Source organism: Glycine max, chromosome 5 (genome assembly GCF_000004515.6).
Source record: "Glycine max cultivar Williams 82 chromosome 5, Glycine_max_v4.0, whole genome shotgun sequence".
Lineage (NCBI taxonomy): Eukaryota > Viridiplantae > Streptophyta > Magnoliopsida > Fabales > Fabaceae > Glycine > Glycine max.
In genome coordinates, this window is record NC_038241.2 from 27062781 (window position 1) to 27134869 (window position 72089).

General features: G+C 32.6%; 5 protein-coding genes across 8 annotated transcripts; 3 read left to right on the forward strand and 2 right to left on the reverse strand.

Moving 5' to 3' along the window:
- The first annotated feature begins 10495 nt into the window (after positions 1–10495).
- NRAMP2A (metal transporter Nramp2a) lies at positions 10496–15404 on the forward strand. The gene is made up of 4 exons (NM_001357778.1): positions 10496–11133; positions 12642–12778; positions 12867–13519; positions 14873–15404. The coding sequence occupies exons 1-4, from the start codon at positions 10595–10597 to the stop codon at positions 15092–15094; spliced, it is 1551 nt and encodes a 516-aa protein (NP_001344707.1). The 5' UTR covers positions 10496–10594; the 3' UTR covers positions 15095–15404.
- A 3483-nt stretch (positions 15405–18887) lies between these two features.
- On the forward strand, positions 18888–22289 carry LOC100812922 (FRIGIDA-like protein 3). 4 transcript variants are annotated; one of them, XM_006579856.4, is made up of 5 exons: positions 18903–19171; positions 20104–20507; positions 20823–21153; positions 21349–21542; positions 21653–22289. In XM_006579856.4, exons 2-5 carry the CDS (start codon positions 20115–20117, stop codon positions 22097–22099), a joined length of 1365 nt encoding a protein of 454 aa, XP_006579919.1. In that variant the 5' UTR covers positions 18903–19171; positions 20104–20114; the 3' UTR covers positions 22100–22289. The 4 variants fall into 4 exon arrangements, with proteins under 4 accessions (XP_003524673.1, XP_006579918.1, XP_006579919.1 ...); XM_041015358.1 differs by having other exon boundaries at positions 21367–21542; XM_003524625.5 differs by having other exon boundaries at positions 18888–19171; positions 20104–21153; positions 21367–21542.
- Positions 22290–35517: 13228 nt separating this feature from the next.
- On the forward strand, positions 35518–44997 carry LOC100801186 (aspartic proteinase 36). Its single transcript, XM_006579857.4, has 12 exons — positions 35518–35910; positions 36033–36153; positions 37043–37470; positions 37577–37733; positions 37854–37936; positions 38024–38120; positions 38236–38308; positions 38465–38671; positions 42234–42358; positions 42631–42732; positions 42800–42894; positions 44542–44997. The coding sequence occupies exons 1-12, from the start codon at positions 35666–35668 to the stop codon at positions 44714–44716; spliced, it is 1908 nt and encodes a 635-aa protein (XP_006579920.1). The 5' UTR covers positions 35518–35665; the 3' UTR covers positions 44717–44997.
- Positions 44998–46960: 1963 nt separating this feature from the next.
- Positions 46961–49520, reverse strand: LOC100813455 (54S ribosomal protein L51, mitochondrial). Its single transcript, XM_003524626.5, has 4 exons — positions 49361–49520; positions 49144–49229; positions 47648–47754; positions 46961–47260 (listed from the first exon to the last, which is right to left on the reverse strand). The coding sequence occupies exons 2-4, from the start codon at positions 49221–49223 to the stop codon at positions 47088–47090; spliced, it is 360 nt and encodes a 119-aa protein (XP_003524674.1). The 5' UTR covers positions 49224–49229; positions 49361–49520; the 3' UTR covers positions 46961–47087.
- A 12301-nt stretch (positions 49521–61821) lies between these two features.
- On the reverse strand, positions 61822–63445 carry LOC100813994 (lysine-rich arabinogalactan protein 18). The gene is made up of 2 exons (XM_003524627.4): positions 62724–63445; positions 61822–62057 (listed from the first exon to the last, which is right to left on the reverse strand). The coding sequence occupies exons 1-2, from the start codon at positions 63273–63275 to the stop codon at positions 61974–61976; spliced, it is 636 nt and encodes a 211-aa protein (XP_003524675.1). The 5' UTR covers positions 63276–63445; the 3' UTR covers positions 61822–61973.
- Between the last annotated feature and the right edge of the window lie 8644 nt (positions 63446–72089).

Sequence of the window (72089 nt, forward strand, 5' to 3'; positions counted from 1 at the left end):
TAGTGACACTACCCCATTATAATAGGTATTCATAATCATAATTGAGTTTTGACATTTCCCAAGTATAGGGAGATATTCAACTCACATGTTTGTAATATGGAAGTTAAGGGTAGAGTTTATAGAAACAACTAGTTGAAGTTTGTGACACTACCCCATTAGTTTCTTAAGAAGATATAGGTATTCATAATCATGATTGAATTCTGGTATTTCCCAAGTACGAGGAGATATCCGTCATGTGGTAAAGCATCATTTTTATTTATTGAGTTCACTAAGTCGTAAGTTATAGACTTATAGTTTGTCAGTATGCCTTCTATTAGTTAATAACAAGTCAAAAGCCTAGCACTAGCTCATGGACTTCTATGAAATCCAAAAAGTTCATGCTTGTAGTGTACCTTATGGCACAAGTGAAATTATAGAAATGACACAATCACAAATATAAATACAAAAGTAGATTTATCTATGTTTTCCAAAAAAACATTTATCACTTGTTGTTCACTATCTTCTCTTAATAGCAACATACTGTCTTAGGCCTATGTACAATGTAACTCTCAGGCTGCTATGATAATCGTTAGGTCTCATTAAACAATATACATATGTGATACCCAAGAATAGCTGCTACATAATTTAAGGTGAGTGAGAAGTAAATTTGGCTAAATGTGAAGAAAATCAAAATCAAAAGAGCCTTACGTGTTCTTAAATAGTATCAAACCAGAGCTGGGGAAGTTGTCAAACCCACATAAATCCCCAATACCACTGAAGAACCACTTAAAGCAACTCTAGCAGAAACTTATGCTTAGATACTTCCCAAGCTGTCGAACTTGGTTCCTTTAAGATTCTCATAGGCAATAAATTAATAAATATTAAAAGGAAAGCAAATAGCAACAAAATAATCTATGCATAAAAATTTAATAAGGATTAAAAGGTTTATAATCTTATAATCCAAGAGCATAAACTGAAATTGCATTCATGGAGATCAGGATGCAGTGGCAAGGGAAATGATATATCAAATAGGCAACAGATGGAAGTAAAGAGGCTCCAAGTACAACTACATAGAGAGAGAGTAAAAAAGCCATAACCAAAATTTGCACCCCTTGTCTTCTTCCAGTTCCACTCTTATTATATTAACTTTTCTCATTATAGATGTACTACTAAATTGACACCAGTGGATTTTTTTGGGATAAAAACCATTAGAAAAGTTGAGGGCATTAAATTAAATAATTCCTCTTTAAATAAACTTTTCTATTTAGTTTCTAACATGGACAGTCATATATTTACACAAACTTTATATCCCTCTCAACAAAGAAATCATTCATATCTTTGCGACTTTACTACAAAATAAATAAATAAATATTCATATAATTTGCACTACATATATGACTCCTTCAAAGTTTGTGCCTTCAGTCAAAGCAACAAAATGAATAGGATGATGGAAGCATTATTTTTAGTACATGAGAACATAATGCATCCTCTAAAAGTGAACAGGATTATGGTTACATTGTCAACAACACATGCTAATGAAAAGAACCTCAGCTTTGTGACAGCCTGACAAAAGGAATAAAAGAATCAACCAAAAGAAAAGGGCAACAAGAATATTTATGACAATGAAGAACTTATTGAATTTATTCATTGCATAACAAAGAAGGTTCATAAAAGGTTTGATTTCGTAAGAACAAAACGCATCTAATGAAGATCCAGAGCCTCCGAGAGAAGCACCATCATAATCCCTGGCCTTCCAGAACTGCTTGAAGCTAGTCAAACCCAAACTTCTACTCATGCTGGCGTGCGATGCCACCAAGTTAGATGCCTATTCCATCGCCAGCAAGGACAACACCAAAGTGGGAGGAGGTGTCAGCGCCGAAGGAAGAGGGGTGACGAATCCAACTGGAAAAACCACTCCTCTAGCCTCACTCGTCCTTCGCTTCTTAGACGGACTCTCTACCAAAGAAGAAGCACTGTTCACTGCATAGGTGACTGCACTATCCAAATCATGGCCCTCGTCTTCATTCGTGTCGGAATCGCTAAGTTCAATAACCGAACCCAAAAGGGGCGCCAACATGACGTTGTTCTTGGCCTCCTCTCGATGACAATCGAAGTCTCCAACACTTCTTTTACGCAAACATCCATGGCTGGCTAAAACTGGAGATGAAGATTCAATGGACATGAGGCGCTACATTCAGAGAGAGAAACAAAGAGAGAAAGAGTAAAATCGAAATTCCAAAGCGATGAGCGTGAGTGATGAGCGCGTGCATATATATTTAAACTTAAAGACGGCTTTCAAAAATCATCTTTGTATCCATGCTTTCTAAGACAGTTTTACAAAGAAACCGTCTTAAATGGCTTCTAATTAATTTCAAAAATGCCAGAGCCTAACCTACTAAGACGCTCTTATGAGTAATCGTCCTTGTAGAAGCATCTATATTTACGAAAATGTCACCACCTAGCCTACTAAGACAGTTTTGTTGCGACCATCATCGAAGATGTGTCGTAAAAAAGCTTTTTTTTATAGTGTCTTTTTTTTATTGGAAAAAATGTAAATTATATTAAACCCAAAATGATACAACAATAAACGGGGTATACCCCGCAGCTAAAGAAAATCAAAAGCCTCCCTAATACAAGAAGGCCTATATCAAAATGTTAAAACAAATGCAACATGTACATTTGTCTATACATAAGAAACTTAATCTTGCTAATAACCTCTATTACAGAAAATTGATAATCTTCAAAAATCAGCTTGTTCCTAGACAGTCAGATGCAGTCGACTGTAATTGCTATAGCTAGACAACGAAATTTTCCTTGAACACCTGATGTGGATCGGCCCCTAATTAAAGAGTCAGTAATGCGCTACAAAGAAGTGAAACACCTGCGGAAAGGAGCCAAATCACGAATGTGAGCCCAAACTTGGAGAGATTTCCTGCAAAAAAAAGAACAAATGAGCATTTGACTCAGCCTCATTTGAACATAAAGGGCAGAGGAAACCTTTGTTCAAAAAAGCAGCTTTGTCAAGAGTAAGCAACCAATTCCTTTTAGCAAGCCATAGAATGAAAGACATCTTGGGGGGGATTGCTGGGTTCCATATAATAGAACACCAACTAACAATAGGCTTGGCACCTCTAATGTATTCATAGACTTTGCCAACAAGCAATTGTTCATTGGTGCACTCTTTCATGAAGAGTTGTATATTTTCATCCTTATACTCATTCAAAAAAATTATAACTACTAAATATTTCTTATTTCCATTTCATCCATCATAATAACAGAAAATAAGACTTATGATATCAACACATTATATTTAATCGACCACACTAAATGAGATGTTATATATTCTAATAAATTTATTCTTATAAGATCATTTTAATAGAGACAATAAAATCTTATAAATAACATATAATGATTTAATATTATATGTGTTGGATCAAGTAGCCTCAGAATAATTAAGAAGGGGGGTTGAATTAATTATTCCTAAACCTTTACTAATTAAAAAATTATTCTTCTAAGGCTTTTACTAAGTTGTTAAGAGAATAAGGAGTAGAAGAGAAACTTAACAGAAAGTAAAAGCAGAAATTAAATGCACAGCGGAAATTAAAAGAGTAGGGAAGAAGGACAAACACACAAGAGTTTTTATACTGGTTCAGCAACAACCCGTGCCTACATCCAGTCCCCAAGCAACCTGCGGTCCTTGAGATTTCTTTCAACATTGTAAAAATCCTTTTACAAGCAAAGATCCACAAGGGATATACCCTCCCTTGTTCTCTTTGAACCTAGTGGATGTACCCTCCACTAGAACTGATCCACAAGAGATGTAACCTCTCTTGTTCTCAGTCAAACCCAAGTAGATGTACCCTCTACTTATACCACAAAGGATGTATCCTCCAATGTGTTAAGACAAAGATCTCAGGCTGTTAAACCTTTGATACTTTGTGAATGGGGATACAAAAGAATTCTCAGGCGGTTAGTCCTTTGAACACTTTTGTATTAGGGAAAGGGAAGAATCAAAAGAATTCTCAGACTGTGTCATTTTGAATTCTTTGACAAGGGAGAAGGGAGACACAAAAGAATTCAGGAGGTTAGTCCTTTATTCTTTTGGAAAAGGGAGAAGAGAGACACAAAAAGAATTCAGGCGGTTAGTCCTTGGCGAATTCTTTTTGGCAAAGGGAGAAGAGAATGAAAAGATGAATAGCACAAGTTTTCAAGGTTTAGAAAACCAGAAAAACTTTGGAAAGCTTTTGGCACAAAGAAGAAGAAGAAGTTCAAAGAGATTCAAGGCTTGTAAAGGATTGTATGAATAAGTGTTCAAGATTCTTGAAATGCAAAACAAAGCCTTGCTTTTATAGACTTTTCATGTCTGGTCAAGACAACCATTAAAAGAGTTATGACTTTTAGAAAAACTTAAAAACCAATTTGAAAAAGTCAAAAACTATTTGAAGAGTTACATCTTTTGATTTTATTCAGAAACAATCACTGGTAATCGATTACCAAATTAGTGTAATCGATAACACAAAGCTTTTATGTGAAAGGATGTGACTCTTCACTTTTGAATTTGAATTTCAACGTTCAAAGGCATTGGTAATCGATTACCAAAACATTGTAATCGATTACAGCTTTTTGAAATTAATTTAAACGTTGTAAATTCAATTTGAAAACTTTTTCAAAATAATTTTTTCTACTGGTAATCAATTACCAGAGAGTAAAAACTCTTTGGTAAACATATTTTGAGAAAAATCATATGCTACTCAATTTTTCAGAAAAACTTTTCATACTTATCTTGATTAAGCCTTCTCTTGATTTTTGAATCTTGAGTCTTGAATCTTGATCTTGATTCTTGAGATCTTGAACCTTGAATCTTTGATTCTTGACTCTTAACTTTCCTCTTGAGTCTTGAATTCTTCTTGATTATATCTTGAACTCTTGAATTGTTCTTGATTCACTTGAGTTGTTCTTTGATTGATCTTTGAGCTTTTTGTCATCACCTTTGTCATCATCTTTTGTTATCATCAAAACACCTTTGAATCACCTTTGATTCACCATGAAGCTTTGCTTCTACAATATGTAGACTTACCTACTAAAAAAATCTAAATCAAATTTAGCTATCTCTCTGAATATGTCCAGGCCATCATCCATGTTGAAATGCATTGTTTTCTTTTTAGATATAGTTTTGCCACATATTTATGGCAAAAGAATTTCTAATGTCAAGAAATTTCGAAAGAGTTCAAGCGGCAGCAAAGCACAAAACGAACAATGGGGTTGCTCCACCGTACAAAAGTTGTAGAATTTGCTGAAATTGGTTTTTCAATTTTAGTGGGATAGCTTCCACAATTAGCGGGATACAATCTAGCATAGAATAAAGAAAATTATTTTATTTCTTTTAATATCTTAATTTATTATCTTCTAAAATAATTACACATTAGGCATATTAACAAGTTAACTATTACATGGTTTTCGTGCTTCAAGTCTTCGTACGAAATAGCATTACTGTTTATATAATATATTGATTTGAATTTTAATATGTTTTTGTTTGAAAGTAGATATATTCACATTTTTGTTTATTTTGATTTTATTATTTTGAATTTATATAAAGATATGTTGCTTTTTCAAAGTAAAAATAAATTCCTTAAAACAAAATGTAGTTGGATAACATAACAATAATATGGATTCAGTTTTGTGTTTCTCACATGCTCATGTTGGGTATGAATAACAACTTCCAAGGATAAATATCAGTTTTCTATTTGATAAGTCAACATTTTCTCTTTGAGACAATATTGACTCAGATAATTGTTTCAGGGTAAATATTAGTTTTCTACTTGATAAGTTGATATTGCCTCTTTGAGACAATATTGACTCGGGGTTAATAAGCCGATATTGCCTCTCTAAGACAATATTAACTCAGGGCAACTATTCTGAGGTTGTCACAACTGGGGTCACAACGGGAATGACAGAAAAATATATTAAAACATGAAGTCACTACCAATATTTTGGTTTGAGAGAAAAAAAAAAAGCATTGGAAAACCCTTTCAAGAATTATCTTTGGAAACAAAGATAGGTTCGAGGGTCAATTACGTGTAGGGAAGTTATTATCATCCTACAGCATTCGTTAAAAATGATACCCATAATTAATTGCACAAAATTATATAACATTATAAATATATACTTTACCCAAAATGTATTTTTTTATTTTGTTATTTTTCCTTTAAAAGAACACCTTTGATTATCTATGACATTTAAAAAAAAAACACTTGCCCAAGGATTTAAGTGAGCAAATGGCTAGTCATTAAACCCTCACAATCAAGTAACAATAAGGATAGAATTGTTATTCCATTAGCGCTATTGATTGTTGCATATTAAAATGAAATTTATTTTCTTTAAAAAATTGTATGCTCAAAAGTTTTAGATAACAAATGATTATTCTATGAAGTTTTAACAATTTAAGGAACATTAAAGGGGTAGAATTGCTACTCAACTAATGTAACAAACCATTGCATTAGTTGAAAGGATTATTTTATTGGAATTAAAAGAGACAGAAATTGAGAGAAACTCATTTTACAAAAAAAAAATATTTATCAAATTCTAAATAATATTATAAAAAAAATATTAAACATAGACATCCCTAAAACTAAGCCACACTGTAGAAAAAATGCTATACAATGATGGTTATAAGGCTCATTCAAAGACGGTCTTTAAATCTAACGCCGTGAAAAGTCAAGATTTAAATTCACGACGGTTCAAAAAAAACAATCTTAGAAAAAGATATCATTCTAAGGCAATTCATAATTAAAAATTGTCTTAGAATAGTATTCTTCTAAGATGGTTGTCAAGTGAAAACCGTCTTGGAATGACATCATTCTAAGACAATTTTTAGCATACAACCATCTTAAAAAGGCACTTTTCTAAAATAATTCTAAGTTAAAAACCATCTTATAATGGATTTTTTTAAAACAAATTAAAAAAAATTGAGAATTCTAAGGTGATCGTTCTTTCAAAAACCATCTTAAAAAGAACCATCATAGAATCATTTAAAAAAAATTGATGAGAATTTTAAGATGGTTTTTCACATATGTCTTAGAATGTATTTTTTTAAAAAAAAAAATTAAAAAAAATTGAGGATTCTAAAATGATTTTCCCAAAAACTGTCTTCGAAAGTAAACTTTCTAAGACGATTTTTCTTTAAACTGTCTTAGAATGTTTTTTTAAATAAAAAAAATTAAAATTATGAAAATATTATTTTTAAAAAAGCATATACTAGTATTAATTATGAAAATTATTATTTTTTAATTACATACATTTTCTTTTTAAATTGTACTATTATAAGTTATAAAAGCATATACTAGTATTAATTATCTATAGATTCCGCTTCACCCACTAGTTCCATTGGTATTAACCATAGCATGTCCTATGATTTTAAAATTTGTCATATCCCTATGCCAATGTGATATCATATACGTGTCGCATGTTGTAACCATACTTTCTAGTTCCTAAACAATTATTACTAGGCCAAGAGACTTTTATTGTACGAGTAAGATTTATGACAAAAATCAAAAGCCAAGAAATATTGTACTTACATGCTTAAATACCCAAACAGTGAATTCCATTCCTAATTGCTTCAAACTTGATGTGGTATTATTCCCTATTAAATTCAATAATATGACAAATCAAAGATAAAGACTGAAAAATAAAAGAGAAGAATAGAAAAAAGACAAAGCAAAAGAAAATTTGCATAGACAACCCAATTATTGATCCACACATCTTTGTGTGTGTCTCATATTTTGATATTTTGATAATGAAAGAAGAACTTTGTTTATAACAACAAAGGAAAATTGCAATTTCTAAACCTATATGGAAGAGAAGAAACTTTGTTAATATGAAAGAAGCATTATAAGCAATAAAATAAAATGTTTATTTGTTATTAGAATTTTCAGAGGAAGATTGCATCATCTATAATTGGTACAAAGTTATAATTAGTTTCCCCTTCATTGTTCATTCCATGATTTAGTTAAGGGTATACCATTGTTGCATTTTTCCCAATATTCGTAATATAATCTATTTTCACAAACTAATAAAAAGAGAAAAAGAAAAACAGACAACCTCAAATAAAACTATAAAATTAATACAAGTTATAAGATCATATATATTCATATATAAATGTACCCAAAAAAATATATTAATATATACAAAAGAAATTACTTGCTTCCCCTATAATAGATTTTATAAGACAGATACCTCCCGTCAAAGTTTTTCATGACACATGTATGTGAAAAATCAACTAGTCTTTGATAATTTCAGTATTGCTTCATTTATTTTGGATTAAGTATCCATTCAACTGCTCCACTTTAAATCCTTATTCCGCATAGAGTAAAACAATAATATCATCATTTCTCCTTCCAATCTTATCAAGCCACAAAGTCATCCATTGAGTGAATATAAACTTTCATGTAAACCAATGGATAATCCCAAAGGTTCCATTGTAACTTTTTCAAGTATGTGAGGACAAAGTCGGTCAAGGATCATTACTAAATTTAAAAAGCTAAATTCAAAAATGAGTTACAAGTTAAGAATATACAATTGAAATCCCCCAAAAGAAAAAGAATATCACCAAATCAAATAACATAAATCCCATATCATACTCCATGTTATCCTGTGTCAAGCCTCTCTCAAAACTAACACATCACATAAATACCTACCGGTATTTATTTATTCTACACTTCATGAGCATATAATCATTTAGCCCTTTTAGAGAAGGATTTGTTTTCATTCAGAGAAGAATTAACATCATGTTGCTTTTCTTGGAATGCTCATCTCTCATTTTTGCACACTTCTTCATACAGCTCCTCAAGCTCTTTGATATTTCTCTACGACATAAAAGTATGCTTATATATCCAAAACTTCTCAGAATTTCAAAGAGCACAATATCACTGCTTTGGAAACCCCTTCTCCAATCTCCACACAATCTATCTATGTTTGAAAGCTGAGAAGCAAGACCAAAAACTTGAAGTGGTTTTGAGATTTATTTCCAACATTCACCTCTTCTATACACACTTTCAACATAATCTCAATATTTTTATCACACCATTCTGCTTTCCTTCTTTTTGTAGGAATTTAATTGAGAGACATTTCATAAGCTTAATGAAACAAACAAAAGCATAACCCTAATCCATAATAACTCAAAATTTAATGAGAAGAAAAAGAAATTAATGAAGATTTAGTTAACCTGCGATGCTAACAAAGGAAGAATAAAAGATGACGAAGGATGATTAGAAGAGAAATCAAAAAAATTGGAAGAGAGATTGACGAACGGAGGAAGTCACAACACGTAGGAACAAGAGAGAGAAATTTTAAGGGTTCAGAAAATGAGAAGGACATATTTTGTCATTTTAAAATTTTTTTAGGACATAATTGTCCAAGTATTATTTAGGGAACAGATTTCTGAAAAAGTTAAAATTTCACAAACCGAAAATCTGAGCTTTAAAAAAGGATCTGCTGAGAGTTTTTGCTTTTATAAAAACTAAAAAAAATTAATAACCAAACACTCTTAAAAAATAAAATAAAAAATCTTTTTCTAGTAAATAAGACAATAAAAAATCTTTTAGACTACATCCAAAGGGGTCCTATGTAGTATGCTACAATCTTTGTCATTTTGTTAAAATTAATACTCAACAAATCTGAATATATTTTTTTGTTATGAATGAATAGGGCAAAAGGCCCAAAAAAGGATTACACCAAATCCGAATAATTTACTGAGTATCGCACTCATCAAATCATGGTACTAATAATTCCCTAATCATAGATCCAAATTATCACGGATAATAATGATGACACAACAGACAACGGAACTGTTAATTTCCCGAAAGCTGACGTGTCGATGCTGGCGTGGTCCGCGCGCACTACCATAGTAGCATATATTGCGTGCTGCACACACCCTCCTCCTTCACCTTCACAGACTCCACGCCTCCAACAAACAGACAACAAACTCCTGCTCGTGTAAACAGAATTTTAAGAATAAGTCAGCATGTGACACGATTCCGCATCCTGATTTGTAAAATTAACATCTCATTTTGTATAGTGCCATTAAAAAATATCCTAAAAAGGTACGGTTGTAGGTAGAGGTCTGAAAAAAAAAATTGATTAGGATGGAACTGAATTGTATTTATTTTTACGGTTGTATTCGAAACTTAGTATTTTTTTTCTACAAAATAGTTCACTTTAATATTTTTTTATTAATTTATTTTCAAAAACTAGTTTAATATTGATCTGATTCTTAGAATTAATTTAAAATAAATTAAAATTTAATTCAGTTCAAAATCAATTTTTTAAAACTAATTATGTTTTGAAATAATATAACTATTAAAAAATAAAATCAAATTAATTAGAATAATTTGAAATCAATTGAATTCGATTTTTTTTATCAAAATTAATTTTTATACACCCCTAATTTTAGTGGTAGGCGTAAGTGTGCCAACTCGCATAGACTTTAAAAGAGGGTGTAAGTGTAACTTTTCAATTCCTCAACCTCACTTCAGTCCTCTGAAGATAATAACAAAGTAGTGAGTAGTGAGTAGTCCAACCAGAATCCAGAATCCAAAGCTTTTTTTTTTTGTCAAATGCCATGTCTCGGAGCCACCAAGAGCAGCCACTATTAGCGGACTCGTTCATAGAAGAAGACGAGGCGCAAGAGACAGCCTACGACTCCTCCGAGAAGATTGTGGTGGTTGGAGTGGACGAGTCCGACAACGAGGACAATTGGGGGAGAGTACCCCCATTCTCGTGGAAGAAGCTATGGCTGTATACAGGGCCGGGCTTTCTGATGAGCATAGCGTTTCTGGATCCCGGGAACCTGGAGGGGGACCTTCAGGCGGGCGCCATTGCCGGGTACTCGCTGCTGTGGCTTCTGATGTGGGCCACGGCCATGGGCCTCCTGATCCAGCTCCTCTCGGCACGGCTCGGCGTGGTCACTGGGAAGCACCTCGCCGAGCTCTGCCGAGAGGAATACCCTCCGTGGGCTCGGAGAGTGCTCTGGATCATGGCAGAGCTCGCTCTCATTGGCTCCGATATTCAGGAGGTTATTGGGAGTGCTATTGCTATTAGGATTCTTAGTCATGGGGTTGTGCCCCTTTGGGCCGGGGTCGTCATTACTGCTCTTGATTGGTAATAATTCAACCAACCTAACCACCCTCGTATCATTTCTCCTCGTTTAAATGCTTGTAAGAGTATTTAATTAGTAGTATTGTTTTAATGTAGTTTTCAAATTGCATTAAGTGTATGCTTTTATTTATGGGGAGTTTGCTATTTAGACAGAGAAATCTAAGAATTTTGCTACTGTAGATAGGGAGAGGGAGAGAAAGTTTCTCAGTAATAGTACCAATCCAAACGCCTTAATCATAAATTTCTCTTATTCTTGTTTAGGTACTTAGAACACTGTTTCCTCTTCTGTACGATCTGTTCAAATTTATTCCTTGATTAACTCTGAGATTTTGATAGGTTCAAAACCGACCCACCCATGATAAATGATAGGTTGTCTTGTCGCCACTGGAGGAGCTTCCTTGTGGCTGAGGGGGGCCATTTTGTTGTTTTTATACCTATGAATTTCATGAAAAACTAGCCAAGAAACGTGTTAAGTTCGGATTAGTGCCAGTAATGTACTTCAAGTTTAAAAGATTAACACTTTTTGTTCTAATAGAATTTTTTCATTCATCTAAAAAATCTGCACTCTATATCCATTGACAGTCTTCAACTACATGTAGCTTAAGAGAAAATTTACCTGAGAAAGTATTTGACGCAATTGCCATATTTATAGTTTTAGTTGCTTCTATATTACCAAAATTTTTTATAATATTCATTAATTTATTTTTTTTTGACTGCTCGTTAATTAATTATTTTTATAATATAAAATGTTTTTTGCTTTCTTCAAACTCATTTTTTCTGTAACTTTTATATTTCCATTTTGTATAGAAAAGTTTATGCAATATAACTTAAAAAATCTTCAAATTTTTCTTGCATGGAAATTTTTCTTGTGGATTTTTCATGCAAATTCTTTTTATGAATTTTGGGATTTTCTTGTATTTTTTTATATATTTGCTATTATTTTTTGGTTAAAATATTATTATCTCCTTAAATTTGTCAAACAATTGATAGAAATTTTAATGTTTTTTCTTTTGCATATTTTTTTTACAAAAACAAATTACTAATAAATTCTCTAAATTGTTTTTGTTCAACGGCTTAAAAATCATAAAAACCCCTTGAAAAAAGTGTTACTAATAAAACAGGATTTTTTTCAATATCATAAAAGTTAATTAATTAAAAATAAATTAATATTTAAATGCTTAAAATCGATCATAAAATATAATATCATTAAAAATTATTATATTTAATTTATATATTATAATTAACTATTTTGGCCCCTCCAAATTTTTTCTTGAAGCTCCGCCACTGCTTGTCACTGGAAGTTGTTTTTGAAGTCTGTGACAACACTTTGAAAGTAACTGAAACAAACATTTTTGTTTTTTAAGTTGAAATTTATAGTACCCTAGGAAAAGATTTTAGGCAATATTATTTGCGTGTACCATAGCAAAGCTGTATTTTTTTCTTTTTTTTTACTATGTCTGGTAATCTCAAATTAAACATGGCTATATGTATATTTTGTTGCCTTGTTACAGTTTTATTTTTCTCTTTCTTGAGAACTATGGTGTGAGGACATTGGAAGCTTTTTTTGCTGTTCTCATTGGTGTGATGGCAATCTCATTTGCATGGATGTTTGGTGAAGCCAAGCCCAGTGGCAAGGAACTTCTTCTTGGTAAGGAGTTTATTTCATTGATTTGGCCCCTTTTCTGTAGGTCCCTTTTGTTTTGAATCTGATGCAGAGTTTGATTTTATCTTTGCAGGCGTTTTGATTCCGAAACTCAGCTCCAAAACTATACAGCAGGCTGTTGGAGTTGTGGGGTGCCTTATTATGCCTCACAATGTGTTCTTGCACTCTGCTCTTGTTCAGTCAAGGCAGGTTGACCGCAGCAAGAAAGGCCGGGTTCAAGAAGCTCTTAATTATTACTCTATAGAGTCCACCCTTGCCCTTGTAGTCTCCTTTATCATAAATATATTTGTAACAACAGTGTTTGCTAAGGGGTTTTATGGTTCTGAACTTGCAAACAGCATTGGCCTTGTAAATGCTGGACAGTATCTTGAGGAGACATATGGGGGTGGACTATTTCCAATTTTATACATATGGGGTATTGGATTATTAGCAGCAGGCCAAAGTAGCACTATTACAGGTACTTATGCTGGACAATTCATCATGGGAGGTTTTCTAAACTTAAGGTTAAAGAAGTGGATGAGAGCATTGATCACCCGAAGTTGTGCAATATTTCCAACCATGATAGTTGCTCTTATATTCGATACCTCGGAAGAATCGTTAGATGTTTTGAATGAGTGGCTTAATGTTCTTCAGTCAGTCCAGATCCCCTTTGCACTCATTCCCTTGCTTTGTCTGGTGTCAAAGGAGCAGATAATGGGCACTTTCAGAATTGGTGCTGTCCTCAAGGTATTTTGTCATTCAATCTTGCATTTTGATCTCACTGGTCACTTTTCTGATGCCGTTATTAGTTTATGTATTTGATAAAGGACTTTGTGATGCCAACTTAATTCATGTTGTATAAAGTTGCTGTCAGTACATGCCTATATTATTCATCTATGATATCAAACTTCAAATTTAATTAGGACGGATATAATTTAGAAGTGGCCAAATATATAGACCTTTTTCTTTTTGCAGTTGATTTAGAGTTAGATTCCAAAGAGACAAATTAGTGGGCTTGATTATACTCTCCTGCCTTGATAATTGAAAGGTGTGAAGTGAACTACTATGTTACATCTTTTTCCTTTATGATCCTATGTATTATGGGCTGATGTTTATCTTGCAAATAACTGTCCCCATGTCATTGCAAGTACTTGATACAGTACTACGGTAATTTTTTTTAATCTTTTTTGTTATTTACCAGTTTGATCGTGATGTGTTGAATTTTAACATGTTATGCAGTATATTGAATATTCCTGTTGTTGGAAACTGCATATGATGTCAGCATTGACTCAATTTACTGCAAAATATTTAGGATGCATTGATCCTTCCTCTTACCTTGAGGGTGTTGTTCACTTTTATCCTCATTTGCTTCAAGTTTCTGTCGTCATTTAGACTTAATTTCTCATATTATACTTGTAGCCTTTGAAGTAGTCTATCGCTCACTTGCACACACGGTTTGCTTCATGGTTACATGCAGGGATAATTATCGTTGATTTACACTTTAATTGTGTTAGAAAACTAATATATTGTTGGGGATATAATAGAAAAATTGGAGATTGTACCACTTTCCTTTTTTATGTCGGGGACTCTGGGGTGGCGTATGTGCTGCTATTTTGGATATTCCTTAAAATTGAACTCTAACATGCTATATTTCAAGATAATTTATGAAAGAGTGCCACTTGAATTCTTTATCTGTAACAATTTACAGAAACAGATGCATTATTTATACTGACTTGTGTTGCTTAATGTTGGAAAATAATGTCTCTGTCTATTTTGTCTCACCTGGGAAGGTAAAAGGTTTCTGTATTCTTGACATTTTGATAATATAACTGCAGGTATATTGGACAAATTTGAGACATTAGTTTTGAAGCTTCCTATCTTGTTTCTTAACTTTGTTTTCTCATTTGGATCTGGTGGATTGATGCTGTGTGTTTTCTTTTCCCCATTTAAGTTGTTTAGAGTATTTTAACCTTTAGTGGGTTTTCTCCATAACTTGTGTGGACCTTGGATACATTAGGTTTCTGTACTAACCCTTCTTCCCATATTCTGCTCATAGTTTGTTTCGATTTAAGTACTTAATGGCTTCTGATATGGATACAGACTACTTCATGGCTTGTGGCTGCTCTGGTGATAGTGATTAACGGCTATCTTTTGACGGAATTCTTTTCCTCTGAAGTGAATGGACCAATGATTGGCGCTGTAGTGGGTGCAATAACTGCTGCATATGTTGCATTCATAATATACCTTATTTGGCGAGCCATCACATATTTACCTTGGCAAAGTGTAACACAACCAAAGACAATTGCTCACTCAGCGGGTTGAGTGATCAATCTTTAAAATCCCGAATAGGAAGTGCCATCCATTTTTAAGTATGCTCATGCTTGCTTGTTAGTACTTGTGTGACAAGTTGATGCAATAGTCGGTGGCACCTTATTGTTTGCCTGTAATTATAAACTGTCAGAGTAGATTTTAGCGCTGTATTAGCACTTTCAAATTTTGTTGTCAAAATGCCTTTGCAACACTCTGATTAGTTGAGACACCTTTGAAGCTGTAGTGTGCAAACAAGCAATGTAGTTCTTCTTTTTAACAACTTATTGAGAGAATTGAATGATTTCATTGCACTTACAGAGTCATAGAATTTGCAACATTTTTTTTAAGAGAGAATTTGCATCATTTAAAACCAAAATTTGATACTGAAAATTGAGGCGCAAGTACAGGAAATACAAAGAGATTGCATTCCTGTGGTTAACCATTTTTACCATATTTTTGCTTCGAAAGTTAAGTAGTGTTATTTGTACTAAACTGCATGGTCCATTCAGAAGCTTAGAACGGATTGTCAATTTCAATTATGCCAAACTTTATATCTGCAAGGTTTTGTTTGCTATCATCGCAAACAGTTTTTTTTTTTTTGGTACAAGAAAAAAATTCTGCAAGTACTTTTCATTGGTCAGTGTTACCGAGATATCCATGAAACATATTCCTCCCCAAGATGGGGATTTTGTGTTTAACCATTGAAGGTGTACACATTGAATTCATTATGCTACATAACATGAAACAAATATATGCCGTTATCTAATATTTTAATTCACCACTTTTTCCTCCTTTCACAATCTACCAAGTCTTAATGCCTTAGTGTTTTTTTTGTCCCAAATCTGCTTATTACAAATAATGTCTTAATTGTTCTTAATTGATTTTGAATATTTTGATTATAAAAAAAATCAAAAGGAAAAATTTAAAGTTTGATGTGTCAAAAAGTCTATGACAGGGGTTTTGGCTAAAATGAGTGATGTTGGAGAAATAATTACTGGTAGATGAAAACAAAAAATGTAAATGTAGGTTTTTTTTTAACACAAAATATTTTTACTTCCATTTTTTATTGAAAGAATAAAAAAATGATATGATTCAACCTCAATTAAGAAACAACCATCAATTATAACCCTCAAAGAACCAGATTTGGTAAACAACATAGAGGAAGAACGAAAGAAATATCCTATCGAGGGAATCATATTTGCTTCGGAAGATAAAATATTTACTCCTTGAAGTGGTGTCCGAACATGTGGTGGCGTCACATTGTTCTATGTCACTAGCTTGTCTTTTATATTTAAACATAAACAAATTCTAAAATATAAATCGTAACCGTAGATAAAACTAAAAATAATAATTCCCTACATTATATTATAATTTTTTAATTTCTACAACATACTAGACAACTAAAAAAGGGGCTACCAAAACATATAAAAAATACGCAAATATAATATCAACTATATTATTTTCTAATACATTTTCTTAAAAAAAATAACAACTTACTAAAGAATATAAAAATAAGATCCCTATGTCTTTCTAAAGCATACAAAAAAATATTATTAAAACATAAAAAACAAGAAATTTCCTAATAAATTTTTTTAAAAATAACCAATAAAAAACAAACAAATATTTTCCTAATAAAATATCAACAAATAAAACTGAAAAAGAATAAAAAAAAGAACTACCAAAATATAAATAAACAAAAATATTATATCAACAATATAAAAAAACAGTAAAGGTACAAACAAATTTCCTAGATCATATATATATATATATATATATATATATATATATATATATATATATATATATTTCTACAACTTACAATACAACTAAAAAAAATCAATAAAACATAAAAATATTTAAACACAAACAAATTCTAAAATATAAACCGTAACTATAGAAAAAACTAAAAATAATAATTCCCAACATCATACTATAATTTTAAAAAATTTACAACATACTAGACAACTAAAAAAGGGGCTACCAAAACATTAAAAAAAACAAACATAATATCAACTATATTATTTCCAAATACATTTTCTTTAAAAAATAACAACTTACTAAAGAATATAAATATCAGATCCCTACGTGTTTTAAAGCAAACAAAAAATTAAAATATTATTAAAACATAAAAAACAACAAATTTCCTAATAAATTAAAAAAAATAACCAATAAAAAATAAACAAATATTTTCCTACTATATTTTCGTAATAAAATATAAAAAAGACAAATTGATGGCATGATGATATCACCTACTAAATGACAAAGACGAGTTGGTGACATGAATTAGGATGACATCATCTGTTCTGACAAGCCACCTGAAGGGTGACATGAAATAGGATGACACCACCTACTAAATGATAAATGATGAACTGATGGCATCACCTAAATTCGATATGACAACAATCACTTTATGACATGTAAATACTTTGTTGAATCACCCATATCATTAATTATTTCTCAAAAATTACTCATTTTGGTAAAAAAAAAAAAACCTCTATTAAGGTGGGATGAGATTTCTTTGGTGTGGTTTTTCCCAACAATTGGATCAAGTTAGTGATAAAATATGTTACTCTAACTAAGAATGTCTAGTTCAATTGATTAAACAAAATGTAAGTTTTATTTTGTGTGCTAAGGTTTTTTTTTCTACAATGATATCTAAAGCAATATAATCACCAACTCTACATGAATAATAATAAAAAAAAAAATCACAAACTGTATATGGAATCAAAATTAGTTGCACATCATATACAATACAAAATAATAATTTACATGGCCAATATAAGAGATTTAACCATGAGGTTAAAGCTATACTCAATGCTTAATTAATTGTCTAATTGAAGTATAATCTTATATAAGTATGATTTAGTTTTAATTATGAATTTATTTTACATTTTATTTGTATAAGAATTTTATATGCTTTTAGAGGGAAAAAAAATAATTATTGAACAAAACTTAAAGATTGACTTTATTATCTCATGCATCTACTCCAAACTCCATGACCAATCCTAGTGGGTAACAAAACTTAAAGATGAACCAACAAAATTATTAATGCTATAAATTAATGACTATATTTTTCTGTTATTTAAAATAAAACAAATAAGTCAACACACAATGTCCATTGTATTTATTTAATTATAATATTGATTATATTTATATTTACTTTTGTATGTATTTAGCGATTAGGATGCATACTTGAACCTAATCTTTATAGATAAGCAATGCATAATATAATTTTAATTTATTTAGGATAAATTGATGGATTATTTAGAAACAAAATATAAATTTATTTTTGTTACAATTTTTTTATAAAAAAAATCATGTTAAATCATCTTAAAATTGTTTAATGCAATAAATATGAAATCATTTTTAACAATTTTTTTAACAATAAACAAATTATATACATTTTAAGATGAGATATCAAGTTATAATTTTAAAATTATTTTCTATTTTTATTTTCTTTAAATCCAACTATTCAAACAACAAAGAGTAAACATTAAAAAAGTTATTAGAATTATTTAAATTAATTTGCTATTGTATGTAACTAAGATATTATTTTATGGGGAAAAATATAAAAATATCATTTCATAAATTAAATTCTTTTATTAATATATATATATATATATATATATATATATATATATATATATATATATATATATATATATATTCTAATTTTTTAACTTGTTGACTAATTGAGTATGTATGTGATAAACTTAAAAAATCTAACCAATTTAATTAGAGTTTATAGAGTGTCAAAACTCTGAAGAGGACTATTAAAAAAGATGTTCATACAGAAGGTGAACTAATAGAGTTTAATATCCGTGGATAAAATATTCCACTATAGAATCCCATTTGTTTCCCTATCCGTGCTTTCCTTCATCTTCTTGGCCTGTTTCTTTTATCCCTCTTCTCCAACAAGTACCGCACAGGGTAAGTATTTTAATCTCTGATTGGAACCGTGCCTAATCTCCTCAACTTCCAACCTTCGACCTAGGACACTCCGAAATTTCAAATTGGGGTTTAAACAAAAGCTTCGGCAAAACTCTGCTGGGTTGGCATTAAGAGCTTCTCGCGTCAGAAATAACTAAGGTATTTCTATTCACCTAATTCACCCATGTTTCTTCCTCTATATTTTTAACTGAACGTTTGGATTTCGTGTTTTGGTGTTTTCATTCCGTAGTAGAGAGATTTCGTAGCTCTGTTTGAAAAAAAGGGATTCGATATTTCGTTTAGGTTGATGTTTTGATATTTTCGTTTATTACTGTAAACAAAACTGCAAATGCGTTCTGCTACGACGGCAACGTTGCGGTGTTGTGTCCTTATTAGTGTATTGGAATGGTACTATTGAGGCTTCGAATTTAAAACCCTTAATTTTTTTAACATAAAAATAGTTATTACTTCTTAAACCATCTGAAGTTTGTCCCATACAATTAACCAGTGTAAGACATATATCTAGGAAAAACATTGTCCAATTGTTTCATTTGTTTGAGTACATTTGATAAACTATATGTATTTTTGTGTTTTGATATGCAAAACATAAATGGCTTAGATAGAATGGTCCAAGAAGGTATGAAGAGGGAGGTTGTAGGTACTCTTAGGTTGAGAATTATGAGAAAGTAATGGGTATTTTAAATACCGGATTAGTGTTTAATTTGGATCGTGATATGATTATTGGTCTGTAATCTATTTCATTTAGAGGGTTTTGGAAGCAACTACTGTTTATTGTCTTATGTTATTGTTAATGTTTGTAATATAGTTTTTGACCATTAAATGGTCAAGGAAGGTATGAAGAGCGAGGTGGTAGGTACTCTTAGGCTGAGAATTATGAGAAAGAAATGGGGATTTTAAATACAGATTAATGTTTAATTTGGATCATTATATGATTATTTGGTCTTTTATATGTTCCATATAGAGGGTTTTGGAAGCAACTACTGTTTATTGTCTTTCTCATGTTATTATTAATGTTTGTGATATTGTTTTTTTACCGTTATTTTAACTGTTCTTGACGTGCTGTTGGCTAGGCTGTGTGAATATGGGTGTCGAGGAGCAAGGCGAGGAAATTAATGTACAGTCTATGATAGAGCAGCTCTCTCAGGCATTTCTTGAATTGGAAGCTCAGAAGGGGGAGACTGAGAATAAGATTCAGTGGGTTGAAATTAAGCAACATTTCCATGACCTTGAGACGGAGTTGAATAAGAAACTTGAAGAGCTGGAAGCTAAGGAGAGGGAGTACGAAGCGAAACAAGTAGAAGTGGATACACTACTCGCAGAAAGGAAGACTGTGATTGCTTCTAAAGAGCAAGACCTCTTAGATCGGTTGCAGGAGCTTAAAGATGCTGCTGTAGCTTCCATTGTAGAGGCTCATGCAAATCACCGGAATGCCACTCTGGAGTCTGTGTATGATGGGGAGAACAAAGATAACAAGGTAAGCAACTCTCTTGGCGATACAAATTCCTCAGAGGACGATTTTCCTCATAAGTCAGATGAAAAGTCTAAAGGTGTGGCTGTTGAGGGTAGGCCACGTCCAGAGCTGACACAATTTTGTGAGCAAATGGATGCAAAAGGTCTTCTGAATTATATTGTGGAGAATAAAAAAAAAAAATCTGTTAATCGTGAAGAAATTTCTGTTGCATTACAAAGTGCAACTGATCCAGCATGTTTGGTGCTGGATTTACTGGAGGGGTTTTACCCCACCAATGAAACTTCCCAACTAAAAGATAAATCTGGTGCTTCCCTACAGGGCATGCGCAAATCCTGTATTATAATTTTGGAAGCCATGGCCACCTTATTGGCAAGGGCTGATCCAGGTGCAGATCACCTTCTGAACCCTCAAACCAAGCAGCATGCCAAAGCAATTGCTGATGAGTGGAGGCCCAACTTAGCTAGAGCAGATACTGATGCTGCCAATGGAAATTCATTGGAAGCAAAGGCATTCTTCCAGCTTATTTCAACTTTTAAGATTGCTTCAGAGTTTGATGAAGAAGAACTCTGCAAGCTTGTACTTGCAGTTGCTCAGCTTAGGCAGGCACCTGAGCTCTGCTGCTCTATTGGGTTAATTCACAAAATGCCAGGTTGGTGTTCTTTTAATAAACTGACCTGTGAAGTCTGCAATGAAGGATTGTCCTGTCGGATATCATTCATATGCTAGATAAGTAGTTTTCTTTAGGGGCAGTGTAGCTAGATTACTTGATAAAGAGTAGACAGATGTGACATATATGATTTGCATGCCAAGAGTTTATTTGATTATCTGATGTTGATTATTCTAGTCTACACTATTTATGCAGCTGTTGTAGAATCATTAATCAATACTGGGAAACAAATAGCAGCTGTACATTTTATTCATGCCTTCCAGCTCCAAGAAAGCTTCCCCCCAGTGCCCCTTCTGAAGGCATACCTCAAGAATCGAAGGAGAAATTCACAAGTTAAGACTGGAAATGTGCGTGACATCACTAGTGCAAAGGTATGCTTTGTTGCTTGTTCCCAATTCCAATTGAGTAATTGTCGTCATCATGGATTTCACTTGTTATGCATTGCTTGTATTTTCATATTTGCATTATAATTTATTTGCAGAATGATGCCAATGCACAAGAGCTTGCAGCACTGAGAGCTGTAATTAAGTGTATTGAAGAATACAAGCTTGAATCTGACTACCCTCCTGATACACTTCGGAAAAGGGTTCTTCAACTAGAGAAATCAAAGGGAGATAGAAAGAGAAGTGGAGAATTTATTAAACGCCCTCAATCAAAGAGGCCAAGGCCGAATGAGAGACGTTTTTCACTCCATTCATCTGGTGGTAGCGTTGCTTCAACTGTTGTTTTGGGTAGGCAGGTTCCCCCTGTTAGGGCACCATATGCAGCAAATCCTGATAGGTATCCCCATGATGGCACAATCACATATGATTATCAAGTTCCTGGTCAATCTATATACACTGCAGCATCTAATGCTCCTCCTTCTAACTATGGTCGTTATATGGGTACTAGTACTAGTTTGCAATCCTCACACCAACCATACTTGTGAGTTTTTTTTCCATCCAATCATTAGTGGAAAGACTACAGACTTGAGAAGGATCAACTCATTAGTATATGCTTGGTTTTCCATTGAGAATTTTAGATAGAACCTCGTGTATGTTTGTCAGAAAGCTACTAGTTACTTTTTGTTCGCATGCTCAGGAATTTGTGTTAATGGAAAATCAAACTGTTTTTGTTTTTGTATGAGCTTCTTATGATGCCAAAGGGCAGATGTACTCTTACATTTTCATCCAATGGTAACTTGTGTTAAATCAAGTGCATATGACATAGTCATCTTGGGGGTAAAGTTTTGGAGAATTATATCAAGGTATGAAGATTTCCCAAAATCTAATGTCCGTTGTATTGAGAAAAAATAATTTTTTCTCAACCTACTTTTGGTTGGCCTTATCATTTCACATTCAATTTAAAAATTTCATTATCACATTGGTACTTTATATATTTATTTGTTTAAAAATAATAATTTATTTATATTTTAATTTTGAATTAATAAATATGTAAAAAAAATATAGTAGTAGTATTTCAAATAATCTTTTTTCACAAAATATTAAAATATAACAAACTTATTTCAAATGATTTTTTATCACAAGCTAAACAACAACAACAACAACAACAACGCCTTATCCCACTAGGTGGGGTCGGCTACATGGATCAACTTCCGCCATAATGTTCTATCAAGTACCATACTTCTATCCAAACCATTAATTTCGAGATCCTTTTTTATAACCTCTCTTATAGTCTTTTTGGGTCTTCCTCTGCCTTGAATTGTTTGTCTTCTCTCCATCTGGTCTACTCTCCTCACTACAGAGTCTACCGGTCTTCTCTCTACATGCCCAAACCACCTAAGTCTATTTTCCACCATCTTCTCTACAATAGGCGCTACTCCAACCCTCTCTCTAATAGCTTCGTTTCTAATTTTATCCTGTCGAGTCTTACCACACATCCACCGCAACATCCTCATCTCCGCTACACCTACTTTATTCTCATGTTGGCTCTTGACTGCCCAACATTCTGTTCCGTACAAAATCGCCGGTCTTACCGCAGTCCGATAAAACTTTCCCTTTAGCTTGATTGGTACCTTTGCATCACATAACACCCCCGATGCTTTTCTCCATGTCATCCATCCTGCTTGAATGCGATGATTCACATCCCCTTCAATTTCCCCATCATCCTGTATTACAGACCCAAGATATTTAAACCGTGTGACTTGAGGGATAGTATGGTCTCCTATTTTCACCTCTGAGTTAGAAACCCTCCTTCTTTTGTTGAACTTACATTCCATATACTCCGATTTGCTTCTGCTTAGGTGAAAGCCATGTGTTTCTAGAGCTCGTCTCCAAGTTTCCAACCTCTTATTCAACTCCTCCCTCGACTCTCCAAGGAGGACTATGTCATCTGCAAAAAGCATGCATCTCGGCGCTATCTCTTGGATTTGTTCCGTGAGGACATCCAGAATTAAGGTAAAAAGGTAGGGGCTAAGGGTTGACCCTTGATGTAAACCAATTGTGATGGGAAAATCGTCTGACTCTCCACCCTGTGTCCTAACACTAGTCGATACCCTATCATACATATCTTGGATAGCTCGAATATATGCAACCCTAACCCCTTTCTTCTCTAGAGCTTTCCACAAAATCTCTCTAGGCACTCTATCATACGCTTTCTCCAAGTCAATAAAAATCAAGTGCAAGTCTTGTTGGGCCATGCGATATTGCTCCATCACCCGCCGTAATAAATAAATCGCTTCCATGGTCGACCTTCCCGGCATGAAACCAAATTGATTCTCAGTAACTTGAGTCTCCTTTCTTAATCTCCGTTCGATCACTCTTTCCCATAATTTCATGGTATGACTCATGAGCTTGATTCCCCTATAATTTGCACAATTTTGTATATCCCCCTTGTTCTTATAGATTGGCACTAACGTGCTTCTCCTCCATTCCTCCGGCATGCGTTTTGACCTCATAATTTCGTTAAAGAGTTCGGTGAGCCACTCAAGACCTCTATAATTAAAAAAAATGTAATTTTCATTATTCTCATATGAAACATTTCCAAATGTGTTTCATCAAGCCAGATTGAAAGTTGTAGATGAATTTGCTTTTGACAATATAATATTATGTTTTATAGGTACAAAATGAGGACCATTAGTAGATGAATTTGCTTTTGACAATATAATATGTTTTATAGGTACAAAATGAGGACCATTAGTTATTTCAGTGGATGAGATGTCATTTTCTAGATTATCATAAAATAAAATTAACATCATATATATGGTATTTGTCTCATTTTATGACCATAGAGGATTGTCCATAGTGTTGGTTCTTTGTAAAAGTTTTGCAACTCTTAAACATGCACAAGATTAAAAAAAGAAAAAAACAGAAAATAGAGTAAACAAATACAGCAGAGCAAGAACCAAAAGATTTACGTGATTCGACAATATGCCTACATCCAATCATCACATTAATCATGAAATTACAAGTTCAATACAAGCAGCAACTAGCTTTGATCTCTCTTGGTTTCTCTTTGGACAAAATCTCTCTCAATCACCTAGCTCACTACCTCCCTTTTGAACTCTCTGATTTCTGCAGTTTTTCAGCTTCTCTGTTTTCAGCCTCTTAAAAACCACTCACTGCATTACATGATCGAGAATATATATGTACACTCTAGTTATGCTTTGGTGCCAAAACCAATTTAGTTATAATAACTTAAAACAGTTATGACAACACTACTTTAAAGTCTTTTCACTTGTGTCATATGTGATTTTGAGTCACACACCACAAATCTCCACCTTGACTCTAAATCAGCAAGTGTCTACCTTGTGATTTAGAGCTGCACTTCTACCAATCTGCTTTAGGCATCTTCAAAATTTATCAAGTCCAAGCAGTGCTTGAACTTGACACTAGAGAGGGACTTTGTGAACATATCAGCCGGGTTTTCTTCTGTTGAAACCTTCTCCACCTTCACCTTCTTAGATTCAATCGCATCTCTAATGAAGTGTAGTTTCACATCTATGTGCTTTGTCCTCTCATGGTACATTTGGTGATTTGCTAAGTGAATGACACTTTGACTGTCACAATGAATTGTGACACAAGCTTGTGCTATTCCAAGTTCATTAATCATACCTTTAAGCCAGATTGCTTCCTTCACTCCTTCAGCTAGGGCCATGTATTCTGCTTCAGTTGTTGAAAGAGCAACAACTGATTGTTGATTTGCTTTCCAATTGATTGTTATACCAAACAAAGTAAACACATATCCTGTTAAGGACTTCCTTGTGTCTACATTTCCTGCAAAATCTGCATCTACATAGCCTGTGACTACTGCCTCGTGTGCTGTCTTCTTGTACCTTAAACCAGCTTTCAAAGATCCATTTAGATACCTTAGTGTCCACTTCACAGTTTCCCAGTGTGCGCTGCCAGGATTTCCCATGAATCTGCTTATAATACTTACAGCATGAGCTAAGTCAGGTCTGATGCAAACCATTCCATACATTATGCTTCCAACACCACTGGCATAGGGTGTTTGATTCATTTTAGACCTTTCTTCAGTTGTTTCTGGTGCTTGAATAACATATAGCTTTGTATGATGACCAAGTAGTGTGCTAACAGGTTTGCTTTGATGCATCCTAAACCTCTCCACCACTTTCTTGAGGTAATTGCTTTGGGACAAGAATAGTTCACCCTTTGCTCTATCCCTATGAATATCAATCCCGAGTATCCTCCTAGTTGACCCTAGATCTTTCATCTCAAATTATGTGTTCAAGCTTTCTTTGAGTTGCCTAATCTTCTCCTTGTTGGCACTTGCTATGTGGATGTCATCCACATACAAGAGAAGGTAAAGAACACACATTTTCCTCTTTTTCAGGATATATACACAACTGTCATATCTGTTTCTAATGAAGCCATATCTGATTAAGAACTCATCAAATTTCAGGTACCACATTCGAGGACTTTGCTTCAGTCCATACAAAGATTTTTTCAGCAAGCACACCTTGTTTTCCCCTTCTTCAAAACCTTCAGGCTGGTTCATGTAAATGGTTTCCTTCAAATTTCCATGGAGAAAAGCTGTTTTAACATTCAGCTGTTCAAGTTCCAAGTCAACTTGATTTACCAGACCAAGTATGATTCTTATTGAGCAATGCTTCACAATTGGTGAAAAAAAATCTCATTGTAATCAATTCCTTCAACCTGTGTAAAGCCTTTTGCTACCAATCTTGCCTTGAATCTAGGCCTTTCTACTCCTGGAATGCCTTCTTTCTTCTTGAAAATCCACTTACATCCAACAACTTTCTGCTTCTTGTGTTGATCCACAAGTATCCAGGTCTTGTTCTTTCTCAAAGATTCAATTTCTTCACTCATTGCCTGAAGCCACAACTGGCTGTCTTCACTTTCAATTGCTTCCCTCCAGGTCTTTGGTTCTGAATTTTGAATCTCCTCAGCAACACTCAAGGCATAGCAAATAATATCAGCATGACCATACCTCTTTGGAGGCTTTATCACCCTTTTTTTTCTATCTCTAGTCAATTGATAATTGGACAAGTCATGCTGAGTATCCAGCTCTTCATTATCTCCAGCTTCTCCCTGATCAGTGAGATCAATAGCATATCCACTGCCATGATCTAAAATTTCAGAATGCTCCACCTCAAAATTGGTACTCTTACCACTTGAGCTATTATCCTTTTGCTCCTTATTTAGCATTGACATTCTGCTCTCATCAAAGGTCACATCCCTACTGATGATACATCTTGTCTCACCCGGTTCTAATTTCCACAGCTTGTACCCTTTAACTCCTTCAGGATAGCCAATGAAAACATACTTTACAGCCCTTGCATCCAGCTTTCCTTGTTTAACATGAGCAAAGGTCAGCGATCCAAACACCTTTAATTCTGAATAATCAGGTGGTTCACCACTCCAAGCTTCCATTGGTGTCTTGAAATCTAAGGCTGATGAAGGACATCTATTAATCAAATATGTTGTTGTGTTTGCAGCTTCTCCCCAAAAGGTCTTTGGCAGTCCTGCACTTAGAAGCATGCACCTCACTCTTTCCAAAATGGTCCTATTCATTCTTTCTGCCAAACCATTCTGCTGTGGAGTGTGAGGGACTGTTTTATGCCTTTTGATGTCTATTTTCCTGCAAAACTCATTGAACTGCTCCGAAACAAACTCCAGGCCATTGTCAGTTCTTAAAACTTTTAATTTTGTACCAAGTTGATTTCCAACAAGAGTATGCCATTCTCTGAATTTTTGAAAAACTTCCGACATATTTTTCAAAACATACAACCATACTCTTCTTGAGAAATCATCTATGATGGTGAGAAAGTATGAGCTTCCACCATGAGTTTTCACTCTAGATGGTCCCCATAAATCTGAATGCACATACTCAAAAGGCCTAGATGAAACATGAATACCCGTGCCAAAGCTTATTCTATGGGATTTACCAAGCACACAATGATCACAAAATTCAAGTTTATCTAGTTTATCACCACCTAACCTTTTTTGTTTCTCAAGTTCATGTAATCCTCTTTCACTAACATGACCTAATCTCAAATGCCAAAGTTTTGTTTTATTAACCAATGTATTACTAGCTACCGATGCATGTCCAACAATGGTGGAACCTTCAAGAATAAACAAGCCATTACTTTTATTCTTGTTACCCTTAGCTATGATTAAAGATCCATTTGAATTCTTAAGAACACCCTTTAAAATTCTAGTTGAATATCCTAGATCATCAAACATGTTTATGGAAATAAGATTTCTTTTGAGTTCTGGAATGTACCTTACATTTTTCAGTAGATACTCTCTATTATCAAACATCTTTAATCTCACAGTTCCAATGCCTTGTACCTTGCAGGGGTAGTTGTCTCATAGAAATACAGCTCCTGCTGGTTTCAGTTCCAAGGTTTCAAAATAGTCTTTTCTCGTGCTGTTGTGATATGAGCATCCAGAATCCATAATCCATTTTGTTTGTGTTTTGGTATTAGAAGCTACTAAAACACATGCACTCTCATAACCTTCAGAGGCTTCAACTATGTCAGCAGAGTCCAAAGATCCTTTCTTGATCTTGTCTGGGCAGTCTTTCTTGAAATGACCAATTTTGTGACAATTAAAGCATTTGAACTTTGTTTTCTGGCCATTCTTTGAATCCCTTGACCTTGATATGGACTTCTTTCCTCTTGTTGCCTTCTTTTCACTCCTTCCCCTTGAAATATTCAGGCTTTCACCATTATCCTCAGATTTGGAGTCTTGCTGTTTTTGCATCTCCTTGGTCCTTATTGAGGTCTGGACTTCTTCTAGGGTAATGTCTTGATCTTTGCCATAAAGAATTGCATCCTTGAAATGTTCAAAGGATTTTGGTAAGGAATTTAGAAGCAAGAGAGCTTTATCCTCCTCTTCAAGCTTTACTTCAATATTTTCCAAATCATCAAGAATCTTGTTGAAATTAGCCAATTGTTCAGTGGTTGTTCTTGACTCTGTCATCTTGAAGGTGTACAGTTGTTGCTTCAAGCATAGCCGATTTGCAAGGGACTTTGTCATATACAATGACTCTAGTTTCAGCCACATTGAGGCTGCTGTCTTTTCTCTTGCAACTTCTCTTAAAGCTTTATCTCCAAGGCATAGAATGATTGCACTTCTTGCTCTATCAATCATCTTTGATTTCTCCTTTGAGCTTAGAGATTCAGACATCATTTCTTCTCCTTTAAGAGCTTATGCACAACCATGTTGAATCAAGATTGCTTCCATCTTGATTCTCCATAACCCAAAGTCATTTTCCCCTGAAAACTTCTCTATATCATATTTTGTTGTTCCCATCTTTCTTGATCTTGATCTATTCCCCACAGACAGCGCCACTTGTTGGTTCTTTGTAAAAGTTCCGCAACTCTTAAACCTGCACAAGATCAAAAAAAGAAAAAAAATAGAAAACATAGCAAACAAATACAGCAGAGCAAGAACCCAAAGATTTACATGGTTCAACAATATGCCTACTTCCAATCATCACATTGATCATGAAATTACAAGTTCAATACAAGCAGCAACTAACTTTGATCTCTCTTGGTTTCTCTTTTGACAAAACCTCTCTCAATCACCTAGCTCACTACCTCGTTTTTGAACTCTCTGATTTCTGCAGTTTTTCAGCTTCTCTGTTTTCAGCCTCTTAAAAATCACTCATTGCATTACATGATCAAGAATATATATGTATACTCTAGCTATACTTTGGTGTCAAAACCAATTTAGTTATAATAACTGAAAACAGTTATGACAACACTACTTTAAAGTCTTCTCACTTGTGTCATTTGTGATTTTGAGTCACACACCACACATAGGATGAATTAGTCTTCTGACTTATCAGATTTTCATGACATTATAATGTCTTCTAATTATAGGTGTGTATGGTCTTAAAGACTATTCTAACGAGACTGAATATTTTGTTTAGTTTGGTAAATTATAACTTTTTTTATCCTTAAAATAAATATATTAGCATATAATATTCACACTCGACTGATGTTATTTTATGTGAGAATATGTGATATTTTAAAAAGTGATAATTAAAATTTTGATAATTTTATTTTTTTGTTTGGTTAATCTTGTAGAGATTTGATGATATATTAAATTTTATTTTAAAATTTTAAATATTTTAATTTTAATTATTTATTATTTTTAATCTTAATGTTGTTATTTTTTTTTTATATTCTCAATATGTTCTCACAAAAGTCATACTCATGTCACTTTTATTCTTTTAATTACTTTTTTTATTAGTTGAAATGTAGGGTTGAATTGTCTTTTCTTTAATGTTTTTCTCAATACTTTATCAAAAAAAGTTATACTATTTGGCATATAAAAAGTTGTACTAAATATGTTAGCACATAACACTCTTATTCACTCTAATAAAAGTGATATTATTTTTCTTACTACATTTTAATTAATAAAAGTGATATTATTTCAGAGTGAATAAATCTTGATTGTAATGAAAATGTTTAAAATAACCAATGAATATTAGACTGAAACTCAAATTTTAAATTGAATTGTTGTCTGCTCTATTCATTTCAAGTTTTAGTCTGAGAATTAATTTAAATTGTATAAAAAAAAATTGGATACTACTAGGAGGGCCTAGCCAATTTAATATAATTTAATTAAATGATATTAAAAATTTACATTAGTTTATCGTTTACTTGTGCCCTGATCTTATAATTTTTTTTATTATTACCAGCGGAAACACAAGCTTACGGCGCCTATGTGTCTGTGTTTGTGCAGAAACACAAGCGCGACCACATTTATGTATCCGTATTTGTGTGTCAGTAATCCTATTATGCTATTTATTTTATTTAATATATTTTGTAATATATTTCATAATTTTACTTTTTATGCTTTGTTTATTACAATAATATGATAAATTAATATATTATGTTTATAAATACATATTTATCTATATATAATTGATTAAATCATTTGTTGTACATATTTAAATATCATTCTATTAGATAAATACATTTGTGAAATATTGAAATGATAATATTATTAGGTCACATGTTAAAAAAAATTTCTTCTTGATCTTTAATTATCTTTACTGTTAGGGTGTATATATTTCCGTTCTAAGGATTTATTAATATATTTCAAAGTAAAATATGTGGTAAATAGAAAAATAAGAGAAATGAAAAAATAAATATAAAAAATATGTGTAAAAATTAAAGATTATTTGAACATTTTTCCAATTGCAATTCAAAAAAAAAAAATCATTCAAGTCATGTTTCCTTTCATAGTGTTACTTAATATAATACACATTCATGGCACCTGAAAAATAAAACGTGAATTGTCTCACTCACAGGGATTGTATTAATTATCCTAGCATTCCAATACTCAAACACAAGAAAAAAATCAAAACCCAAAACTCAATCTTTAACCAATTTTAGTACCCCACTTAAAAGTAGTCACAAAATTTCACCTTTAAACATGGTGTTATTACAAAAAGAAGACTCACATAGAAGAATCAGACGCACACATTCATAAAGCATAGGGAATTCAAGGGTTCAAATTTCAGTGGTTCATAGCCAGAGAAGAAAGGTTTGTAGAAGCAATCATAGGAAGTACCTGAACGGAGTGATTCGAGCAATGCGAAGTCGCAATGAGGTTGCAACGGGTGGTGAGTGCGCTATATAAGAGTGGATGTAGGATGTAGGGTATGCATTTATGGTTGGTAGAGAGACAAGAGAGGTGAAAACACAAGGGTAAAATGTGAGAGTTGTAAAAATACAAACTGCTTTCAAGCACATAAGCACTTGGAGCAGTTTACATCTTCAGGTGTAAAATAAGAAGAAAAAAAATGTGTAATAGAATTGCTTAGCAATTGAAGGCAAGACCGCGGAGGAGTTAAAAAAAATGGAGAGGTATAGATTATGGGCAACATAATCCTTAACTATTTATTATTATCATTGTGAAATTCCCTTTTAATTATTTAAAAATATTCAATTTAATTTTTTAGCTTTTGGATAACTCTCTCAATAATTAAAAAAAAAATTATTTTTTCAGCCATGCATATCATCATAATTTTTAATTATGAGGTACATATGCTTTTCCATTCAAATTATATTTAATAATTTTTCAAAATTAATAATAACATGTTGATAGGGGTTATTCATATAAAAACCGTTTATGTTTGTTTGTCATTTTAATTTTCCAAATTCCAATTATGTTTATTCATTCAGAGTTTTAAATCATGTTTAAGAATGTGCCCAAAAAATTTATGTTTACGCAATATCAAGTTTTTTTTTTTTGGCTGAATTATGCAATATCAAGTAATTGTACTTTTTAGAATTGATAATTTAAAAAGAAAACAAATTGGTTTAAACACACGATGTTAAATTCTTATTCAGAAAAAAGAACAATCCAAAACATAGCAAAGTCAAAGTACCAATAAATAAAAAATCAAGACAATAAACCATACAGTCATTTTAAATTTAAAAGTAATTAAACCATATCAATTAAAAGTACCCTAATTATTAAAAAGTTTAAACATGTTTTTAATATTTAAAAATCTGGTTACTTCGCAATTAGTTTCTTTTTTTAATTTATTTCACTTTTATTACTTACCTTTAAATTAAAATCATGGATTGTAATTTCCTTATCGGAAATATTTATTTATTTATAATCTATAACAATTAATAAATAAAGGAAATACTGAATTTTGTAACGATTTTTTTTATCTCTTTTTATAAGACAATTATGCCCATAATAAATTAAAACAGATATACAAATCTAACGATTAGTATTATATTTTATACACGCTAATATGTTATATTTGTAAGACAAACACGCTATTTTCAACCCCGTGAAATTTTAGTTGCTGAAAAATATTCTTCACCAACCCCGTAAATGCTAAAGTTGCCACGATATTTCTTTCAGTTATTTTTTTTTCAATTTCTTTTATTGTTCTTTCTCTCTCTTTTTTATATTCTTCTTACTCTTGATTCTTTTTTTTTCTCTAATTTTAAAACAAGTAATTTAAGTAGTTTTAATTCAAGTATACTTGAAGAAATTTACTTCTTATTTAAAAAAACTGCTAATTTTAAAAACCGTCCAATTTTATTAATTTTTAAAATTTAACAATTAAGAATAAAGAAATAATTTTTTTCACTAGTCAATATTAAACCATGATACCTCTCTCAGTTTTAAAATATAAATAAAATATTTTTTTTTATTTATGTTATTTTTCATTGTTTTTAAAACTACCCTACTATTTTCTTCTTCTTGCCTTTTTAAACCATCCAATCTTTTTAATTTTAAAAACCTAATAATTACATATATTCTTTCTCCTTATTTTTTTTAGTCAAATCCAGTTTCTTATATTTTTTTAAGGAATTTGCTTCTTATTTTTTTTAACTGTTTTAGTTTTAAATTTAAAAAAAAAGCAGTTTTAAAAGTTGATTTAAATGTACTCACTTGCACAATTCCAGGACCATCATCATATGTGATCATGGGCAGTTTTAAAATCACTTTCAGTTATAAAATCAATAAATAATTATAAAAATTTAAAATCAGTTTTTAAATTTAAAAATATGCAGTTGTTTAAAGAGCAGTTTTACAGTGATATTTCATGAGAAAACTTGACGAAAAATATATTTTTGTAACTTCTATCTAAGTTTTAAATCATATTTTTTTAAGGATAAATACAATACTTTATCAGCAATGGATAAATTTTGAAAGTGATTGATATATTTGATTCGAAATTTTTTTTTAACCATAATTTATATTAGAATTAAGAATACAATTCTATAATATATTATAGTAATTACAATAACAAAATCATTTAATAACGAATACAAATATATAATATATTATAGCAAATGACTATAAAAAATCATAATTATAAATGTTGTCAACGAATATTATATATATATATATATATATATATATATATATATATATATATATATATATATATATATATATATATATCACAATTTTTAACTATGTGGTATGCAATCTACTATTTACTACTATATTTATATATGAAGTGATACTACATGATAATATCATATTTATTTTCTCCAAAAATATTAAATGATATTATTTAATTCAATTATTAATTTAAATCAATATTATTCTATTATGTAAATAGATTTTATTTTATTATTCATTCTATTATAGTTATATTTAATTATTATTATATTAAATGCAAACAATTCTATTTTTATATATTTTTTTGTATTTTTAGAATTTTTATTCTTAACCAATTATTTCATTCCTCTTTTAGTAATTTTTAATAATGATTCTAATATTATTTTAATATAAGATTTATTAGATACCAATTTTATTTAAAATTATTTATAACAAAAAATGCTAAAGCAAAATATTTAAGTTGAGATTTTTAAATTTTAATTATTTGTATTTTGAGAAGATTACAAAGGAAAAAATTACAGCAGAAGAAGAAATCACATGTCAAAAAGAGGATAAGACAAATGACATCTTTTCAAGATTAACTTAAATATATTGATGATTGATTTCAATTTAGATAGATTAAAATGACTCTTATCTTATTCTTATATTATCGTTTACATTTTAGTCCTTACTCTTAGGTCAATTTTTATGTTTTGTAATTAAATTATGTTAACAACTCCCTAATTCATTGCCTAAAAAAAAAAGCTCCCTAATTCATTCTTCTACTCTTCTAATGATAATACTTTAAGCAAATACAAAATTATAATACTTTGAGGATACTTAACTGTTTTCCATCTTAATAGGTACGCAATCAGTGCCCCAAAATATTACTCTTTGTTCGTGAATTCAGCTAGCGCTAGCATAATATTTGTACTTACTGACTTGATGCATACTTAACAAAAGGAGTGGATTCCACTTTTTTGAACGTCTGGTGATGCTTACTTCAGTTTAAAACAAATCAGTGCTAGCAACCAATCCACAAAATCAGATAATTTTTTTATTAAAAAGATTTTTTTGTTGAATTTTTCATAAGTATTAAAAACAATCAATTAATAATTATATGAAAACATTAAAATTTTAATAATTATACACCACTGACAAAATATTTTTTTTAACATGGTAAGTTATTTGAGCATGTTACATAAATTATTGTAAATCTTTTAATATTTTAAAAAATATTGTAAAAGAAATTATCATTGATATAACTGTTGAGACAATTATTATAAATGAGTTTTACACCGTACCTCATTTAATTTTTTCTTTTTTACACGGCAATTTTACGATTGTAGTTTTATATTAAGAGATAATAACTTAAAGGATTATTAAATTCACTATAATTATTTAAATTCCATTTAAATATATTAATATTTTCATACTCTTATTTAATTATAAATCAGTTATATATAATAAAATTATTAACTTTTATAAAAAAAATAAATGATTTTACAGTGGCCATATAAATGATTTTAATATTATAATTTAATTACAAATTATTGTATATGATAAAATTATTTTTGATTTTTATAATAATTATTTTAAAAATTATATCTATCATATTTTTTAACCAATTAACTTTATAAATATTTTAAATTAATAATACACAGAAATTGAATTTTTATAAGAGAAATTAAAAGTCATATTTAAGGAGATATAATTCAATAATATCAAAAAATATAATTAATCAATAAAAAATCCATCGAAAAAAGTTGATGTTATAGGTAAGAAGATGAGTTCAATTTTTAGTATCATTATTGGTGAATAATGGATAAATACATTTTTAAATGCGTAAGAACAGCCTTGGTCCTAATAAATCGCGGGGACCTAACTCACTTGAAAAAATTGCAAATCCAGATAAATTAATGAATAAAACAAATTATCATTAAAATGAAGACAAGTAAACATAGAACAAATAAATAAAATAAAATCAACTAAAAAAAGTAAAATCCTAAAATTAAAATATTTAAAAAGTGTAACAGAAACCAATTAATATGTCATCAACTTTCCTTCACAGAGACGCTGACTTGACTTCCCTCCTTTCTCCACCATCCTTTCCTTTTCTCTCTTTCTTCCGATCCGTTACCGCAGGAACAACCATAACTCGGATCCCGACTCGTTCTTCGAGCCCGAGTCACCAACTCATGGCGCGGGAACTCACTCACCACCTTTCACTAATCCTATTCCTCATCGCCACCGTCGCTGGCGACACCGCGCTCCTCCGCAACCGCCACCACGGTTCTCGCCCTTCCATGCTCCTTCCCCTGTACCTCTCCGCACCGAATTCCTCCACGTCAGCGCTCGATCCCCGTCGCCAGCTCACCGGATCCGAGTCCAAACGCCACCCTAACGCACGCATGAGACTCCACGACGATCTCCTCCTCAACGGGTAAAAACCTATTACGTCGTCGTTTAACGCGCTTTCTTTCTTCTTCTTCTTCTTCTTCTTCTTCGCTTCTTAAATCAAAATTCGGTAATTCGAGATTTGTGTGAATTGAATGGTTTTTTTAGGTATTACACGACGCGGCTTTGGATCGGTACTCCTCCGCAGATGTTTGCTCTCATTGTTGATACGGGGAGCACTGTTACGTATGTTCCGTGCTCCACTTGCGAACAATGTGGCAGGCACCAGGTAATGATGCTGCATTCTGTTTTTTTTTTTTTTTTTTTGCTTATGTAATAATGTTTCGTATTTGGATGATGTGTGATTGCCTTAACTATGTTAATTTGGATTGCTAAATGTGGAAAATGGGTAACGAAAATTAAATTATGTGAAGGAACTGTTGTTGTGTTGTGGATATGATGGTGACTTGTGATGATTGGGAAAATGGGTGCCTAGGGTGTTATAGGATAGGACGTTTGGGTTTGTGGTCTAGGCTTTTGTTAAGTATTGAAGCGGTACCAGCCAGTTCTTAGTGACAGTGAAAATGGAAAGGTGTAAATTGGGGGAGTGAAGATTTATGGGATATTTGGATTATGATAAAAAATAGGTTTCATTCTTCCATTTTCAACTTTTCCGTTTATAGAAAGCACACCCTCAGGGTAGTAGATAGGGGTGGGGAATAAGCCAGCAACATATTTGGCTTTGAGCTTCTTTTGCCTGCCTTGGTATGTTTCTTACCTGAGTTATTCAGTTGGTTAAGATTAGGCCTTCGAAAAGACCTAGTTAGGTTAACATGATGGCATTTGTGTGTGCACGTGTGTGCAATAGTTTTTTAATATGCTTGTTTTGTTTATGATGGATATATTTATTAATTTTATAAACATTACAATAATTTTGATTTGATATCTATGTTTATTTGAGACCTTGAAGTTGTAGGCCTATTAACCTATTTGAAGGCTGTCATTCAATATCAGTTCAGAATAAAATAGGTTGTTATATTTTCATAGAAAGCTAATCCAGGCCTACAAAGAGATGTCAAAGAATAATTTTGTTTAAAACTTCTTGTATATGTTATGTGTGTGTAAGTCCATCCACTTTATCTCAAGTAGATTGGATTTCTTCAATTTTATGTTAACAGGATCCAAAGTTTCAGCCAGAATCTTCAAGCACCTATCAACCTGTCAAATGTACAATTGATTGCAACTGTGACGGCGACAGGATGCAGTGTGTGTATGAGAGACAATATGCGGAAATGAGTACAAGCAGCGGTGTTCTTGGTGAGGATGTCATATCCTTTGGAAATCAGAGTGAGCTTGCTCCGCAGCGTGCTGTTTTTGGCTGTGAAAATGTTGAGACTGGCGATCTTTATAGTCAGCATGCCGACGGCATCATGGGTTTGGGCCGTGGTGATCTTAGTATCATGGATCAACTTGTTGACAAAAAAGTAATAAGTGATTCATTCTCACTATGCTATGGTGGAATGGATGTTGGTGGGGGTGCAATGGTTCTCGGTGGCATATCTCCTCCATCAGACATGACTTTTGCATATTCAGATCCTGATCGCAGGTGTGTTTCAAAATTCTTATCTTCTAGATATGAGATGTAATGCATTTTCTTAACAAATGCATTTTATTAATCTCACACATTTACTCTAGTTTCGGGGTGGCAACAGTCCATATTACAATATTGATTTGAAGGAGATGCACGTTGCTGGGAAGCGACTGCCTCTAAACGCAAATGTTTTTGATGGAAAACATGGGACTGTCTTGGATAGTGGTACAACTTATGCTTACCTACCAGAAGCAGCATTTCTTGCATTTAAAGATGCAGTAAGTTCTTTTGTAAATATTTTCATATGAAGTTTTTGGAGTTGCAATTTTATAGTTTCACCCTTCATTTTTTATTTTATAGACTTGATGGCTCTGATTATGTACTTATTCGGTTTGCAGATTGTGAAGGAACTTCAATCTCTCAAGCAAATCAGTGGTCCAGATCCAAATTATAATGATATATGTTTTTCTGGTGCTGGAAAGTATGTCTGTCTGTTACATTATTTAATAGTTCATGCCACTCTTTTAATTGCAGCTTAATTAACAGCTAGGATTTACTTGCATTTCAGTGATGTCTCTCAACTCTCTAAAAGTTTTCCAGTGGTTGACATGGTATTTGGAAATGGTCACAAGTACTCACTGTCACCTGAAAACTACATGTTTCGGGTTAGTTATATTAGACCATTAGTATCTTTAGCTGAGTTTACAGGCTGGTGCAGTTGTTTATCAAATGTTACTGATTCCGTAATCCCTACTTTTCATGGGGCCATTCTTTATGAAGCATTCAAAAGTGCGAGGTGCATACTGTCTGGGAATTTTCCAAAATGGAAATGACCAAACTACTCTGTTAGGAGGTAACTTATTTGATTTTGGGAGCTCGATCCATTTCATGCTTTGTACTTCAAGTGAAATATTATTCCTCTCTAATTTTGTATTACATGGCTAGCTTCTGTGGTATAGGTTTCAGCAATTCTTTGGTGATCATTCCCTTGTCATTTTTGTTTGCATAGGTATCATTGTCCGAAACACTCTTGTAATGTATGATCGTGAGCAGACAAAAATTGGTTTCTGGAAAACAAACTGTGCTGAGTTATGGGAAAGATTGCAGACATCCATTGCCCCACCACCATTGCCTCCAAATTCTGGAGTGAGAAATTCAAGTGAAGCATTAGAGCCATCTGTTGCTCCATCTGTGTCACAGCATAATGCTTCGCCAGGTATTATGAGCTGCTAGTCTTCAAATGTGTTTAATACAGAGACATCATGTGTTAACATGTGGGTCATATCAGAAGTTATATATTTCATGACATATTTCATCATTCTTTTTAGAGTAGTGATCACATATAACTACAACAACAACAACAACAACAGCGCCTTATCCCATTAGGTGGGGTCGGCTACATGGATCAACTTCCGCCATAATGTTCTATCAAGTACCATACTTCTATCCAAATCATTAAGTTCGAGATCCTTTTTGATAACCTCTCTTATAGTCTTTTTGGGTCTTCTTCTACCTCGAATTGTTTGCCTTCTCTCCATCTGGTCTACTCTCCTCACTATAGAGTCTACCGGTCTTCTCTCTACATGCCCAAACCACCTAAGTCTATTTTCCACCATCTTCTCTACAATAGGCGCTACTCCAACCTTCTCTCTAATAGCTTCGTTTATAATTTTATCCTGTCGAGTCTTACCACACATCCACCGCAACATCCTCATCTCCGCTACACCTACTTTATTCTCATGTTGGCTCTTGACCGCCCAACATTCTGTTCCGTACAAAATCGCCGGTCTTACCGCAGTCCGATAAAACTTTCCCTTTAGCTTGATCGGTACCTTTGCATCACATAACACCCCCGATGCTTTTCTCCATTTCATCCATCCTACTTGAATGCGATGATTCACATCCCCTTCAATTTCTCCATCATCCTGTATTACAGACCCAAGATATTTAAACCGTGTGACTTGAGGGATAATATGGTCTCCTATTTTCACCTCTGAGTTAGAAACCCTCCTTCTTTTGTTGAACTTACATTCCATATATTCCGATTTGTTTCTGCTTAGGCGAAAACCATGTGTTTCTAGAACTCGTCTCCAAGTTTCCAACCTCTCATTCAACTCCTCCCTCGACTCTCCAAGGAGGACTATGTCATATGCAAAAAGCATGCATCTTGGCGCTATCTCTTGGATTTGTTCCGTGAGGACATCCAGAATTAAGGTAAAAAGGTAGGGGCTAAGGGTTGACCCGTGATGCAAACCAATTGTGATGGGAAAATCGTCTGACTCTCCACCCTGTGTCCTAACACTAGTCGATACCCTATCATACATATCTTGGATAGTTCGAATATATGCAACCCTAACCCCTTTCTTCTCTAGAGCTTTCCACAAAATCTCTCTAGGCACTCTATCATACGCTTTCTCCAAGTCAATAAAAATCAAGTGTAAGTCTTGTTGGTCCATGCGATATTGCTCCATCACCCGCCGTAATAAATAGATCGCTTCCATGGTCGACCTTCCCGGCATGAAACCAAATTGATTCTCAGTAACTTGAGTCTCCTTTCTTAATCTCCGTTCGATCACTCTTTCCCATAATTTCATGGTATGACTCATGAGCTTGATTCCCCTATAATTTGCACAATTTTGTATATCCCCCTTGTTCTTATAGATTGGCACTAACGTGCTTCTCCTCCATTCCTCCGGCATGCGTTTTGACCTCATAATTTCATTAAAGAGTTTGGTGAGTCACTCAAGACCTCTATCTCCAAGAGTTTTCCACACTTCAATAGGTATGTTGTCTGGCCCCACCGCCTTACCGTTACTCATTCTTTTCAACGCTTCCTTTACTTCCTGTTTCTGAATCCGACGATAGTACTTATAGTTCCGGTCCTCTTCTCTTGTGTCTAGACTGCTAGAGTCATATCCATATCCATCATTAAATAAGTTATGGAAATACGCCTTCCACCTTTCCTTGATATCTTTTTCATGCACTAAGACTTTGCCTTCTTCATCCTTAACACACTTTACTTGATCCAAATCTCTAGTCTTCCTCTCTCTACCCTTAGCAAGCCTATATATAGATCTTTCTCCGTCCCTGGTTCCTAGAGCTTGGTATAGTCCGTCAAAAGCTTGGGCTCTTGCCTCACTCACCGCCTTTTTGGTTTCATTTCTAGCTATCTTATACTTATCCCAAGTTTCAGAATTTCTACACCTAGACCACTCCTTGAAACACTCTTTTTTTACTCTAACTTTGCTCTGAACACTTTCATTCCACCACCACGATTCTTTACCCCTAGGTCCAAAACCTCTAGATTCACCCAACGTCTCTTTAGCCACTTTAATAATCTCTTGGGACATCTTGTTCCACATATCATTTGCACTTCCTTGTGATTGTCCACACCATCCCTCCCATATCTTTTGTTGGAAAATTCCTTGTTTCTCACCCTTCAAGTGCCACCATTTGATCCTTGGTGCTACCATAGGACTTCTTCTCTTTGCCCTATCTCTAATTCTTACATCCATGACCAAAACTCTATGTTGGGTAGTCAAGCTCTCTCCCGGGATAACTTTACAGTTCAAGCAATACTTCCTATCAGACTTCCTGATAAGGAAGAAATCTATCTGAGAACATGTCCCTCCACTTTTGTAAGTGATAAGATGTTCCGCTCTTTTCTTAAACCATGTATTGGCTATAGAAAGATCCAAAGCCTCCGAAAACTCCAAGATGGATTTACCCTCCCCATTCATCTCCCCTAGGCCAAAACCCCCATGCACCCCCTCAAAACCTCTAGCCACGCTACCTACATGTCCATTGAGATCCCCTCCTAGGAAAACTTTCTCTCCTTGGGGTATATCCTGAAGTACCCCTTCTAGATCCTCCCAAAATTTTACCTTAAAGTGTTCTGCTAACCCAACCTGCGGTGCGTATCCACTAATAACATTAAAGGTGTCCTATCCCACTACCAATTTTAAGGCTATGATACGATCTCCTACTCTTCTTACATCCACGACATCCTTCTTCCACTCCTTGTCCACAATAATCCCTACCCCATTTCTTAATCTGATTTTTCCCGTATACCACAGCTTAAATCCCGAGTTGTCTAATTCTTTCGCTTTTTCACCTGTCCACTTAGTTTCTTGTAGGCACATAAAATTGATCTTCCTCCTCACCATAACATCCACTATTTCCATAGATTTTCCAGTAAGTGTGCCTATATTCCATGTACCAAAGCGAATCCTCCAGTCATGAACTAGCTTCTTTACCCACACCCGTTCACGAAAATGTGGGAACCCTTGCTTACTTTTCACTACATCCGGGCGGCGATGCAGCGGCCCTTGCTCTTTTGACACTGTACTCGAGCCATACAGCGCGTTGCTTCCGGACAACGACCTAGCATTCACATTATTACGTAATTGATCCATGTCATAGAGATTCGACAAAGTTTTACGTTGGCCGTCGAAAGCCTAACACAACCCTCTCCTTTTATCCGGGCTTGGGACCGGCTAAGAATAGCAAAGCTAACCTAACACAACCCTCTCCTTTTTTTACACATATAACTATTTATACAATATTATATTTTGTGTCTATCTCTATCTTCCATCCTATCATTTATTACATTTCAAATTCAATTTTTTCATCTTTTTCTCCCTTATTTGTATATTTTGTTGTACAAATTATTGTACAAGTATAATTTCTCTTCTTTTTATGTCTCAGCAATTAGTGCAAATTTTTTTATGCATAGACTCATTGATGACTAATGTACTTTAATAAACTCAAATGCCCAGGTGAACTTAAAATTGCACAAATAACGATGGTAATTTCCTTTAACATCAGTTATGTGGATATGAAACCTCACATTACAGAATTGGCTGGACTCTTTGCTCATGGGTTAGACACTAATACTTCCCAGGTTAGAAAATTATTACTACATTGCATGAATACTTTTTGCATAAGTATATATTTAATTAAAAATAACAATTTTAATCAAGTTAAAAAATGTTTGATAAAAATATAAACGTACATAGCATGGCTAGGTCGGGTGATTAGGATAGATTGGGGATTTTGGTAGTGGTCCTAATAATTTGTGGTGATAAATTTCCAAAGTACCCAAACAAACTATCCATTTTCAGCCAATTTACTCTGCTAATTTGTTTTTTGTTACTCTATGATGGATGTTTGCAGGTTCACTTACTGAATTTTACGTCTACTGGAAATGATTCCCTCAGTAAATGGGCCATAACCCCAAAGCCATATGCTCATTACATTTCTAACACTACTGCAATGGTAAGTTGACATTTTTGCACCTCCATTTGAATGAAGACTTCCCATTTGATGGTGATCTTCTATGCAGAATATAATTGATCGGCTTGCTGAACATCGCATCCAACTTCCTAGCACCTTTGGAAATTATAAGTTGATTGATTGGAGTGTCGAGCCTCCATCAAAGTAAGTTTTTTCTTGGAAGGGAAAAGGCCTTAAATTTTGAATGGCTATCTGTTCCATACCAACTGTATTTGTTATTATCTTATGCTATGGTTGGTTTCAGGTATTAATTCAACATAACTCATGCTTCATACTGTGCATGTTTGATATTTTGAATACATAGCATTGATTCTAGATGCAACATGTTGCTTTCTCAATTTGAAGATGTGGAAATAAATGTGTTTGGATTTTAGATAACCTCTAATCATGGACATGGTACAGCCCTTTTACTTTTTTGTTGCCTTTAGGGTACTAGGGTCAGTAAGAATAAGAGTTAAAAGATACTTTTATGAAAAGAATACAAGTTTGATCAAAGAGCTGGCTAAGAGAAAAGGTATTGGATATATGGGTGGAGAGCTATGAAGCAGAAACACTTCAAAACAGGACTTTTTTACCAAAATAGGTGATTTGAGCCAATTAAATATGCAAATGGGTGTGCATGGAAACTATTTACAGATTTAGGAGGTGCCACCTGGTAGGCGCCTCCAGTTCAAATTTTGTCATTTAGCAGGAGACACCACCCCACCTGGCTCCTACTATTCAATTTTTTATTTTTTTATTTTAGACTTGTATACATTAACTAAAATTTTCTATAATATTTATATCTAATTTTTCAATAAATAAAAAAATGAAAATTTGAACAGGAGGAGCCTGGTGGGGTGGTGCCTCCTGCTAAATGACAAAACTTGAACTGGAGGCACCTACCAGGGTGGCACCTCCTAAATCCTACCAGGCAAAAATCACCCATGCATTTCCATGCACACCCATTTACATATTTACTTTGCTTAAATCACCCATTTTGGTCAGAAAGTCTCAAAACATTCTAAACAGTACTCAGAAGTCAGAAATATAAAGTATTACGAGACTTTTTTGAACATGTTTTAAATTTGCCTCACTGGAAATTTGTTTTTCTTTTCATTTAAGTTAGTTTATTGATGTTTTCTTGCCTGTTTATGTTTATATTCTCATGTTAGTTGAGAGATAAAATGAAGTGTAATTAGTTGAGACTATTAATTTAGTTTTAATCTTATTTTTTATAACATTACATTTTTATTAGTTGATGGACCAAATTTACATGAGATAAATAAGCTTTGAAAGTTGTCACGATAAGTGAAGTGGATTACCTCTATGTCCTCGTATCAGATAACACATTATTCTGTGGAAAGTATTACCTACTGCTCAGTTTTTTAGCTTTTATTTATTTATGATTAGGGCTAGGCTTTATCTCTCTCTCTCTCTCTCTCTCTCCCTCCTACCTCCCTCTCTCTCCCCCCGTTGCCTGTAGGCCTTACTGGTCTTTGGTGATAGTGCTCCGTTTTCTGCCACATGCTATCATTGAAACGGCAGATGTGCACGAGGCACATATTTGTAGAAATTCTTAGGGTATAATTAGTAATGAGAAATTCTTAGGTAGACATTCCATTTAATTGTTGTGTACAAGGCATTGTTTAGAGATAAAGATTAATTTTGTAGCATGATCCACACAACCTTACATCTAGAGATATATTTTATAATATTGAACCGAATGCCCCTGATAAGCAGTGCCAATCTAAAATTTTCTCATTATCGAATTTGCCTTATCTATATAGCCACTTGTCTATAATGATGCAGGAATTGGTGGCAGCAACACTTCTTCTTGGTCGTGAGTTTAGCTATTTTGATCACATTGCTTCTAGGATTGTCAATATTAGGAACGTTCTTAATTTGGAAAAAAAGACAGCAAAGCTCGCATTCATACAAGCCAGTTGATGCGGCTGTTCCAGAGCAAGAACTTCAGCCATTATGAGTTAAGATCATGCTACTTCTTTTTAATATCTTACTTCATAATGTTAGTAGCATATTCAACTACCATCAAGAGAGCAATTTATAGTCACTCAACTGATCAAGTTTTTTGTTTCAAAGAAATCAGGCTGTCACGATATCCAGTGATCAGTGATCAATTGAACCCTGATAGAGTTACATAGAGATTTCTCTAGATGTGTTATCATCTGTAAACGCAATTTTGTTTGTGAAATGTGAATATTGTAATACACAGGTGAATCAAAAGGTGGCAGCATTAGGTTGAAATACAATTTATATACTGTAATTTTTACATTTCATTTCAGCTGTTGCTTAGTATCGCGTTATGTTTTTATTCTGTCACGACTCTTCTCAATAGGGAATAATGTCTAAGGAATTAATCTACTACTTCATTCTTTATTTTCCTCACAAGTTTCAAGTGAGCATAATGCTACATTGCTACTCATCTGCAGAAAGTGGATAATTGGAGAATAAAACAGAACCTGCTATTTCGAGATATACGGCATTTCACAATCTTGTACATATGCTTTTTTTTTTTTTTTTTTTGCGTCAAAGTAAATATATTAAAGATAAGAGCTGTGATGTGATGACGCACAAGATGTGCCAAAAACTAGCCCGTGGAATAGTACATGATGTTCCTATGATTCAGAATCATCAATACAGCTTTCAATAATACATATGCCAACAACTAATATCATGTTTGGGGTACCGTCGAGGACCCCTGAAACTCAGTTTGCCAGCAGCACCCCTAGTCTATCTTTTCCTTTTAGATGCATTGGAATTCGTGCAGTCAAGGTTTTAACGGGAAAACAAATGCGCACTAAACCAAATACATAACGGGCACACCCCGTCACTATCACAGCAGTCAGCACCTATATGAATAGCACGTTATCCAATCATTTTGCTCTATTTCCGTGGCATTAGAATATCCGTTGATCGCGTGCTGCATAATAAATAGCTGCTGATATATTGTAGTAGTTTTTAGTCCCAACCCAGTTATTTAGATTGCCTCAGAGTCTAGTGCAAACCCAAATTCATTGTCTTACAGCTTTGTTCAAGTCTCAGGCAGTTTACAGGATTTGACAACCAAGATGAAATCTTGTTCATTATGCTATACATCCCTGTTTGTGACTGTCTACATTTGTGTCTACCATAGAATCAGTTTTGAAAAGTTTAAATAAATAGGCCCTGTGTATTTAAGGAAATAATGTTTTTTTTTTTAAAAAAAAACTTAAATGTGATTATAAATAATTCAAAAAAATCACAATTAATTCATTCAAAACACATTTAAGAATTAGTTGCATGCGTGTACCTAGGGTCTTCTATAGCGTCTGCGAAAAAAAAGGTCTTCTATAGCGTTTTTGTCTAAAACAAATAGAAGGCTAATGGAAATGTGTATAATTTTGAAGAACCAATTAAAAGGTACTTAACATAGTTAAAGCGTCTAGGTCATGAGAAGTCCCTAAAACTTCTAGAAGAATAGAATACCGTATTAACTATTAACTCTAAAACATTCGATTGTGTTGCAAATCAAGAGTGGAAGATACATGTTTAAAGTCATGAACTCATCCCAGGGAAATCAAATGAAGAGAAAGATCCAGCTTCCTAAAAGATACGGTGTAGTTGAGATGTGCAGCTGAGACAATTTAAGTGGATTAGCTAGATCAACTATTATTGTTTGCACCTAAGTTTGTTGACATGGCAGTTATCTCCAATATCGTTATTGCCCATTGGACATGATCCAATATTTTAAAGGTTAGTGAAAAAAACGACACAGATGAATATCAAATGTTCAAGACATTGTAAAGGACTTGCAAGTTGCAACACAAAAACATTTCATTCATTTCTTTCAAGCTTTTTACAACTTTATTTAGATCTTTCTTTATTAGTAGTATTTTTTCACCATTACTATTTACTTTCATTTAATTTCAATGTTGATGTAGTAGAATTCAGTTTATCTTCTCAACATATTTGGTCAAATTTCGACTACCAAAACATTTATTCCTTTACAACTTGTTTTAGTTTCTTACTTTTCTTTTCCGGCCAACATGAAAATCTTATATCCTGAAGCAACTAATTCAGAAGAAAATATTTCTCTATTAAACGGCCAATTGCAACACTCTACTTAATAAAAACAGCTTTGAACCGAACCAGCAACCACTTTTATCGTGTTTTTTTCTAATTTTCTCATTAGCTTCATCATTGGGAAGCAAACAGTGCAAACCACCCAAAAAAAAAAGTGAATTATTGAAAAACTGGAAATTGTGCAAGATACATGAGAACTTACACCCACTAGTTCACAAATTGATTAATTCACCATATGAAAAGGAACTTTCTCATACACCTGGTTTTCTATCTTAATACTCCACAGCAGTTGTCCAAGTACCTTGCACACTAGGGCGTTTGGTTACATGTCTTGTCCTCAATTTCACTACCTTCCTTCCCAATGCATTTCTTAGCCTGGTTGCATGCAAAAGTATGTCTTCTGGATCCATATTCTTCACAGATATCACTCGCTGATTCTTGTTCTCTGCATTTCATAGGAGAATCATCAAATCACAACAAAGAAAACCTATTCCCACTAGGTGGGATCAACTATATAAAATCAAATGACACCATAAGGTGAGTCACATTATTGGATCTTCCCCACACACACCCAAACCACCTAAGAAGAGATTGTATTATCATTTTTTCAAGATAGATGCTATCATAAATTTCTCTCTAATGCATTCCATTCCTTTCTAATCCTATCTTGTCTAGTGTGTCCACTCATCCATTGTAGCTATAGAGAGGCAGAGTTAAATTTTATTGTTTCTTTTTACCATCCAGCATTCACTCTCATACAACAGCATAGGAGAATCATCAATTACAACTGAGAAAAATTTAGTAACACTACAAGTGAGCACAAGAATCTTACTGTAATAACCCTTCAGATGTGGATGCTGACCACGGATGAGTTCAGTAACCACCTCTAATTGAGGATTCTTCTCCTTAAATGCTGGCAAATGAGACTCCATAAATGCCCTATCATATATATTAAACTAAAGTGAGAATCCCCTGTTCAAAGCAGGAGAAAATATTAAAAGATACTTATTATTAATATTTCTGGTTCCCAGCCTTCAATACTAGGTATAATGCTAGGCAATCAATACTAGGTAGCAAGAAATATAGTTGATTCAAAACTCTCTAACTAGATTTTTTTTCTTTGAAAGGCAAAAGGTGAAGTATATATTAAAATAACAGTAGCTCATAGAACAAGAAGTGCCATAACAGAAGCTACCAAGAGAAAGTTACAAAAACATGAAACACACATAGAGAAAAAACCCTCTATGCAGGATCACCAAGCCATACTACTATATTTCCTTGTCAGCCTATTTCAGTTTACCAACTACCCGACAAGAAAATCCAAGAATGACAGCAACCAAACTGTTCCCACCCAGCAGATATATAATTGAGCCCCACTGTTAATGACTTATTGCATTCCTCCGACACTACTGTATCAGTGCATAGCTAGAACCCCCCTTCCAGTTAATTTCTTCCGGAGTACACCACAAATTACCTCCTACAATATATTTGTTCTCCCTATCAGCTATTTATCAGCCAACATCATCATCATCAGATCTGCTTTATTGCCCCCATTGTTAAAAGATTATGGTTGGCATGAAGCCACAGCCAACAGGGGACAAAAAACAAAACAAAAAACCCAAAGATGCCTGTAAAAGCACTATACAAGCAAGAACAAACTTTTGTAATTCATAAATTTTCCCAGTCTGAAGAGGAAACATTGATGCTCAACATAAATTTCAGTTCTTAAGTGTGTGTTTGGTTTACTGGTTTCACGACTTTCAAAGCATGTCAACGGAGAAGTATGTCTGTAGCTGGATTGAACTCAGGTTCGAAAGTCAAAACAAACATATCCTAAGTGATCGTCTAGGTTTCTAGACTTAACTTTTACTAGTAAGCAAAATCAAAGAACAAAGATTAAACCTGCAGTTAAAGGAGAAAGATGACCAAATCAGGCAACACAACATCCGTTCCAAAGAACAACAATCTGATCAAAACCTTATTATTATAAGATATGCAACTATGTAGGACTGTAACCAATCTCAATTGTTAAACCCTGGAACGAATATCATTGTATCCATTCATTAAATTAAATATCATCATATAACAATAACGATGACCAGAACATTTATGAACTATTCCACTTCATCCTTTCAAAAGTCAAAACTCACAATAAATACGGCTTCAAAGATTGACTGCAAATTTGCAATGTTATAAACAAATAAAGAGCACTATAGTACTAAACTACTAATAGATAACTAAAAAACAAGAAGTAAAAACTTGATTGTTCCGAATGAATATGAAAATAAAATACATTAAATTGAAGAGATAGTAAGAATGTATTTGTACCTTATACCTCTGCTACTTCCGCCCCAGTTGCAATAACTGACAATCAGCTTGTTAAGTTGCCAAACCCCTCGCAAAGCCATCTGATCCTGTAAAAGAAGAAAAACAAAAGGGTTTCAGAGAAATACGATGCGTATTTTTTTTTTATTAAAATTCTGAAAAGAACATAACACTGAGAAAAGAGAGAGAGAGAAAAAAAAAAGACCAGAAAACACCAAACCTAGTACTTCGCACGAAGAGGAACAGAGTGAAGCAACAGTGTCGGCGACGACCGGCGACGGCAGCTTTGAGAGGAGTGAGTTTGGTTCTGTTCTGTGTTTGGGAGCGACTAGGGTCATTCTATTCTCTAAACTGGGTCGGTACGAAACCCGACCCGAAAGACCTGCTTATAGGCTTTTTTTTTTTTCTTGGGAGTTGCTATTGGTCCCAACGTGACAACCTATTTGCTATTTGTCCTTATCAAGAAGCTGATAGTTTTTTGTTTTTTGAAAATATCTTTTCTTATGAAAATATGATTTTATTGTACGGTTATACAACGAAATCATGTTTATGTTGTTTACGGAGACGATATGAAAAAAATAAACAATAAAAACATAATTTCGTTATACAGTGGAATCATGTTTCCATTGTTTAGTAAAGGAGTGCGGAAAAGAAAAGTATAAGAAACATGATTCCAACGGAAACACGATTTCGTTGTACAAGTTGTGCAACATAATCGTGTTTTCTTTGTTTACTAACGAAATGCGAAAAAAAAGTAATGGAATCGTGTTTTCGTTGCTTTTTAAAGGGATGCAAAAAGAGAATAAACAATGAAATCATGATTTCATTGTTTATTTTTTAATCCAAAAATAGAACTATGCTTTTGTTGTCCATTTTCCTTTTCTTCTTCCTCTACAGATTGAGAACAGATCTGATGATGATGGTGAAGATTTGGGTTGATGGGTCTAGATTGATGCAGATCAGACGTGTTTGGTTATGGTGAGAACGTGTAGCGAAGCAGAAGAAGGTGCAGGGCCAAGTGGTCGCGTGCATAAATCTAAAGTCGGAAGTGATGCACGACACTGTTGCAGTGCCATTAAGGTTGTTGGGTTCAAATTTGGACAAAGGTGGTGGCGCGTGGTATTGGTGCGGTGGTGATGGATGCGATGAGGTGAAAAGAAGGTGAAAGGGAAGACAGAAGGTTTTTCTTTTTGCGTTTGTAGGGACCAATAACAAATGGAGTGAGTCAATAGTAACTTTCTTTTGGCAACTGCTTGGGGCACTCAGCAGTTTTCAAAAATGCTAAAAATACCCTTATGGGTATTTTTGGTTATAAATAGCAGCATCTGTTTTTCATTTCTGTAGCGCCTTTTTTTCCCGTCAAATCTCACTTCCTTATTGTAAGTTGCTTCCCTTAGCTTCCATTGGGCTTCTTTTCTAAGCATTTTTTTGTCTCCGGTGGTGTACGTGTGTTGTTCAGGAATATATGATGAAGTTGAGTCATTATTCGTCGCCGGAGAAGAAGAGGTACATGAAAAAATTTTAGAAATATACAGATTGACAATTCGTATGACCATACGGATCAGAATCCGTAGGTTTTAATTTTTTTAAAATTGTAAATTAAATTTTCTGAATTATATGTTTAATTTCTTTTGTAGTGTAATTTTTTTTTGTAATAGTTTTAACAATTTTAGAATTTTTAATTTGGTGATATTATTTTATAGTGGTATAAAAAATAAAAAAATATATTTAGTAATTAGATTGGTAAAAAAAAGTTAATATATATAAACTTTTAAAAATTTCTAAAACTAACATTAGATTGCTTAAAAATTAATTTAGTAAGTAATTGAAAATAATTTAGTAATTAGATTGGTAAAAGTAATATTAGATTGTTAAAACAATTTTGTGTATACATTTAACTGAATTATGTATTTACATGTTTAACTGAATTATGTATTTTAATGTTTATTACAATGATTAATAATTAAACAAATTTGATATTTTTATTGAAGGATGTATTTATTGGAATTTATATGATATTTATTGAATGATATTTTAATGAAGATATGTAGTAAAAATGTAGTTTGTGGTTATATGATGTACAATATATTTTTATTTTTATTTTGTATAGAGTTATATTTGTGTCAATAACAAATGAGATGATTGTATAATTTTTTTAAGTTGCATTTTTTTATCATTGAATTTGTTAAATTTTTTTTTAATATGGACGAAGAACAGGGAATGTATGATAGTATCATGTCTGAAGAAGTTTATATGAATGTTGAAAATGAGGAAGATGCTGACGTGAAAGTAGAACACGTTGATTGCTCTGATGTCTTTAATATTTCTTAGGTATTTGTCTAATTTGTAGTTGGTACAGTAATTATATTACATAAATGTTTATTGAACTTAGACACTTTTTGAATTGTGTTATAGTTGTTTGCTAGCCGTGATGAAGTTTTACATTGGGCTTGATCAGTGACTCATGACATTGGATTTGTTGCCGTAATAATGAGGTGGTCAGACACCAATATTGGTGTTAGAGGAAGAGTCTTATTTTTGTTAATAGCTTACGAAAGGAGCGCTGAGTATAGGCCTAAGAAGAATGATTTGGTAAGAACATGCACTGGCAGTAGAAAATGTGGATGCCCGTTTAGTTGTGTACGAAGCCAATTTTGGGAGGAGAAGGATGGATGGTGAAGTTAATTTGTGGGGTTCACAACCATGAAATAGCAAAGTCATTAGTTGGGCATCCATATGCGGGTCGACTAACTAAAGCTGAGAAGATTGTTGTTGCTGAAATGACAAAGTCCATGGTGAAGTCAAGAAATATTCTCTTGACGTTGAAGGAGCACAATGCCAATAGTAATCTAACAATCAAACAAATTTACAATGTCAGACATGCTTACCGTTCTTCAATAAGAGTGAGTAACACTGAAATGCAACAACTCATGATGTTGTTTGATCGAGATCAATATATTCACTGGCATAGGATAAAGGATGATAATGTTGTACGTGACTTGTTCTGGAGTCATCCGGATGCAGTAAAATTGACCAATTCTTGTAATTTTGTTTTCTTGATTGACAGTGCCTACAAAACAAATAGGTGCAAACTGTCATTACTTGATATTGTTGGTGTTACACCAACAGGAATGACATTCTTCGCTACTTTTGCTTACTTGGAAGGAAAACGTCTTAATAATGTTGTTTGGGCTTTACAACGGTCTCAGGGTCTTTTCATGAGAGTTGATGCAATTCTCGGGGTTATTGTCACTGACAAAGATTTTTCTTTGATGAATGCAGTGAAAACTGTATTCCCGAATGCTACAAACTTGTTGTGCCAGTTTCACATTGACAATAATGTAAAGGCAAAGTGCAAAACCCTAGTTGCTCAAAAGAATGCATGGGATTATGTGATGGAGGCTTAGAGGAGTTTGGTTGATTGTCCATGTGGGACTTCTTTTGATGAGTACCTTAAAAACTTTGAAATGGCTTGCTTTCCGTGGCCTATGTTTGTGGACTATGTATGTCAAACATAGGTGATTTCGCACAAAGAAAAATTTGTGAAAGCATGGACCAACAAAGTGATGCATCTGGGAAACACAACCACTAACAGGTATGAATATTGTTTTTTGTTTGTGTTGATTAGTTTAAGTGTTGACTTAAATAAAAATGTTGTGGTTGTTTATATGTTGTTGTATATTTCATTTGTAGGGTTGAGAGTGTTCATTGGTCATTAAAGAGACTCTTACAAAATTTGTTTGGTGACATATGCAGTGTTTGGGAAGCAATGTTATTCAATGAGAATGTGTGATTTTTTAGAGTGTTGATGTGGTATATATAGATGTTCAGTGAGACAGCTTTGCGTTTTTTTTAATAGACGCGTGTCACTTCCTATGTGCTTTCAAGTACAACAATGTTTTGCCATGCTTTAATTTTGCATCAAACATGCATTGTTACTATCAGAACTAAAACAATTGAGTAGTCATTTCTATATCAGTACGTACGTGTAGTATTCATTTTTTTAAACATATGCATGCAATTCATAGTGTGTTGTCAACTTTGAGAATGATTTATGATGCTTCAATGTTACAAAAAATATACATTTGTAATTTGTTATGGACAAATTAATTTATTCCTCAAATCAATATTAATGACTAATTAACGATAAACGGATGACAAAAATTTGTATCGCATAATAAAAAATGTGTCCATAAGTAAGGTACCAAAATTATAAATTAACCAAATGTTACTGTCAATACATAAATGGACCAAATAAATAAATTATCCAAAAAAATTAAAAATAACATATATAAGGCAAAAAAAAAACAACAACTTCAATGATTGTCCGTATGCCGCCTATGCCTCGATCTATGACCTATAGTTGGTTGACTAATGTAGCTTCTTGCGATGCTCAGACATTCTTCAGCAACAGTATAGGCTTTTGTTCCTTTGGTCAGGATCCTAAGGTTCAGTAGCCTCTCCAACTTATCAGCAATTGCTACAAAACCATTCTAGTAAGTGAAAAACCATAACAATTGTAAGTAATAAAATGCAAAACAAAATAACAAACACAAAATACAAAAAAAATAATATTACCACTACATGTCCAAGATGATGCACATCAACGTCTACCTCGTCAGGTGTTGCTGCCGCCACCGGTTGTTGATACGCATCCGGTTCAACAAATGTGTCATATTGTTGAACTGGTGAAACTCTAGGAGGATTCCCTGGTTGTGCCGAACTCATGAATGAGTGCACGAAATCATGTAGAACCAATCCATGTAATCTGACGAACACTGGCCAGGCATTGCATAGATTTGCCCTACAGGTGCAATGTAGTCACTGAACTCCATCTATCATTCATTTCTTCAACAGATGTCGAAGATGCAATAAGATGTGGCAGAATAGTCTGGATCTATCCAAACTATCGTACAATCCTCTCCAATCGGTGAATGACTGTTAAAGGACCCCATTTGAGATGGTTAGAAAATAATGAGATCACCTCAAATTCTCTAAATGAACGGTGGTCACCATACGAAATCCAACACACTACATCAGGGGTTAGTTTGTCTAAACGCCTGCAATACGTCAACAAGGGCAGTGCCTTGCCAGAGGTCCATCGGCATGCACACAGTCTCCTCTCGACATAATCCTCGACAGCTAGGGCAGAACCAACGGACGGGAAATGCTCATAGATCCAACACTAAATATATTTTGCAAACATATTCATTAAAATACGCAACAACATATAATAATCAACGCCAATGAAAAAAAAAATTGTAACATATGAACTAACCTGTAATAGAGTGATATATTCTGCAAGCTACCTCGTCATGCTCTTCGACGTCTCATTTAAATTATCATACATGTGCACAAGTGATGTAGCGCCCCAAGCATAAGTCACACTCTGCGTCAAGTCACACGGTGCATCCAAGAATACCACGTGCACGTGTGTGGCACTCTTGTTAGCAAACAGTGTGCATCCAATCAGATGCAACAAATACGCTCGCGCTGCTACAATCCAATGACATGCCTCGATCTTCGTCTGATACACGTCTCGCATCCACCATAGTCGAACATAAGAGCCATGATACTGAATCGTCTCAGCTCTCGCATCTGCAACGTTGACCTCGAGTAATTCCACCAACATATCAACAGCGTCGTCGACATGAAGTTGCTCGAAGCTGTGGAACGCCCCTACGATAGGTAGATGTAGCAACAACGCAATGTCATCCAAGGTGATAGTCACCTCTCCGACGGGAAAATGGAAACTACTAGTTTCCTTATGTCAAAGTTCCACAAAAGCAGACATTAGTCCTCGATTGCCCGTATCTAGGGAACATGCGATCAAAGGACTTAGTCCATTGGCAGCCATAAGGCCTTCAATCTCTGGAGTAGGCCTCCCGAACATAGCCATCTTCCTTGCATGGGAAGATAGCTTTAGCTCAGGACGTTCCTGCAAACAATAATATCGATCATGTAAAAAAGATTATTAAGTTGTAAACTACGTGCTTTATGTTTTTTTAACAATTACATACCTCTCAATTCCAGACTCTCAGAGCAATGTGATGTTCAAAATCTCTCAGAACTTATGTGTCATGGGGTTCGTATGGAAAACCCTCAACATTAGTAACAACTTCTTCAACAGGTGCTTCTTACTGCTCCTCGTTCAATTCCTCCACAGCCGTAGAAGGATCCTTAACAACACACTCCTGTCGTCGCTGCCTACGAGTAGATGCAGTGGGCCTTCGCCGCTGGGGGCATCATCATCACTCGCTTCTCTCCCCAGGTTCCTATTACTCGGCCTAAAGCACGATCAAGACCTCTAGTTCTAACCATTATCTGTACAATATTTTTAAAATGATTGTGAATTTTTTTTCCATGTTAAACTATTTTCAATTTTTGTTTCAATCATTTTTTAAAACTAACTAACAATGTTAAAATATTTTTAAATTTTGGTTTCAATATTTTTTATAACTACCAAATTTAATATATTTTAAAATTTAATTTCAATCATTTATTAAAACTAACACTCTTAATATATTTTAAATTTTGATTTCAATATTTTTTTATAACTAACAAATTTAATATATTCTAAAATTTTATTTCAATCATATTATAAAGTTTAAATTTTCGTTTCATCAAAATTTTCATTTCAATCAATTTTTTAAAATTAACTAACAATTTAAAAGTCTTTTAAATTTTTGTGTCAATATTTTTTATAACTAAAAAATTTAATATATTTTAAAATTTTATTTCAATAATTTTTTCTAACTTACGAATTTTTTATACGATTAAAATATTTGTTTCAATAGTTTGTGTAACAAATTTAAATAATTTAAAATTTTCATTTGAATTGTTTTTATAACTAACAAATTGAAATTATTTTAAATATTTTTTATGATTTCAATATTTTTCATAACTAGCGAATTTAAATATTTATTTCAATTTTTTTAAAAGTTAAACAAATATAATATTACAATATTTTAATTTAATATTTTGGCCAAACTAATCTAATCTTAGTTTTGGAAATCTAATCTAATATAATCTAGTCTAATCTTATATTAATATACTTAACAAATAAATCACAAAAATTATCCCCACACAACATAATATAAAAAGGAAGATTGACCAAATAAGCTCATACATAATAAAAAATCAATACATTATCAAATTTCACAAATTATTACAAATCAATTTTTTATTTTCAATTAAAAAATAAAAAAAACCAATACATATCACTGATCCGTATGATTTTTTTTCCTAAAAAAATTATGTTTCCGCCATTGATGTACGTCAAACAACAACAAACCAACACATTCATTCAATATAAAGCAATGAATCAACCAAAAATGCGTGAGAAGTAGATGAATACAAAGCAATGAATCAACTAACACATTCATTCGGAGGATAACTTATATGGAAGAAGATGAACCCAACAAGAAGAAGCAGCAACCAACACCAAGCAGAAGCGAAGAAGATGAAGCAAAAGCGAAGAAGACGAAGTAGAAGCGGTGCGCGAGAGAGGAAACAACAATGTGCGTGAGAAACAAGCACCAACGTGCGTGGGAAGTAGCAAAGAAAAAGGAAGAAGAAAGAAGAAGCAGAGGAACAACCAAAGGAAGAAGACGAAGCATAAGTGCTATAGAGAAAGGAAGTGACTCATACGAATGAGTCATTGTTCCTTTATATATTAAATGGGTGAAAGACAATTTAATCATTTCACCTAGGGTGCTGAGTGTCCCAGCAAAAATGTTGGGTGTCCAAAGTAACACCCCTTTCTTTTTCTTCTTCAAATTGGGTATAAAAAAACCCAAGCCCACACAGCAGGGATCAAAATGGAACTTAATCCATTGCAAACAAACCTAATTTATATTCATGGCACTTCCTAAATCAAAATTAAAAAAAAATCACTTTCATTATCTGTAATAAATGTATAAAATAATAATATATTGGAAGACAATAAATAATTAAAAATTTGAAAATATCACCATCTATCCCTTTCTTTCATTAATTATTGGGTTGTATTTTATTAGACAAAACTATTGTTGATATTAAAGAGGAACGTATTTTTTTTTCTTTTCATAATCCTCTGATTCATTAGGAAAAAGGAATCCCAACTATTCAGAGTTTAACTTAGAAGTAGGTAAAAATTTGATCAAGAATTATTTTACCAAAGATCAAAATTATATATTACGTTAACGATTCAACCTTAATTAAATGGAAAATGTATTGAACAAACAGTGAAATAATAATAATATAGTACTACGTCTTGCTCGACCAAGATACTAGCTTTATTGCGAGCCAAAAACCTTGATGGCAGCATTCTACCTTTTATAGAAGTTCAAAAGAATGAGAAATTATGGAATTCTCTATAAGAGTTGGAGAACTACCACTTTATTAGGAAGTAAAATTACCAACGTTTACACGAATTTTCAATTGGATGAGATTGGTAGAGTGGTCTCCATTGGAGATGGGATTGCAAATGTGAAAGGAATAACGTTGAATCTTTAGAATGAGAATGTCAAAATTATTGTCTTTAGTAGAGAGAGTATGAAAACAACTAAAATGAGAAAACAAAAACTATTGAAAAATATAAGTTACAAATTTTCATATTAAAGAAATAGATTTTTTTTTAAAAAAACCTTCTTTGTCTAAATTTTAGTTGTGTTTCCAAACATCTTGATTATTATACAAACAAGTTTTTTTGAAAAAAAAAATGTTGAAATTACTATTCCAAACATACACTTTTTATTGTTTCTTATTATAATAGTAGCTTCTATCAAACTTTTATAAGTTATTTCAACTAACTCTTAAAATAAACTAACTTATAAGTTATTAATTATTTTATTCTTAATAATTCTTTGAAATTTCTTTATACTTTTTTAATTTAAAAATCAAATAATTAAACATCTTAAAATCTTAGAATATGAGTTTAGGTCTAACTCAATCCCCAAAAACTAACTCAAGGGGTGAGGGTTGACCCTCATTTATATATTATAACTTGGTTTTATTTTTAGCTGATGTGTGACTTGAGTTTTTTTCCAACAAAACATGTTCTTTGATGTCATTTTACATTTAATAGTTAGTTTATTAACTAATTTTGTTAAGCATTTTCAAATCAATTAGTTAACTTATAATATTTTTTATGTGGCTTTAAACACTAACATGGACTATCATATTTTTTATGAGACCCCAGATTATATTTCTAGTGCTTTAAGACACTTCTAAAAAAATGAGTTTTAACATCGTCCTATTAACATCGATTATTTGAAAACTGATGTTGTTAAGCACTTACAACATCGGTCTTCAAATAACCGATGTTAGACCTAAATTTAGTGTGATTTTAACATCGATTATTTGAAAATCGATGTTGTAAGTGCTTAACGACATCTGTTTTCAAATAACCGATGTTAAAACTGAATTTAGTGTGACTTTAACATCATTTATTTGAAAACCGAAGTTGTAAGTGTTTAACATCATTTCAAATAACCGATGTTAAAATTGAATTATTTTAACATCAGTTATTTGAAAACCGATGTCGTAATATTAAATTTAATGTAATAAAAATATAAACACAGCAGACCCTCTCTACAAAATTTAATGTAATAATATTTATGGAAAGAGAAAAAGGAATCTCACGAAGACGGTACAAATGGAGGCTTCAATTCCTTCTCCTTCTCTCTAATGTTTGGGATCCCTAACAGAGCAATCAGAGGAAGAGCTTTAGAGAGCACAAAAAATGCCACAATTGATAACGGAGAACGCTTGAGCGACTATATCGAGATAAGAGATGAGTTATTCACAATTGGGGATTAGTGAGAACATGTGTAGGGATCCTTAGACTATCAATTGTAATGAGTTTTGGGGTGTTTCCGCAATTTTTTATTTTATCCTTATAATTATAACTAAATTATATATGTTTGATGAATCATTTGATGTCCCAATCAGAAATTGCTGTGAAATTGATATGCTCTTGTGTTGAGTATGAATCCTATCAATTGAGTCTTTTTCTAATTAACGCGAATTGATGAAATTAAGTAAGTAGAGATTTAGTGTAAGAGGGAGTGAGATACTGATTTTGTATTTTTAAAATTTAGAAGAGTATTAAATGACATAAACTTATAATGATATTGATTTTGTGTGTACATGGCACCAGAGGTGATCCAATGTGAACCTTATAATGAAAAGTGTGATGTGTACAATTTTGGGATAATATTGAACGAGCTTTTAACGGGAAATTACCCATACGTTGAGACGAAATATGGTCCCACCAAGGTATATATGATCATCACACTAATCTTGAGTTGCCTAGTTAATTTTGTTAAATTGTTATGTAAATATTTAATGAAGTAGTTCAATGCTAATCTCAATTGTATAACAATATGAAATGTCACTTGATCTTGATTATCATGAAATAAAAATTTTGATGTTATATTATTAGATTGTCATGAAAGTTGTGGAGGGTAAGTTGCGACCTAAGCTTCCGTGTGATGATGTTGGCCAACTTGGAACCAGAGAGATTGAAGACGCTTTGCATCCGGTGGGCAAAATACTATTTGAAAGTTAAAAATGAAACTTAGAATGTTTAGACAATTTTGTAATTGTAGTTTATATTTACTTACTTTACAGTTTTTACAATTCATGTTTTAACATTAAATATGCTTTAAATTCATAGTAATTAGTAAATTTCTCATGGAATTTCGGTTAAAAACTGTTTCAAAACAGAATGAAAATTATATGTTGTGTGATCTGATTTTAAAATTTACAAGTTAATTTTAGATTTATTGAAAAAACAGACAACATATTAAAAAAAAAAGTTCTAAAACAACATCAGTTTTTTAAAAAACCGATGTTAAATGTTACTAACAACATCGATTTTTTTAAAAACCGATGTTGCTATTAACATTTAACATCGATTTTTAAGAAAATCGATGTTATTAATGACATTTAACTTCGATTTTTAAAAAAACTTATATTATTAATAACATTTAACACCGATGTTGATATGTAAATTTATAGTTTTTTTTCATTATTCTTATCATATAACATTGGTTATTTAAATAACCGATGTTATATTTATTAGTTAACATCGGTTTTTCACGATGCTACTTTCCATATCGGTACTTTCAATATCAATTAATAATCGATGTTGAAAGTCTTAAATAATCAATGTAAAAATCTTATTTCCTAGTAGTGAGAGTTGAGTTAGCTCATAATAAATCAGCCAGAGATAGTTAATCCTCTGGTCCGTATTCAAAAAAAAAAAAAGTTAATTTGTAAGTTTTTAAATTTAAGACTCTAACTTGATTAGTTTTATCAAACACACATGAGAAGTTATGTAAAAGTAAGAACTGAAATAATTTTTTAGGCCATTCTTTAAAGAAAGATTTATACGTCTTATAAAGATTGAAGTAAAGAGACGGAAGTAAAAATGAATGAAAAATGAACAAAGATGAAAATTCATAATTGAAGTCTCGTAGCTTACCTAACTGAATTCATTAAAGGGGAAAAAGTTTATGTGCTTTTAAATTTCACATATATTTCCAAAGAATCGTAGTTATGAAAGGTTGGTTGTGCGGTGCTATAATTGCAGGGCAGGTACTGGTGCCTGGTGGAGTGGCATTAGCGAGATAATTAATAAATAACATGGTAATTGTTGATCATAGCAGTCAAAGACAATAACAGAGACTATAAATCCACCATTGTGACAAGATGTAGATGCCTTTGGATGCCAGGAAGCAAGTTTTAAATAATTATGTAATAATTTATCATGTAGGATAAGTTTGATATTTTTTAAAATAATTATTTAAATAAATAATAATTTATAATTAAATGATTATATAAAAAATATTTTACTGTCTGTGTATACACATTAAATTAATATATATATATATATATATAGTTCTAATAACTAAATCTTGCCGAAAAGAGTATTCAACTAAAGACAAGAACGTAATTGGACTTAAGAATTATTAATAGACTCTTCCCCTCTGATTTGATAACAATCATCTTTATCCTTTATTACTCATCAATTTGTTATAATCGTTGTCTTTTAACGACGCTCCTTTAATGATTATTACAACCTCAAAAAGAGGCCGAGAGTATTATAACAATCAATACACAATCTTTCAATTTTGAGTGCATGAACAACAAATAACCTGAAGAATACACAGTCACGAACACAAGAAGACATGAATCCAGATACAGGTCAACAAATGATCATAACGGTGTGTGTGTCAACATATATATTATTTTCTTTTTCTTATTCTTTTTGAAGATATGACTCTGTTAAGTGTTAATGGTAAAAATCCGTAATGATAGAAACAACCAAAAATAATATGACTACTGCAACCAAGAATAATGATTCAAAGAGAATGAATTGAAAATTAAAAGTAGTTTTCATTGTATGGAAAGTGTGAATTGAAAATTAAAAATTAGTTTGGAGTATAGTGTAATTACATAATATTATCTCTTAAAATTATAATTTCAATTTTACTAGAAAAATCAAAACATATTTAGAATTTGAAGGTATAATTTTAATCTCAAATTTCAATCCACGTCTAATTTGGTGAGGTAATCGACCACTAACAGAAAAACCACCATCCACCTATCAAGTCTCAACCAAGTCCCCCAAAAGAGTAATAATGATCTAAACCCAAAACGAACGAGACAAAAAGCCAAGCACAGTAGCACTAGTGATGACAACGACATCAATCGAATAATAAGGGTCTGAAGGTAACAATGTAAATAAATGTAATGTGTACCCAAAACAGGGTCAAAAGAAAAAGAAACAAAAAAGGAAAATAAATGATACAATACAAGAATATAATAACAGCAACAAAGCCTGTCTAGAAGACCAAAACAAGGGTAGCCCAACCCAAACCTAAGCCTCCTAGAACCTTCTTCAAGCACATGATGGTCTCTGCTCCACTCTGAAAAAAAAAATAAAGCAAACAATGTCAGATCCCAGTTACCAATGTTAAAGTGTTCACAATTTGTCCAAAGCAAAGAAGTAATGTAGTAATATTTTATTGATTAACCAAAATCCTAGATTTACTCCACCACTGTTATAAAATAAAAAATTAATAGGCTATCCAAACCAAATCCACGCGTCAATGGTGGCGCGTGGCCTCACCGTAAGCTTACACCTTAGTTCACTTTCAGTTTAGCGTAGTAAAAAAGTGTAAAACCCTAAACTCAGTCAAGTTCAATCAAGTTTCAAGCACTTGGATTTCAACGAAAAACATCCTGAAAAATTCAACTAATAAAATGAACATTATTTTTTATTATTTTATAAATCACATATTTTCCTTCCAAATATTTAACCTAATCACTCAAATTCAAGACTATGGAGTTATTCTCGCACTCATATGAGTTGATTCACATGCTCGAGATTCAATATTATATTATCTTTCACTTACATACATTATTCTGGTCGTGGATGCAAGATCTTTAACAAAAAAACACAGATCTGATGTACATTGTACAAAAGAAAAACTTAAAAAACCAAAATAGAACTTATAAAATTTGATGTACGAATATAAAACAACATGGTCCAAAAATGAAGTTAGAGATATTACAGAAGAGATAAGACGTACCTCATCGTTGGCAGCAGTGGCAGGTCCAGGGGAAGAAGCGTCCTCGCTAGGACCAGGAGCCCCGGTGGGTGGCGCAGGAGGTCCCAGCAACGACGGTGAAGGAGCCGGAGCACCGTGCTTCTTACCCTTCTTCTTGTGCTTGCTCGGAGCCGGAGCGGGAGCCACAGGGGTGGTCGGCGCCGCCACCGGAACGGGAGCGGGTGGAGAACTCACCGGCACGGGAGCGGGGGGAGAGCTCACGGGAACCGGCGCCGGAGGAGGAGAGGCTGCAGGTGGCTTGGTCGCTGGAGCAGGCGCGGCGGGGGTGGTGGTAGGAGATGCCGCCGGCGACGAAGCAGGGGTTGCGGTTGCGGGCTTAGGAGACGAAGCTGGTGGAGATGATTTGGGAGAAGCAACTGGGGCTGGTGAATTCGGTGTGGAAGGTGCTTGGGCGGGAGTGGCGGCGGCGGGGGTTGCCGGAGTGTTCGAGGGCGCTGCGGCGGGAGACTGGCCTCCGACGCCGGCGACTACAATGCAGATGAATGCAAGAGAGAGAACACCGTTGCGATCCATTGGTGAATGAATCGCACTGTGGAGAGTGTGATTCGTGTGAATGAGAGAGAGAGAGAGAGAGAGTGACAGGGTATGGTGTGTAAGAGAGAGGTGGCGAAAGGTTTATATAGAGACTACCTAGTTTTCTTTTCTGGTAGTACTATGCTGAGAGGTTCGTTTTTTGGACGTTGATGATGGGCTTTGTTGGAACAGAACAGATATCATCATGGACCACACATTAGCCGTTGGATTAACGTGTCTGACGTAGTACGCGTTTCAAATCTTTGGGGACTCTAGCCTGTTATTATTGTTTTTCTTTTTCCTATTAAAACATTAAAAAATCGTCTGCAATCTAAAACGGTCGATTAAGAAAAATAAAATAGTTTAACATAAGAAATAAAATCTAAAGTTAATTAGAATATCAACTATTGATTGTATAATTAATGGTTATTATTGTGTTCTATTTTGGAAACACCATTCCTCCTCTTAGACGAGTCAAATTCATTTAATTGATGTTAAAACTAATTAAAGTAAAAAAATAGTTTAATTATTAAAATGTTCATATTTTTATTAAAGTATTTTTTCTTGTAAATAGACCAACCAACCTTTATTAAAAATTACACATATAAAGAAACAGGCCTTATTAAAAATTACACATATAAAGAAACAGGCCTTAATTATTTCTTTTGTCATTCTTTTTTATTTAGATCAAATTGAATGTTTAATTTGATCTCTTTTTTTTTACAGTAATTTGATCTCTTTATTATTAAAATTTTAAATTTTACTCCTTAATTTTTAAAATTAAGTCAATATTATCTTTTTCGATCAATTTACATTAACACAACTATTTTCATAATTTGTGAAATAGACATGTGTCCAATCACTAGCACTGTTACTATCAATATTAACTTAATTATAAAAGACATAAGCTTTAAAAAAATGGACATAAATTTGTCCGGATACATCTAATAAAAGAAGATAGGTTATGGGTTATGTTTTCTTACCATCCTCCTTGCCTTATAATTATGAAGTCTTTAAACTTTCTTTTTATTGAAACAAAAACAAAAAAGAAGAAAACAAAGCACAGTGGCATGGGGCATGATCCAGTCTGGAGGAGGGGCCCACTTGGACATTAGGCGCATGTGACATCTAGGAAATGAATATGTGACCCTTGAGCTAATATATGCATTGGTTAGTGTCTTTATATTACTCATTTTGCAATTAGCACAGTCTTGTTTGAATTGTTTCTTTGCTGGTTCTGATTTTGGTGCTTTGCGGGACCAACCGCCAGCTGGTGTTGGTGATATTAATACAGCTGGTTTGTTTAGGTGGGCCAAATCCATTTCAATCAACCAATAACTTTATGCCACTATAGCATCTCATGCAATCATTCCTCAAAGACCTTTTGCTTTTTTTATTTCAAGATTTTCCATAGTCAATTTAAAATATTTGCTAACATGATTTTAGGTAACTGTTAATATGTTTTTATGGTTATAATTATTGATATGTTTAGTTTTTTTTTTCTTTTCTAACCATTTTGTAAGTAATCGCGAAAGCGTATTAGGTGCATATTTTTCCTTTAGCATGATATTTTATATCTAAAATTAAGATTAAAATTCTGAATAAGTTTTTATCAAGAGATACAGATAGTTACCACTATCTCAATCATTATTATTAACAAATTTAGTTTATATTGAATAATTAATTTTGGATAAAGAATTAATTTTCAATTGAAGTAACTCTAAATAACTTTCACGTTAGATAAAAATTTATTAAGTATAAAATATTTAAACATAAAATATATTATTTTAAATTAATTTTAATTAAAATCTATTTTATGAACACAATCCAAATACGTAACAAATGTTTAGATTAGAAAAAATATATCTCCTTGAAAGGTTTCAAAAAAAAATTATAGTAAGATTTTGATAATATTTATTAATAAGAAAAATATGAGGATCATACCTGAATCACAAATAGTATAAAGTATTTATATATTAAAAATAAACTACCAGATTTGTCATCCTCTATTCCCATAATTCCTCAAAAGACCTAAACATTTCTTTAAAAAAACAGAATTTCTAGCTGCAAATATTAGCAACACAACCAGCACCACCGCCAAATTGTGGGCCCCGCGTGAAAATGCCATAATAACCATACCTTCACTATAAGATTTTTCTTTCTTTAAGTAGAAAATATAGAATATTGTTACTTTTTAATCACAAGTCTGGAGTGTACGCATAACGGTGTACTTCATATTCATACATTTTAAAGGTTTTTAAAAAAAAATCAAAGCTGATCAAAATTACTCATCAAGATTTGTTTTTGTTTATTTTACCTTCTTTTACGAAATTCAAACCAAATTAAAGCGGGTTGGTTTGATGCACCATGTCGGATCCAACGTTTTCATTGTAGCATTAAATGATTCATTAAACGAATGAGGAAATACAAGCATGGAATAAAAAAAACATTTGTCAGAAAATCACCAAAATAAATACTACTACTATAGTCATGCAAGGATTCTGATCTTCTAGATTCTCAAAAGAAACTATAATACACAGTGTGCATAGCAGTTATAAATCTAACCGTTATATAATAAGAAAAAACATAATAAAAAAAATCTAACTGTTAAAATTAATAAAATTTAATTTTATAAAATTAATATATTATGTTACTCCTATAAAATAAATTCAATGGATGGAATTTCTACCTCCGGACTGAAGAAAAAAATTAATTATTCAATTAAAATATAAGTAAATTTTAACTAATTTTATTTTATTTAACGATAGTATCTCTAAAATATTTTGGTAAAATTGCATTTTTCGTCCATCACTTTAGGTTCAATTTTGCATTTGGTCCCACTAATTTAATTCACAAATTAGGTCCCTCTGTTTTATAAAATCAATGTTGGTCCCTGAAGTCTCAATTGGATGTTGACCGTTAACCTCAGACGTTGACTGTCACGTGTCAACGTCTAAGAGGCCCTTTAAAATTTTTATCCATCTGTGGTGAAATTTTTTTACGCTTACCTAATTTCCCCTAACCCTAATCCCTAACCAGTCCCATAAATTCTAAAGTCGTTGGTGAAGGCGCTGTTCACGGAGCAGGACCAAAACACGCAGGCCAGCGTAGTGCTGTGTCTCGCCTCTACGATCGACAGAGCTTCGGATCTTGACCTGACCAGGCTGTCAAAGCTCCTGTCGAGGTTCAAGAAGCTTTTGAAGCGCGACGATTTCAAGGTGAAGCCAGTGCTGTTGACGCTCGTCGAAAGTATTGTCGCTGCGGGCGGCGCGTCCGACCCCGCGCAGTTAAAGAGTTTGATTCCCTGCTTGGTGGAGGCGTTGAGCAGCGAAGATTGGGCCACGCGGAAGGCCGCGGCGGAGATGCTCATGGTGGTTGCCGACGTGGAGAGGGATTTCTTATCGGAGTTTAAGGGTGAGTGTGTGAGAGTTTTCGAGAATCGATGGTTTGATAAGGTTTGTGTGAAGTCTGAAGATATTTGTATTTTTTATTATTTTTTTTGCGGTAATGTTAAAGTGAATTGAGAGCGTGTGGTGTTTTGTTTAGGTGAAGTTAGTTCGGGGCGTTATGAATCAGATGTTGGAAGCGTGGAAGCTGGTTCCTGATGTTTCGGATGAAGTTTCTCCACCTCCTAAATCGCAATCTTCATCCAAAGGTAATTATTTGATTTTGGTTATTTAGTGTTTGATCAGAGAATTTGGGATGTGGAAACAAACATGCTATTATTTGGGTTGTCATTTGGCAATTTGCCGATGCCTTATGCTAGTGCAGTTGGAAGTCTTATGTATGCCATGGTATGCACAAGGCTAGATCTAGCAAAAGCAGCTAGTGTAGTGAGTATGTATATGGGTAAACTTGGGAAGGAACATTGGAAAGCAGTTAAACAAATATGAAGGTACCTTAAGGGTACAACTAATATTGGACTCATCTACCAAGGTAACACATCTTGTACACTTGTTGGTTATTCAAATTCTAACTACACTATAGATTTGGATGCAAGGCGATCTGTGATAGGTTATGCTTTCACAATTGGCAATTCTCTTGTTAGTTGGAAAGCTACACCTCAACCCATTGTTGCTTTGTTGACAGCAAAGGCAGAATATATGGCTCTGGTAGAAGCAACAAAGTAAGGAATCTGGTTAAAGGATCATATCAGCAATCTTGATTTTCCACAAGATAGGGCTATCATTTTCTACGACAGTCTAAGTAAGGATGGCAATGGGTTGGACTTGTGGGGCCAATCCGTTTTGGCCTTTTTTTTTACGACCCGAGTTAAGGTTTTTAACCCGTCAACCCGTCCCATTTCGGCCCGCTAAAAAACGGGTTGAGAGAAAAGCATGGCGGGCCAACCTACCAACCCATTTTTTATTAAAAAAATAATTTCGTATTTATTTTGGTTTTTTATACATATATTTTTTAATTTTTAATTAGTTTATTTTTTGTCTAAATAAATTGTTATTCAAAATTTATATTCAATTTTTTTAGTAAGTATTTATTATTTAGTATTTATAAAAGATAAAATTAATTAAAATATATTTACAATTTATTTTTCATAATATTTTAGTTTTGACGGGCCAACAGGCCAACTCGTCAATCAGACAAAAATGGGACAGACTGACACTTTAAACCCATATATTAAATGCAGGATGGGGTAGGTTGGCCCATTTTTGGTGAGTTGGTGGCGGGGCGGGTCATGTTGGGGCGGACCAACCCGTTTTGCCACCCAGTCTGAGTGCAATATGCTTAGCCAAAGATTAGATCCATCATGAAATGACTAAGCACATTGACGCTTGATATCACTTCATTCATATTGAGAAGATGATTGAAGTCCAAAATGTTTATACAAGAGAAAACATAGCTCATATGTTTACAAAGCATGTTCCTAGAAGCAAATTTATGTATTATTTGGATTTACTCAATGTAAATGGCTGGAAATGACTCTATATATTTGTTTTTAGAATTATTACTAAATCAATGTGGAGATTGTTCAAAGAGGTGATTGGACAACACCATCTACATCATCCAGTCTAATCCTCTATACTAAGATTTATCTTTTGTCTAGTGAATCGTCCAATGCTTTCTAACTACATATTGTCTAGTCTTTTTAATTAGTTGTTAGATGGTTTAGATTACAAGTTCTATTTGTAATCATTTTCTATTATTTCTATTTCAGTCTAATACACTCCTATATAAGGGAGTTAGTTAGAAGAATTAAGTGCGACAAAAGTGCTAAACCCACAATTGTAATATCATTGTTTTAATCTTCAATAATAATGATACTTCTTTTTCTTTTTTTGCGTGTTACAATTATATGTTCTTCTTCTTTTTTATTTGAATCCGTCTTTCTTAGTGTTAAACCTAACATCAATTTATATAATTTTCACTAATAAAAAATCTTATTAAACAACTAAAATGCTATTATGATAAAAAAAAAAAAAACTTTGGCTTAGTTTACACCAACTTCTAACTCATGCAAGCTTTTTTAAGCAATACTTATGTTAATTAAAACTTTTCAAGAGCAAGAATACTAAACTCTTCAATTTACAAGAATTATTTTTAAAAAATTAAAATTCATAAAATGATTATTTATTTTTAAATTCATTTTTTATAGAATTATTCATTAAGAAGTTTATTTATTTTTTGTCATATACACTACATCATATAAGTGGCAAATAAACGACTATAGAAGAAATGTATTTTTTTTTATCATACTATTAACAATTAAAAGTTAATATTTACTTTATATAACTAATGAGAAGTGATTATTATTACTAGATATTTGAAAATTTTGTTTTTAAAATAGTTTATCAGGAAATAGAATATTAATATATCAGTGAATTTCAAACTGAAATTATGTGTTTATAAACATTGTTCATCTCAAATACAAAATAATTGTAGTAAGTATCATAGTAAAAATATTTCACATATTTTTTCACAAATATATTAAATTAAAAGAACTATAATAATTTTCTATAAAAAAAACTATAATGATTTAATTTTATTTTATCATCTTATAATAATGTCTTTTACGATATGAAAAACTCGTATAATTTTCAATTTACATTTTTATTACATATTTCATTTAAAATTTTAATTCAAAGTTAAGATATTTTCAAACCTTTTGTTTTAGGTTTTAACTATTTTTAAAATTATAAATTGACTCAAATTACGCATAGAAAACAATTTGTTAATATTTTAAAATTTTGATAATCAACTAAAATTAATGTATTTATATTATACATGGTAGGATATATAATGTTTTATTTTTAATATATACGGTTTTAACCTTTTAATATAGTAACTAGTAATCGTTATTGTCATTTATACTTTTCAGATCAATTATATATATATATATATATATATATATATATATATATATATATATATATATATATATATATATATAATGATTTAGATTTTACAATTAATTAAAAATTAAAATTATTTCATAAATATGAGAAATATTAATAAATAATAAACAAAATATTCAAACCAATTAATAATTAGAAAATTAAAAAGTCCTATATTTTTGTAATATTATTATTAAAAGTGATCTTCATATTAATTTATATTATATATATAATGCATAAAAATGACTTAGTTATAGTTGAAATTTTCTTCAAAATAAAAGTTGTAGTTGAAAATAAATTATCTTTTGCTTTTTGAAACAAAAATAATTATGTCAGTTAGTGACAATTATTATTTTGTCTTATTAAATACAAATGTTAGTGACAATGTCTTTGTCACATGAAATATAATTTTTAGTAACATTTAAAAATAATGTCACTAACACAATAATCACTTAAATATAAGGGATAATTGGAGATGAATTGAAATATTGTAAGAAAAATTCTTCCATTATTGATTCTTTAAAATCACTAACAATAAATATTTATTATTACAAAAAAATAAATTTCTTTATTTGTACCAAAAATTAAAAGGATAGATAATAGAAGTTAACAACAACAAAGGAAGGAGCCGAGGCCACAAATTTGGAGATTGGTAAGGACACGACAGTGGAAACATCTAGTGTTGAGGACCACTTGACTGGAAACAAATGGTGATAAAAAAAGGACATGATTTCAACTTCAGCCTTCAGGCGCTTATGTCGAAATCGCAAAATGGCTTATCAGTTATCACAGAAGGGGTTGAAATGAATGATGTTACGACATCGAAAGCTTGAAAATATCATGGTGTTGCAAACATGATGGCAATGTAGGACAGGGTCGCAGGATTTATGGCACAATGGCATTCATAAGTACCAAGTTCAGATTTTTTTCGTTGATTTAAAAATTTTGTAGTTTTTTTTATATTAAGAAAATATAAATGATACATTATAAACAGTTAAACTAAATAGATCGTCAAAAATATTATGGAAATAATATAACTCGATCGTTTAAGAATGGTCTTTTCTCTTAAGCATATTGGACTTAAATATAAATTTTCTTTAAAAAAATAGTTGAGTTAAGATGCCATATTGTTAAAATAATAAATAATAGACGGATAATAAATAATAAATAATAAATAATAAATAAACTTGTTAGAATATATGTAGAAATTTTGATGTATAATAAAGTACTAGAAATTTAGATGAATTTTTTTATTTAAAAGCTAACGTAAGTTTATAACTTACATATAGTCAAAATTTTAAAATCATACTTTTCAAATTTAACATCTAAATGTTCAATAGAAGTTTGTTTATTAAAGTATTCTTTCTTTTTCATTTGACATTTTTCGAAACCAAGCCAAAAAAAATAAAAGAAGTTGATTTCATTTAACTTTCAGCAGTTCATGTCACATTTATCAAGTTTTCTTTCTTCCTTTACTTTTTTTCCTCTCACTTTTGTTTCTAGTCGTAAACTTGGAAATTTTATCTTTTTCCATTTATAAGTCAACTTTAGTTGTGCTTTTTTTTTTTTTTTTGTAAAAATATATTGGAACAGAATCATCTATCTTTTAATGAGTTTAACCTTATAATCGAAAAGTCATCCCGGAATATTTGCTTAATGGCTTATAATTATGTTACTTAAATGTTTATATGATTATTTAATTTATATATTGAAATTAATGAAAGATTACTTTAGTATGTATAATACAATAATAAATTAATTTTTTTTGTCAGCTAATAATAAATTAGTTAACATTATATCAAATGACCAACGAGCATTAACCAATTGATAGGATTAAATAACATTGAGTTCAAGCTCTTCAGTTCACCTTTTGTCTGTGATAATTATTTATCGAAAGGATAACATTCCTCTCTAAACTACTTACTAAAAAATAGTATAGTAAATGTTTATGTCAACAATTGATTTTTAAGAGAATGCTAACTCATAGTAGTACTACACAAAGGAACCATTGACTTTGCAGTTTTGTCAATACTGAGTCTTAACACTACGCATTGGCGGTGAAACAAATGGAACGGTGAATGATTTGATTGGTAAAGTTTGAAAAAGTTTTACGAGCAAAACCCTATTTCTATTTACTTTAATCTTATAAGTTTACATCTTTAAAATCATTATATTTTTTTCCTCTTCTTACTTCAATGTAACTTAAAGCTTATTCTTAAAGGTAAAACGTGTCCTTGCAATCAAAGTAACGGAATGAAAAGCAAATATAAATAATAAGAGTAATAATTAAGAAAAGGGCCAGGGAGAAAAGATATAAAAGTGGCAATGTCATGATATATACGTGCTTTAGAGCCTTGTATTAGTGACAAGCTATCAATTAGCAAATGCTATAATCACTGTATTATAGTACTTAACTTTCTTACATCGAGTCTGCTTTTGATTTCTTGGCTATTAAGGCACACCA

Bases quoted from the DNA above. Each gene is read 5' to 3' on its own strand.
- NRAMP2A (NM_001357778.1), top strand. From the start codon at position 10,595: ATGTCTCGGAGCCACCAAGAGCAGCCACTATTAGCGGACTCGTTCATA. The intron at 12,779-12,866 runs GTAAGGAGTTTA...TTATCTTTGCAG, and splicing joins TGGCAAGGAACTTCTTCTTG to GCGTTTTGATTCCGAAACTC. The intron at 13,520-14,872 runs GTATTTTGTCAT...ATATGGATACAG, and splicing joins GAATTGGTGCTGTCCTCAAG to ACTACTTCATGGCTTGTGGC.
- LOC100812922 (XM_006579855.4), top strand. From the start codon at position 20,115: ATGGGTGTCGAGGAGCAAGGCGAGGAAATTAATGTACAGTCTATGATA. The intron at 21,154-21,348 runs GTTGGTGTTCTT...TGATTATTCTAG, and splicing joins GTTAATTCACAAAATGCCAG to TCTACACTATTTATGCAGCT. The intron at 21,543-21,652 runs GTATGCTTTGTT...ATTTATTTGCAG, and splicing joins GTGACATCACTAGTGCAAAG to AATGATGCCAATGCACAAGA.
- LOC100801186 (XM_006579857.4), top strand. From the start codon at position 35,666: ATGGCGCGGGAACTCACTCACCACCTTTCACTAATCCTATTCCTCATC. The intron at 36,154-37,042 runs GTAATGATGCTG...TTATGTTAACAG, and splicing joins AACAATGTGGCAGGCACCAG to GATCCAAAGTTTCAGCCAGA. The intron at 37,937-38,023 runs GTATGTCTGTCT...CTTGCATTTCAG, and splicing joins TGTTTTTCTGGTGCTGGAAA to TGATGTCTCTCAACTCTCTA.
- LOC100813455 (XM_003524626.5), bottom strand. From the start codon at position 49,223: ATGGCTTTGCGAGGGGTTTGGCAACTTAACAAGCTGATTGTCAGTTAT. The intron at 47,755-49,143 runs GTACAAATACAT...TATATATGATAG, and splicing joins GGAAGTAGCAGAGGTATAAG to GGCATTTATGGAGTCTCATT. The intron at 47,261-47,647 runs GTAAGATTCTTG...TATGAAATGCAG, and splicing joins ACATCTGAAGGGTTATTACA to AGAACAAGAATCAGCGAGTG.
- LOC100813994 (XM_003524627.4), bottom strand. From the start codon at position 63,275: ATGGATCGCAACGGTGTTCTCTCTCTTGCATTCATCTGCATTGTAGTC. The intron at 62,058-62,723 runs GTACGTCTTATC...TTTTTTTTTCAG, and splicing joins CCACTGCTGCCAACGATGAG to AGTGGAGCAGAGACCATCAT.